Here is a 72089-nt window from a genome sequence, read left to right on the forward strand (position 1 = left end):
GGGGAGAGTCAGTCTCACTTTCCCCTTGGACTTTTACTAATCTATGTTCTAGCTCCTTTACCCTGTCCTCCAGATCCTCAATTCATTCTTGGCCTTTTCTCCACCTGCTAGTGGAGGCACCTACTTGTTCAATTAGGCCTGCTAATTGGTACACTAACATTATCCCTATCTTTTTAGTTTTATTTCATTTCTATTTGTCTAACCCCCCCACCCCCCTCTCTCTGTTACACTAATGCCTGGGATAGGTCCCAACCACTCTTCCTAATTTGCTCGGTTAGCCCTTGTCTGTCTTCCTTGTATTTCTCAATAAGGGAACCTACAGTATCCCCCTTAAAACTTTGATCTGCCATTTAGTAGATTGTGTAACCATGAATACCATCAACAGTAAAGTGTACCTAACCACTGGGGACTTCTCTACCCTCCTGGCCAATAATACTGTCCCAGCACCATCTATATGACCACAGCACGGTGTGCTCTCTACCAGTGGGACTTCTCTACCCTCTCAGCCACAACTACTAGCCAGTACCTACCAGTAGTTTGGGAATGTTGCCTCAATAGGGTCTGCTCTCTACCAGGACTCCTCTACCCTCCTGCCACCTCTACTGACCCAACCCCTCCCGCTAGGCCCAGAAACCTACCTCTAGTCCAGTGTGCTCTCTACTGGTGGGACTCTTTACCCTCCCAGCCACCATCACTCTTCAAGTTCTGACATTCTACTCTGGATTGACAGAGTCCACACTCCCCACTTTGGTAACGTGCCCTCCACCGAGGTTTGGTCAGAGTGATCAGCTCCTCTCCCTCACCACATTGGAAGTTACAAGGACAGACAGCACCCAACTTTTAACTTAAACTCTAACTGAAATCTGCATTATTCGCCCGTACAGAGTCCAGTGTTACCTTATATTGCCACTTGTGCTTCACAACTCCCGGTGCCCTTGGCGCCTCAATTCACACTTCAAATCCCAACCTTCGTGTTGGGGGGGGGGGGGGGCAGGTGGGCTACGTCTCTTAACCGGTTTAGGGCAGGGTTTTTGAGACGGGCACAACCTTGTCCTCTGGCTGTTTCAGCACAAGCACCAGGTTCTGACAACAGTTAGTACAGTTAAACACTTATTCTCCATAGACATGCACAAAACTTTTTTTTTAAAAACTCAGTACTGTAGCAAATTAGACATTACCATCAGTATGCCCTTTAAATGATGTCCTTGGCCCGGTCTGACTCTTCCCGTTTGCAGGTACAAATTGGTTCCTACCCCAGCTCCCCGATCATGGCCTTTGACCAGGGCACCAGTAATAAGAACCCAGCTCATAGCGCCAATTGTTGTGGGGAGAATCACCAGCCTCGGTGTCGGTGTCGGCGTCAGGGTTGAATGACAAAGTTTATTGTACGAGGAAATACCAGAACTCCGGGAAGAGAGAGACACCAACGGCACAGTGGTCAGCTAGGAGTCTTCTCTTGACCCAGAGCGCACGTCAAGATATTTTTATAAATTTTGTAATAATAGGTCAGTGATGAAGGTATTGTCTTTGTAACATGGTTTGTTTATTGTAAACATTGAAGAATCGTTAATTGGTGCAGTCATTCTCAGTTCCAGCACAGCCTTTGTTAATTTCAGCACGGTCGTTGTCAGTTTCAGTGCAGACATTGTCAGTTTCAGTGCCTGCGTGGATATGCATTGCTGTAGTAATGGGTGCTAATCGTTCTTCCTGAAAAGGACGATTACTGCAGCCCTGGCTATTAGCACGCTGTATTGAGTCGGTATCCAGCTGTTAGCATTTCTATCAAAGGTGTTCGCTGAACTCAGACACTGCATCAGGCAGTGTTCATTTATATTATCTCCCCAACTCACTTTAAACTAATCAATTATGTTGAGAGTGCATTGTACTGGCATTCTGGTGGCCCCAGGCAGAGTGAGTGTTTGCTCTGCTGTCTCTCTCCTTATTGTAGTTTGGCAGCCATCTTGTGTGTCAAGTGGCCAACTTATGGCTCAGCGGCCATCTTGTGTGTCCGTGAGCCAAGTGGCACCCTGGCCATGCCATCGCCCTCTTCAAGTGCAGTGTGTAATATTAAAAATGCACTGTCTACAATAGTGTTTCTTAGTCTTATATTTTGAAGCTGTACAAACACGTCATTCAGTGATTAAATCTTCCCACCAAGACTAGTACTCTAACAGCACACTCTCCCTAATCTTCAGTTTAATCTAACTTTTCTTCCAATCCATTCAAACGCTTCGCTCCTGATCACCATAAACCCACGTTGTTTTAAAAAGATGTAAAAATACTTTACCTTTTTGATTTTAGAGGGCCAATTTAAAAGAAATCTGCATGACAGGCTCCACTTATTCCCCCAACCCAACTTTTCGTAAAGACTAGACTCATTCTGGAGTCTCCACACATGAAACACCACTGGAGATAGCAGATGGAGCAATTTTGGCTACAATTTGTGACACAATGGGAAGGATGAGCAGCTATTCAGGCCTCGTTTCAACATCCTCATCTTTATCCCTCAACAGGGAAAAAACTCTTACTTTTGAATATACTCAACACCAGAGACTCTATAGCTCTCTAGTGTAGATTCCAAAACATCTCAACATGAAGTGATTAATGTTTGTTACCGGAGTCTGAAATGGCTTTATATTTTACCTTTTTAAAAAGGTGGAACATTACAGTGCCACATCCTGACTGACTCCATCTGGTCACTCTGGCAATACAGTCTGGAGCTGGGCAGGTACCAATGCAGACAGTTTGTAAAGCATCTCTCTTTTCCTAGGGACATTGACCCAGTTCTGACGATGAGTTTTAAGCTTCTTTTTGTCACCATTTCAACAGCTGGCTGAGTGGAAGGTAAAAATAAAAAAACCTGGGTGTATTGACAATAAACATCAGAATTTCAAACACTGTTGAAAGCAGACTAATACACTTTATCCATTAGACAATGGACTCTCGTGCATCTGAATGCTTTCACAATGTTGGTCAATTTAATATTCATTTATCTTTCAAGAACAAAGCACCCAGTTGCTACGATAAAAACACACAATCTTGTCTAATTAGGATGTGAAGCTAGCAACAACTTTTCCAACTTGAGAATGGTCGAAGCTCACGGTTCATGACCCCTGATCTTAATTTGCACTAACTTCAGAAACCCCCCTGGTCTCACTGAATCAAATTCAAGGAGATGCAAAGTTGGAGGTAGGCAGTGAGATGGCAGTCCCAATGCCAGTATTTGTACTTAAAAGGATCATGATCCGTCATGCCTCCCCTTGCTCGAGTCAACATAGCACCCAGCAGGAACAAGATCACGATTCCAGAATTCTGGCTTCACCCCCTCTACATCTCACCCCAATTCATGTCTGGTCAGTTAGAGTCACCCCAATTAGTAACATCAAATCCTGGCCCTACAGATCAAATTCTAAATTCGGCAGTGTTTAACTATCTAACCTGTCAAACACATAAAAGTTTAAAGGTTTATGCTATTATAGAATCCCTACAGTGTGGAAGCAGGCCATTCAGCCCATCAAGTCTACACCAACCCTCCGAAGAGCATCCTATCCGGACCCTGCATTTCGCGTGGTTAATCCACCTAGCCCGCACATCCCTGGACACTACGGGCAATTTAGCACGGCCAATCCACCCGAACCTGCACATCTTCGGACTGTAGGAGGAAACCGGAGCACCCGGAGGAAACCCACACCGGGAGAATACCTGTCGCCCGAGGCTGGAAGTGAACCCGGGTACCTAGCGCTATGAGGCAGCAGGGCTAACCAACTGTGCCGTCCCAATTAAATCACCTCAATTTTCTAAATTTGGGTCATAAAACCATTGACATACCACATCCAAGAAAGTCCTTCCTCTGATGTTGTGTACAATACCCAGGTATGGTCTCAATTTAGAGTTTCTCATAGCTATGATTCTAAACTAATCCCATCTGCCTACAAGGGGTTCATACATCTCTATCCCCTGCCTGTTCACGTCATAGTCATAGAGATGTACAGCATGGAAACAGACCCTTCAGTCCAACCCGTCCATGCCGACCAGATATCCCAACCCAATCTACTCCCACCTGCCAGCACCCGGCCCATATCCTTCCAAACCCTTCCTATTCATAGACCCATCCAAATGCCTCTTAAATGTTGCAATTGTACCTGCCTCCACCACTTCCTCTGGCAGCTCATTCCATACACGTACCACCGTCTGCATGAAAAGGTTGCCCCTTAGGTCTCTTTTATATCTTTCCCCTCTCACCCGAAACCTATGCCCTCTAGTTCTGGACTCCCCGACCCCAGGGAAAAGGCTTTCTCTATTTATCCTATCCATGCCCCTCAATTTTGTAAACCTCTATAAGGTCACCCCTCAGCCTCCGACGCTCCAAGGAAAACAGCCCCAGCCTGTTCAGCCTCTCCCTGTAGCTCAGATCCTCCAACCCTGCAACATCCTTGTAAATCTTTTCTGAACCCTTTCAAGTTTCGCAACAGCTTCCCGATAGGAAGGAGACCAGAATTGCACGCAATATTCCAACAGTGGCCTAAAAAATGTCCCTTACAGCCGTAACATGACCTCCCAACTCCTGTATTCAATACTCTAACCAATAAAGGAAAGCATACCAAATGCCTTCTTCACTATCCTATCTACCTGTGACTCCACTTTCAAGGAGCTATGAACCTGCACTCCAAGGTCTCTCTGTTCAGAAACACTCCCTAGGACCTTACCATTAAATGTATAAGTCCTGCTAAGATTTGCTTTCCCAAAATGCAGCACCTCGCATTTATCTGAATTAAACTCCATCTGCCATCTCTCAGCCCATTGGCTGATCTGGTCCAGGTCCTGTTGTAATCTGAGGTAACCCTCTTCGCTACCCACTACACCTCCAATTTTGGTGTCATTTACAAACTTACTAACTGTACCTCTTATGCTCGCATCCAAATCATTTATGTCAGTGACAAAAATTAGAGGGCCCAGCACCGATCCTTGTGGCACTCCACTGGTCACAGGCCTCCAGTCTGAGAAAAACCCTCCAACACCACCCTCTGTCTTCTACCTTTGAGCCAGTTCTGTATCCAAATGGTTAGTTCTCCCTCTATTCATGAGATCTAACCTTGCTAATCAGTCTCCCATGGGGAACCTTGTCGAACGCCTTACTGAAGTCCATATAGGTCACATCGACTGCTCTGTCCTCATCAATCTTCTTTGTTACTTCTTCAAAAAACTCAATCAAGTTTGTGAGATATGATTTCCCACGCACAAAGCCATGTTGACTATCCCTAATCAGTCCTTGTCTTTCCAAATACATGTACATCCTGTCCCTCAGGATTCTCTCCAACAACTTGCCCACCCTGACGTCAGGCTCACCAGTCTATAGTTCCCTGACTTGTCTTTACTGCCCTTCTTAAACAGTGGCTCCACGTTTGCCAACCTCTAGTCTTCTGGCACCTTACCTGTGACTTTTGATGATACAAATATCTCCGCAAGAAGCCCAGAAATCATTTCTCCAGCTTCCCACAGAGTTCTCAGGTACACCTAATCAGATCCTGGGGATTTATCCACCTTTAACCGTTTCAGGACATCCAGCACTTCCTCCTCTGTAATCTGGACATTTTGCAAGATGTCACCATCTGTTTCCCTACAGTCTATATCTTCCATATCCTTTTCCACAGTAAATACTGATGCAAAATATTCATTTAGTATCTCCCCATTTTCTGTGGCTCTATACAAAGGCTGCCTTGCTGATCTTTAAGGGGCCCTATTCTCTCACTAGTTATCCTTTTGTCCTTAATATACTTGTAAAAACCCTTTGGATTCTCCTTAATTCTATTTGCCAAAGCTATCTCATGTCCCCGTTTTGCCCTCCTGATTTCCTTCTTAAGTATACTCCTACTTTCTTTATACACTAAGGATTCACTCGATCTATCCTGTCTGTACCTGACATATGCTTCCTTCTTTTTCTTAACCAAACCCTCAATTTCTTTAGTCATCCAGCATTCCCTATACCTACCAGCCTTCCCTTTCACCCTTCACCCTGACATGAATATACTTTCTCTGGATTCTTGTTATCTCATTTCTGAAGGCTTCCCATTTTCCAGCCGTCCCTTTACCTGCGAACATCTGCTTCCAATCAGCTTTCGAAAGTTCTTGCCTAATACCATCAAAATTGGCCTTTCTCCAATTTAGAACTTCAACTTTTAGATGTGGTCAATCCTTTTCCATCACTATTTTAAAACGAATAGAATTATGGTCACTGGCCCCAAAGTGCTCCCCCACTGACCCCTCAGTCACCTGCCCTGCCTTATTTCCCAAGAGTAGGTCAAGTTTTGCACCGTCTCTGGTGGGTACATCCACATACTGAATCAGAAAATGTTCTTGTACACACTTAACAAATTCCTCTCCATCTAAACCTTTAACTATGGCAGTCCCAGTCGATGATAGGAAAGTTAAAATCCCCTACCATAACTACCCTATCATTCTTACAGATAGCTGAGATCTCCTTACAAGTTTGTTTCTCAATTTCCCTCTGACTATTGGGGAGTCTGTAATACAATCCCAATAAGGTGAACATCCCTTTCTTATTTCTCAGCTCCACCCAAATAACTTCCCTGGATGTATTTCCAGGAATATCCTCCCTCAGCTGTCCCTTATCAAAAATGCTACTCCCCCTCCTCTCTTGCCTCCCTTTCTGTCTTTCCTGTAAAATGCATCTTATTGTATTCACTTCCACCACCCTCCCCTGGCAGCAGACTCCAGGCTCCTGCCTTGCCTTGTGTAAATAATAACTTGCCTTTCACACTTCACTTTAAACATATCTCCTTATTTTAAATCTACGCCCTGTAGTATTTGACATTTCCACCTTGGGAAAAGTAAAGACTCTTTAACAGCTGATTAGTTATTAATACGTTTACTTTTTTTTTAAAAAGGCTAATAGATTTCCTTTTATTAAAAATCTCAAATTCTGGCCATTGGAAGTGAGAGAAAAATAAAAGCAGGTTAATATCATAAAGAGCAGATTAGCAAATTTAAAATCACATATTCACCCCCAACTGTCTCAGTGCTTTGTTACACTATGGTAGATCCAATGGGACATCAGCATTAGAAGAACACAGAGGTTCTGGCATATTATGAGATTTTGGCAAGGCAGGAATGGGACTTGATGCTCCCACTTCAAAAAAAAACTGCAATTTTGATTCATCTTGAAATGGGCTGAGCTCGAGCAGTTCTCAACCTTCCCAATAGGAGAGCCCTGCGCCTTGGCAACATTCTGGGTCCAGGTAACTGAACGGCCTATTCCACACAGTTAACGAGTGTCAGGATGAGAAAAGGCACGGCCCATCTCTGCAATTAAACACGGTGTCAAATGGCTAAATGTGTTGAACCACCTCAAAAAGGCAGGACTCTGAACTGGTTTTACTTGCAGACAAATTTGGGTTTTGAGAACGCTAAAACAACGGAATACAGGTTTTAACAAAGATTGATGAAATAAAAATGTCTTTTCCCAAATGATATTAACAGAAAGCCATTATCTCGCCAGTACTGATAAGTTGTATCGCAACTGAGAAAGAAACTGACCAGACTGATTGCATTGCTCTTGTGTAATACATCACAGACTTGACAAACCAATGGCTTACTAGCTCAAACGGAGTAATAATCAGGGAATGGGCCCTTGTACATTTGAAAGGTTACGAAGCCTCCCCAAGCTCAGGCACCCCTCCATGAAGAAGGAAATGTATTTCCAGAATTCCAATCTTTGGACCATTGGCACAAGCACCTTCTGCAACACCATCATTTGCTGGGGCTGCTTTTTTGTGCAAAGGGAGAGGCTGCAATGAATTGCCAGGGGGATCATAAATAAAGTTGCTTATACTTTGGGCATAAAGCAGCAAGATCAAACAGCAGACAGACAGGTGACAGCACTCAATAGATCAAGTTCCTGTACACAATAGCACTTAAAAAAACCTTTATAATACCCCACAAAGTACAAAGCACAACATTGCAAGAATAAGCTTGACCTTTCCAAAGCTCCAGTTACTGGCAAACAGAACTCGTCTGTTGTGCCCCACGGAGCATTCATTAAATGCCATTCATTAAACGCTCCTTGGCACACAACATCTCCCCACCCCCTCCACACACCAGATTCAACAAGGGATGCTTTCAAGTTTGGCTTCTCCATAAAATAAGGAGAACAAATACTCAAGGGTATGAATAAATCTTAAAACTACAGCTTCCGATCGGGCTGTGACCTTTAACATTGTTTAAAAATAAATTGCTTTCCTCAGTCTTTTAGGCACACGCACAAGGAAATATTCGAGGGCAACAGATTCAAACAAGAAAGGAAAAGCTCAGTTGTTGGAAATTGCAAGCAGAAAGCTCACAAGAGAATGAAAAGATGGTTTTTCTCCAAGAAGCTTGTGGATCTGAGAGGGGGGGGGGGGGGGGGGGGGTCAATGGTCAGTGATACTGACCTTTAATCTCCCATTTCCAAAGCTCATTCTCAACAAGACCTTTCTTTCAAACATTATCTTTTTCTTGATTTTGGCAATCTCAGAAGAAAGTAGTCTTGAAGTTTGGAATGGTCAAGGTTAACCACTGTGCTTCCAACACGCTGAGTTTACAGAGATCTCAGGAACAGTAAAAAGCCTACATGCAGAAAAATATATTTTCACCCTCTTTTCCCCCCCCCCCCCCCCCCTCCATCCTCAGCCAAGCAAAGGGCTATTGCTCTGATAGATAAGTAGTGACAAGGAGATCTTCAGTTTTCTTTGATGAGCTGATCCCAAGGCGTTTGCTTTAGGAATACATGGTGAGTTGTAGAAACTAAAAGAGAAAATGGACAGTCATTAGCTTTTTTTTTGTGATCAAAGTGTACTTTACCATGATTATTGACAAGGTAACCCACACACATCCAATAAATGTGTGGCCACATCATCAGATTAATACGCCAGAGATCAGAACAAAAATAAACAATTGCAGATAGGAACTCATATCTTCACCATGGCTATTTGAGATTTTCAATTCCATTTGCAACAAAACCAGGAAATTAAATTTTTAAATGCTGATCAAAGTGACTGAAGTTCTTGGTGGTCAAACCTCCATACCCTGAGGCCCAGCATAAAAGGGAACCAGAGAGGGAGAGACAGACAGACAGGGCGGGTAGGTTGGCTCAGTGGTTAGCACTGCTGTCTCACAGAGCCAGGGACCTGGGTTCGGTTCCAGCCTCAGGCGACCGTCTGTGTGGAGTTTGTACTTTCAGCCATGACTACACACCCCTCTGTCCAGATTCAGTCCCATCCTCAACCATAAAATAGACCTGGCATCACTCATTTGCAGTTTTTCCCTGTATCATCTGCTCTTCTGTCACCCAGGAAGCTCCACATTTCTTTGTTATTTCCTCCCCTGCCCTTTGCGAAACTGTACCCCAACTGCCTCCTCTTTACAAGGCAGTCCCCAGTTCTGGTACAGGCCACTTCTGATCACAAGTTGCCAGGGTCAGATCCGTTCCCATCCCACGGTTGCTGGTGCCATCTCAATGATTTTTCACTCTAGGCTGCTCCTTTTAGGAGTAAGAGTAGACCATTCAGCCCAATCGAGCTTGCCTCGCCATTCGAGATCATGGCTGGTCATCTCATCAATACCACTCGCCTGCACCTCCATATCTCTTCCTGCTATTAATTTCCCAGAAACCTATTGATCTGTCTTGAACTTGTTCAATGATTGAACTTCCACAGCCCTCTGGGGTAGGGAATTCAAAAGCTTCACCACAGTCAGTAAAGAAATTCCTCCTCATAGAGCTGTACACACCACTGGAACAGGCCCTCAGCCCACAATATTGTACTGAATATGACACCATATTAAATCAAGCCTTCTGCCTGCCCTTGACCAATATCCCTCCATTCCTTGCATATTTGTGTCCTTGCCTAAAAGTCTCAAAAACTTTGAACAAGGGGCAACACGGTGGCTCAGTGGTTAGCACTGCTGCCTCACAGCACCAGGGTCCCAGGTTAGACTCCAGCCAGTGGTGGGCGGCACGGTGGCACAGTGGTTAGCACTGCTGCCTCACAGCACCAGGGTCCCAGGTTAGACTCCAGCCTTGGGTGACTGTGCAAACTCCACACAGACATTCTCCCAGCGTCTGCGTGGGTTTCTTCCGGGTGCTCCAGTTTCCTCTCACAATCCAAAGATGTGCAGGTCAGGTGAATTGGCCATGCTAAATTGTCCATAGTCAGAGGGAATTGGGTCTGGGTGGGTTACTCTTCGGAGGGTCGGTGTGGACTTGTTGGGCCGAAGGGCCTGTTTCCACACTGTAGGGAATATCAACCTCCAGCCCACCTCAGCAACATGTTCCAGACTTCTATCACTCACTATATAAAAATGACTTTCACATTTCCTTTGAGCTTTCCCCTTCTCACCTTAGTGCCCCCTAGATCTAACATTTGAACTCTGGGAAAATGATACTGACTGTCAACCCTCTGCTGCTCCAATTTTTCTAGCCTCTCCTTAAGCTCACCTCAGTCTTAATCATCTTACTTCTTTATTCTGAGCTTGCGTCTCTGATTCTACAGCCAGCAGCCAGGGAGAACGTCCTGGCTACATCCAGCCTGTGGTGAATTGTCTAAGTTTCCCAATGAGATTACCTAACATTCTTCAAAATGCCCAATTGCTCCTCAAAAGACAATCCTGCCAACCCAGAAATTAGTCCAATAAATCTTAGAATTCCAGATAACACAATTATTGCAATCTCCTAAAAGTTGCCCCACTGGCATTTCACCCATCCCATTCTCGAGAGTCAAACTGAGCATACATAGTGTCAAATATTCTTCGGAACTCACTACAAACTCTGTCCTTCACTTGATTACAATCTCTGAGTCAGCATGGACAAGTTTGATTAGATTAGATTCCCTACAACGTGGAAACAGGCCCTTCAGCCCAACAAGTCCACACCGACCTTCCGAAGAGTAACCCACCCAGACCCATTTCCCTCTGACTATGGACAATTTTGCATGGCCAATTCACCTGACCTGCACATCTTTGGATTGTGAGAGGAAACCGGAGCACCCGGAAGAAATCCACGCAGACATGGGGAGAATGTCTGTTTAGAGTTTGCACAGTCACCCAAGGCTGGAATCGAACCTGGGACCCTGGTGCTGTGAGGCAGCAGTGCTAACCACTGAGCCACTGTGCCGCCCAAGTTGGACAGAAGGGTCCATTTCTGTGCTGTATGACTCTCTCAAAAGAGAAAGCAGTTTGGTGGAGGAAACCTCCAGGACTTATACACGTAATTGTAAGGTCCTAGGGAATGTTGCTGAACAAAGAGGCCTTGGAATACAGGATCATAGTTCCTTTGCAAGTGGAGTCGCAGGTAGATGGGATAGTGAAGGCGGCGTTTGGTATGCTTTCCTTTATTGGTCAGAGTATTGAGTACAGGAGTTGGGAGGTCATATTGCAGCTGTACAGGACATTGGTTAGGCCACTGTTGGAATATTGCATGCAATTCTGGTCTCCTTCCTATCGGAAAGATGTTGTGAAACTTGAAAGGGTTCAGAAAAGATTTACAAGGATTGGTCCCGGGTTGGAGGATTTGAGCTACAGGGAGAGGCTGAACAGGCTGGGGCTGTTTTCTCTGGAGCGTCAGAGGCTGAGGGGTGACCTTATAGAGGTTTATAAAATCATTAGGGGCGTGGATAGGACAAATAGACCAAGTCTCTTTTCTGGTGTGGGGGAGTCCAGAGGGCATTGGTTTAGAGTGAGGGGGGAAAAATATAAAAGAGATCTAAGGGACAAGAGAGTGGTACGTGTTTGGAATGAGCTGCCAGAGGAAGTGGTGGAGGCTGGTACAATTGCAGCATTTAAAAGGCATCTGGATGGGTTTATGAATAGGAAGGGTTTGGAGGGATATGGGCCAGATGCTAACAGGTGGGATTAGATTGGGTTGGGACATCTGGTCGGCATGGCCGGGTTGGACCGAAGGGTCTGTTTCCATGCTGTGCACCTCTACGACTAATGATTGTACTACTGGGGATATGATCCTACCTCCACTATGTTCACTTTGATGGAGCCATTGCCGTCTTTATCCAAAGCCTTGAACGATCCTGCAAGTGAAAAAAGACAAGGCAAGGAATGATTAACCAGCTCTGCTCAACAGTGATGTGCATTTATATAGTTTCTTTAAATATAGATAAAATGTCACCAATCACTTCACAAAACCTATTATCAAACACATTTGTTAGGGAGTCACTTAAAGAAATTGTTAGGCCAACACTTAGTCCTAAGACAAGGGCTTCAAAAGGACCATCTGGAAAAGGAGGGCAAGGGGTTGAGCAAGGATATTTCAGAACTGTGGGACTAGACAGCTAGAGACATGATGAAGGGCTTTTGCTCGAAACGTCAATCTTCCTGATCCTCGGATGCTGCCTGACCTGCTGTGCTTTTTCAGCACCACTCTAATCTGGACTCAAATCTCCAGCATCTGCAGTACTCACCTCCACCTCGCTAGAGATAGGACCAGCAACAAAGGATAACAGTAATGTATAAGAGGCTAGAATTAGGAAAAAAAAAGCAAAAAAAGTTGAAGTTTGCTGATCTGGTGGAGGTTTGAGAACACAGGACAGGCCAGATATTGTGGAAGGATTTAAAAAGGACAACTATATTTTTAGATTTCCGACATAAGAGCAGAGATTGGTGGGCAACCTGGACTTGACATGAATGAGGACACAATCAGAGTCTTGAATTAACTTTAAGTCCACTTTTTCTTTTTAAATACAGGGGCTAATTGATGCTGTTCACGAGCCTTGAAACCTGAACACATGGTGTCTAAAACTTTCAGATTAAGAAACTGAGGAAAGTGGGAAGAGGGATAAATAGACCAAAGAATTGTCCTTTAATTAAAGCAACAATTACGGAATGCACTATCTGAAGTGGCAGTAGGGGTAGATTCAATAACAGCTTCTATAGGAGACAGGAGCAAACCCTAACCCTGCTCCACTATTCAATATAATCATTCATCTCAATGCCTTAAATCCTGCCACTTCCTGTACATTCAGCCAAAAGAGCGTAATCTCCTGGAAAACACAAGGTTTTGGCCTTTAACCATTTTGTGGAAATGAACTCCAGAAGTTTCTCAACATCCAAGTATTTTCTTCACGCATCTCACTCCTAAAAGGTTTACCCTTTATCCTTAAACTAAGGCCCACAGCTCTGGACTCCCCACGATCAGGGACAGCCTTCCTACATCTACTCCATCTCACTGTTAGAATTTCATAGATTTCTACGTGATCACTTCGGTGAATACAATCCTAACCAAAGTCATTCTCTCTTCATAGGAGTCAGCCCTGCCAGGAATCAGTTCAGGAAACCTTTGTTACAAACTCTCAAAAGCAGGAGCACCCTTCCTCGTAAGGTGACCAGACGAGCACACAATATTCCTGGTGTGGCCTGTATAGTCCAACATGCAATTTGATTAGATTAGATCCCCTACAGCATGGAAACAGACCCTTTGGCCCAACAAGTCCACACCCACCCTCCAAAGAGTAACCCACCCAGACCCATTCCCCTACCCTACCCTGACTAATGCACCTAAAACAATGGCGAGTTTAGTCTGGCCAAATCACCTGACCTGCACTTTTTTTTTTGGAGTTTGCCTCCTACACCTGCATGCTTACTTTCAGTGACTGGTACACGGGGACATTCAAGCCTTGCTGAACATTTCCCCTCTTACTTGCAGCCCTTTAAATAAATATCTGCCTTCCTATTTTGATTACCAAAACAGTCAACATATTTTTCCCCCATTATCCTGCAGCTGCCATGCATTTGCCCCCACAGCCTGTCCAAGTCACATTACAACATCTCTGCATTCTCCTCACAGCTCACTCTTCCACCCAGCTTTGTGTCACTTGGAAATTTGGAGATACAGGTAGACAACCCTTTATCCGATATCCGAAAATCTCCAAAGTCCGAAGGTTTTTTGTAAAGTTTTTTTTCCCTCGTTAACAAGGATGTTTGGTGTGCAAACAGTTAACCCAAGTCAACACCCACTCGATGCATGTCACTGTGATGTGTCTGCTCCTCCTGTAAGATTTTTTAAATTTCACCAAACTGTCACTTACTCTGAAATTCGAAAAATTCTGAATTCCGAAAAATAGCAAGTTCCAAGCATTTCAGATAAAGGATTGTGCACCTGTACTACACTTAGTTCCTTCATCCAAATCATTAACATATATTGAGAATAGCTGAGATCCTTAAATTAATCCCCAATGTACCTTATTAGCTATTGCCTGCAATTCAAAAAATAAAGACCCATTTTTTCTTACCATTTCCTGCCTAACCAATTTTCTATCCACCTCAATACAATACCCCCAATCTCATGCATGTTAATTTTGCACATGAATCTTTTACATGGCACAGTGTCAAAAGCCCTTTCAAGGTCCCCAAAAAGCTAATATCCATTAGCTCCCCATGCTCAACACTTTTAGTTACATCCTCAAAAGAACTTCAGTAGATTTTAGTGGGCGGCACGGTGGCACAGTGGTTAGCACTGCTGCCTCACAGCGCCAGAGACCCGGGTTCAATTCCCGACTCAGGCGACTGACTGTGTGGAGTTTGCACGTTCTCCCTGTGTCTGCGTGGGTTTCCTCCGGGTGCTCCGGTTTCCTCCCACAATCCAAAAATGTGCGGGTCAGGTGAATTGGCCATGCTAAATTGCCCGTAGTGTTAGGTTAAAGGGGTAAATGTAGGGGTATGGGTGGGTTGCGCTTCGGCGGGTCGGTGTGGACTTGTTGGGCCGAAGGGCCTGTTTCCACACTGTAAGTAATCTAATCTAATCTAATTTGTCAAGTATGATTTCTTTTTTGTAAATCCATGCTGTGTCTGATCTATCATTATTTCCCCTCCAAGCGCGCTGCTATAAAATCCTTGGGAATGAAGTTAGGCCACATTTGAAATATTGTGTGCAATTCTGGGCCCCCTGATATAAGAAGGATGCTAGGAAATCTGAAAGGGTTTAGAAAAGAATTACAAGAATGTTGGAGGATTTGAGCTCTAGGGAGAGACCAAAAAGGCTGGGGCTGTTTTCCCTGGAGCGTCAGAGGCTGAGGGGTGACCTTATAGCTGTTTATAAAATCAAGAGAGACATGGATAGGATAAATAGACAGCCAAGGTCTTTTCCCTGGGGTGGGGTGGGGTGGGGGGTGGGGGAGGGGAGGAGTCCAAAACTAGAGGGCTTCGGTTTAGCGTGAGAGGCGAAAGATATAAAAGGGGCAAATTTTTTACGCAGACAGTCGTGTATGGAATGAGCTACCAGAGGAACTGGTGGAGGCTGGTACAATTACAGCATTTAAAAAGGCATTTGGATGGATATGGGCCAATGCTGGCAAATGGGACTAGATTAGGTTGGGACATGTGGTCGGCATGGACGGGTGGAACTGACGGGTCTGTTTCTGTGCTGCAAGACCCTCTGAAAAGGGCGACCCAAACACAAAAGAATGAAATGGCCTGCTCTTCAAGCAGCCTGACTCTGCCGTTTACAGACTTTAAGCATCTGTTGATCATCTTCAAACAAACTTACACTAAACAAAATAAAACGGTACAATATTAGCCTGAGGCTGCAACTAAGAAGCATAGCTCACTTCAGAAAAATGCCTTTTTATCCACAGCTGTCAAGTAGGTCCAGATGTGAAACTAAAATTCTGCTATCAACACACTCAATACATTCCCATTTGGGAAGTCTCGTGATTTGGATCTCACTCAGTTCCTGCTAAATACAGCAAACAGCCAGGATCTGTCACACTGTATTCTATCTCTCTGAACTGTAGCCTGAATCCTTGCATCGAGTGACCAGACAAAGGAACCCCATCACATACGGCGATCAGATTTACTGCACCAAACCTGGCCATTCAGACCAAGTGGTTTCTGCTCCCCAGGCAGCTCCTCTCTTCCACACCCTAACATTTCCCCTCACTCATTATCATAACCTTCACTGCTTTCTCCATCATCTCACTTCCCTTTACTATTTACTTCAACCACTCCCTCAGTTTCGCCAATTCCACATGCTCACCACTCCCTGGGTGAAAGAGGGTCTGTCCATCCATCCATCTTGTGTTTTAAGAGCCCTGAGTTTTCAATCACTGCACAAATGAATACCTGCATCTACCCCCCCATTAAACCCCTCAATCAGATCTCCCAGTCCTGCTTTATTGGAGAAGATGGGGCTGGGTCTATTCTGATCTGGAGTGCAATGGGTCAGTTTCAGAATGTCCACATCTGTCTATTGTACTCACTCAATATCAATTCACGTGGAGACAAGTATGCACAGCACTCAGCTTTTTGTTGGTTTTATTTCTAGTTTCATACACAGCACATGCCTCAATATCGTCACTGAGCTGTGCCAGGCAGCAATGTCACAGGAATGGCTCCAAACTGATTGGTCAAGTTAATAGGTGCTAACAGAACCACACTTACTGAGCATGGCATCCAACCGGACTAAGCAGGAAATGTAGTTGTCAAAGTCCATGTCACCAGACTCATTGGCATATCGGCGATACAGCAGTCGGTAAAGTTCATCATTCAGAGGATATCCTTTGCACAGAAGGAGACAGAAGTAGAGAAGGTTAAATGTCAAAATCCAACCAAGCAATGATAAAAGAACAGTAACATATTTCCAAGTCAGGATGAGATGAGATCTGGAGGGTGGTGCAGAGAATTGGCCATGCTAAATTGCCCATAGTGTTCAGGGATGTGCAGGTTAGGTGCATTAGTCAGAGGTAAGTGTAGAGTTGGAGATGGATCTGGGTGGGTTACTCAGTCAGTGATGAGAAAGCTTTTCAAGGCTATTTTCTGCAATAATGGATTTTTTAATTATAAATACCAATCGGAGGCTGAGAGCATAGGCGGCTTTTGAAACAATCTCAGTACGTCGAGTCTCAAATAGTACAGAGATATTTCAGTCAACAGAGCTGAACTACCTATTTGATAGTGCCTCAAGTAATCAAAAAAAATTGAATAATGGCCCCATTTTAAGACACTTGTAAAGGAGTGAAAGTCTAAAAAAAAACAACTGTTTGAAAGTACTTTTTGCAATTGAAGGTAAAGGGAAAAACCAAAAGGTTTCCTGTTGTGCAGAAAGTAATTCAGGGCGTAGGTGCAGTGAATGCAAAAAGAAGTGAAAAGGTGGGATAGGATGAAAACTCTATCAACCTTAAAACTGGAGAAGAAAATTTGGTTCAAACAAAAAAAGACAAGGTCAACCAAAATCTTCTATTGTCAGAGCACTTGAAAGGGACACAATGAAGGAACACTGAAGGCATTTTTATTCGAGTCCCAGAGACATATGCACTAAACAACCCCACAGCCCTGTGGCTGACTACTTCAACTCCCCCCTCCGCCAAGGGCATGCAAGTCCTGGGCCGCCTCCACCACCAAATCCAAGCCACCTGACGCCTGGAGGAAGAATATCTCATTTTCTGTCCTGGGACCCTCCAACCACACCTCATCAATGTCGATTTCACTAGTTTCCTCATCTCCACCACACCCCCCCTCATCCCAGATCCAACCCTCCAACTCCCCACTGCCTTCTTGAACTGTCCATCTTCCTTCCCACCTATCCACTCAACCCTCAACTCTGACCTATCACCATCATCCCCCACCTCCACCTACCTATTGCATTCCTAGCTACCTTCCCCACACCCCAGCAACACACACCCCCTTCCCATTTATCTCTCAGCACCCTCGGGGGACCCCCCACATTCCTGATGAAGAGCTTATGCTCAAAACGTTGACTCTTCTGCTCCTCAGACGCTGCCTGACCGGCTGTGCTTTTCCAGCACCACACGTTTTGACTCCGATCTCCAGTCCTCACTTTCTCCTAAATAGTGAAGGTCATTTTTCCTAGGGTGAATTCCAAAACAAGAGGGCACAGGTTTAAGGTCAGAGGGGAGACATTTAAAAAAGGGACCAGAGGGGTAACCTTTTCCACACAAAGGTGATATGTGTATGGAACGAGCTGCAGAGGTGTTGATACAATTACATTGAAAAGGCATCTGGATGTGTACATGAATAGGAAGGGTTTGGAGGGATATGGGCCAAATGCTGGCAAATGGAACTCAGTCAGATTGGGTCTGCTTCCCTGCTGTACAACTCTAGAACTCTACGAAGGGTGACAGTCTGATTATCACAGAACATGTAATAGCTGTACAGAGTTCAACACTACACCAGACAAAATACTGTCATGACAGCCTTAGGAGACTTGGTGCTGTGAGAGTCAGTGACCAGAAGGCTTTTCAAGGCTATTTTCTGCAGTAATGGATTTAACTATAAACACCAATCAGAAGCTCAGAGCACAGGAGGTTTTCAGGGTGATTTCAGAGCATTAACTTCAAATATTATTGGAGATATTTCAGTTAACAGATGAACTACCCATTTGATAGTGTCTCCCTATATTGGGCTGAAGTGAAGCAGATTGGAGCATCCACTCAGAGTTTCAGATTATCCCAAACAGAGATCAAGACTTGCAGTTTGGAGAGAAGGGGGAGGAGGGTCGTTTGTGTGTGCATGCGAGAGAGAAACCTGGGAGGAGAGGCAGTACAATGCAACTAGTAACGATGTAACTGAACCCATGACTCTGATGTCAGTGAGAGAAAGATGACAACAATCTATAAGGAGAATGTGAAGAAAGAGCTCTTCCATATCTTACACTGGAGAGCAGGGTTTCAGAACCTGTAGAGTGACCGAAGTATGCAAGGAGGTGAAGAGCCTCAGGGACAGTCTGTACAGCCAGCCGCAGTCAGAGACCTCCAGACCGTGTGCTTGCAACCACATTAGATAAAGCAGTGGTATACACAAAACATTAACTTCCTTCCTTCCTTTGCCAGTGCTGACTGATCTACTTCCAGCAGTTCCTGCTTTCTCTCAGAATTTTAGCAGCTGCAGCATTTTGGTGTTTTTATAGGTTGGCTCCAAACCTATAAAAAGCTGTTCGAAAGGTGCCCCATCTAGTGATTAGCAGTGGAATTACATTGACTGAGGGCAGTGTGTGGTCTTGCAGCACAGTCCCTGATCAGCTCTTCATACCCCTACCAGTGCGTTGAGAGAGCTGATCAATGATTACCAATTCCCCAGTGCTTTCCTGAGTCTGAGGATCTACAGACATCGGAGCACCTCCATCTGCAAGTTCCACTTGAACTCCTGTTTATCCTGATGTGGAAATACATCGCTGTTCCTTCACAGTGTGTTAGAATCCTGAATCTGCCTTCCAAACAGCACTATGGGTCTACCTACACTCCACAGAGTCCAACTTCACCTTCAAGGGGCAATTAGGGATGGACAATAAATGCTGGCCGAGCAAGCGATGCCCTTAAGCTAGGCAGGAAAAAGGAACTACCAGTAATTGTTGAAATTAAAATCAGAAGTCTCATGACACCAAGTTATAGTCCAACAGGTTTATTTGAAATCACAAGCTTTCAGAGCGCTGCCCCTCTGCGGGTGAAGTGACTACACCTGACAAAAGGAACAGGGCTCCAAAAGCTTGTGATTTCAAATAAACCTGTTGGATTATAACCTGGTGTCTTGTGACTTCTGACACAGTCCACCCCAATCCAACCCAGGCACCTCCACATCAATGAAATTAAAATACACAAGACAGAGCCAGATCATTTGGCTGATTCACAGGCTCTAGCCCACTCTAGTTATCTCCTCTCACCCAACCTCCCATTCATTGTTCTTAACGTCCTCATCCAACCTGCCCTTCATTTAAATCTATACTAGTCACCTCACACCTTTCACGTTGTTGCATGCCCTACTGTCTTAGCACACTGAAGGGTCTCCTGAATTCCTGATCAGATTCATGCTAGGCAGGGAAATGTTGAGAACTACTCCCTCATAGTACCAGCACTGATGGGCTGAATAGTCTCCTCCTGCATTATAACACATGTATGAATGTGCCCTTGGCACTACCTTCTCCCCACAGCCCCCTCCATGGAGCTATAGGTCAGTTGATCAACATGTCCTACCTGCTGCTTCAAAAGCCCCAGGAAGCTCTTGGCTGTTAATGGTTCCTGATTTGTCGGCATCGAATCCTTTGTAGACAGCCTGTGGGGGGTGAATTACATATTTAGTTCAAACTGCATACAGGGTCAGGATGACTAGCGAGGGCACAGATTCACTGGGGGAGTGGGGGACAAACAGTCCAAGCCACACATTTGACACAAGTGCACAAATTTAGACCGAAAAGCTATTGGAAGATATACACATCTCGCCATTGATTGCCAGCAGGAGGCAGTAGGCAATTAGTGGCAGATAGCTAGTCGCACCGTTTTCAGCCTCCACTCTGTAAAATAGTCCAATGTCATCAGCCAATGTAAGCGCAGCATGGGGGCTCAGTGGTTAGCACTGCTGCCTCACAGCACGAGAGTTTCCTCTGGGTGCTGTGATTTCCTCCCACAAGTGCAGCTTGGGGTGAATTGGCCGTGCTAAATTACCCATAGTGTCCAGGGATATGCAGGCTAGGTGGATTAGCCGTGGGAGGTGGGTTTGGGTGGGATGCTGTTTGGAAGTTCAGTATGGACTCAATGGGCCAAATGGCCTGCTTCCACATAGTGTAGGGACTGTTTCCCCAAACTAGAAACAGCTCAGCTCACAGACCAACGTGGAGAGCATTATATCACTTCAGCAAGATTCACTGATTGTCTCCAAGGAGATTGTTGGAACAAGGTTGCTGTTCACAAGCAGATCTGGGAACATGACCAAAAGGCAGGTATATTGAGCTGGGAAAAGTCACAGTCCAGGCTGACAAGAATGACACTGGGTTAGAAAGCTGGAGTGACAAGCTTCGTTTCTGTAGACCAGGCCTGTACTTCCTTCGCATATAACAAATCCAAGGGAGCTTTTATGGTGCTGTGGTAGCGCTCCTACCTCAGGGACCAGAAGGTCCAGATTCAAAGTCCAACCTGCTTGGACATTTGCCATAATACCCTTGAATAGGCTAAATAATTTTATTGCAGATTAAGGGGACATCTAATAAGGTGTTTAAAATCTCGAACAGGGTAAACAGAGACACCATTCACTCTGGTGACAGTACCCAGAACGAGATGAGCAGGTTAAATTTAGAACCAAAGCCATTCTGATGAAAACCTGTATCCACAACTCCTCCCACCCAAAAGCTGCTGAAATTTCAAAAACAGAGATGGATATGTATTTTTTTCCCACCGGGGATAGGTGTTACGATTTATGGAATCTGTGGGGTTGAGATACCAGACCAGAAAGATAGGGAAGTGAGTTGGAGGGGGCAGAATAACAGACTCCCATTTATAGAGTCACAGAGATGTACAGCATGGAAACAGACCCTTCAGTCCAACCCGGCCATGCCGACCAGATATCCCAACCCAATCTACTCCCACCTGCCAGCACCCGGCCCATATCCTTCCAAACCCTTCCTATTCATAGACCCATCTTAAATGTTGCAATTGTATCAGCCTTCATCACTTCCTCTGGCAGCTCATTACATACACGTACCACCCTCTGCATGAAAAAGTTGCCCCTTAGGTCTCTTTTATATCTTGCCCCTCTCACCCTAAATCTATGCCCTCTAGGTCTGGACTCCCCGACCCCAGGGAAAAGACTTTGTGTATTTATCCTATCCATGCCCCTCATAATTTTGTAAACCTCTATAAGGTCACCCCTCAGCCTTCGACGCTCCAGGGACAACAGCCCCAGCCTGTTCAGCCTCTCCCTGAAGCTCAGATCCTCCAACCCTGGCAATATCCTTGCAAATCTTTTCTGAACCCTTTCAAGTTTTCAATGCTTTGTCTTCTTAACAATTGCAATGTAAACTTTTCATTGCAGAAATGGAGTGCCTTTTTGAAAAAAAAAATCAGTACTCAATTTGCAAAATTGTAAATGTCACATGGAAATTTAATGTAGAAGAGTGGGAAATGATCAGGGGTGGGGGGGGGGGGGGGGGGGGCGTGGGTGTGGACGGAGGTGGAGAGAGAAATGAGGAGGAAACATAAAATTGTAAAAAGGAATTCAGGGGGAGGATGACCCAGGGATATACGGACACATAACAGGTGGGGGAGTCCAGAACTAGAGGGCATAAGTTTAGGGTGAGAGGGACAAGATACAAGAGGCCTATGGGGCAACTTTTGCACACAGAGGATAATATCCTGAGAGTGAGGGCAGGGGTGGGGAGTTGTAGATTCACTCAAGTTGTTAGGGTCTGGAATATCCGAGAGTGAGGGGGAGGCAGGTTCACTTTCTTGTAGTAATGACAGGGATTCTCTAGTCCTATCCATCGAAGGAGTGCTACTCGACCGGGCAAATCTCCCAAGATCCAAATAAAATCTGACATGTCAAACATGGGATTTGCAAAGCTGCAAAATAGAAGTAATCAAAAAGGGTATATAGAGAAAAGGATAACAGAGAGATAGGGAGCTATAGGGAGTCCTCCACACAAGAGGTGAAAGTTATACAAAGTAGAGTCAATATTTGTACTACAGTAGATAACCATCACGGGACTAACTTCATTCCAGAAAGAAACTGCTCAACATTGTCCAAGAATGAGATATTCACCAATGGGGCAGTACGGTGGCTGAGTGGTTAGCCCAGGGTGCCAGGTTCGATTCCAGCTTCGGGCGACTGTCTGTGTGGAGTTTGCATTCTCCCCGTGTCTGTGTGGGTTTCCTCCACATGTTCCAGTTTCCTCCCACAGTCCAAAGATGTGCAGGTCAGGTGAATTGACCATGCTAAATTGCCTTCGGTGTTAGGTGCACTAGTCAGAGAAAAATGGGTCTGGGTGGTTTACTCTTCGGACGGTCGGTATGGACTTATTGGGCCGAAGGGCCTGTTTCCACAATGTAGGAGAATCTAACCTAATACTGTTGGCATTGTACTGCCAAAAGTCAGCTTTAGCAAAGTATTGATGTCAGTCATAAAGACTCACTGAGTGAATCTCACACACACAAAGTCTGAGCTAAAGCTACATTTACAGCCAGCGTCTGTATGCCTGTTTTGATGAAGAGTCACATTAACTCTGCTTTCTCCCCACAGATGCTGCCAGACCTGCTGAGTTTTTGTCAGCAATCTGTTTTTGTTACAGGCAGCGTGCTTGGTTTGGTTACCCAGTGAACACGGGACTTTTCTGATCCATGGCACAATAGTCACATTGAATCCAAAGTATGCCTGTTACAATGAGCCTGAGGGATGCAATCTCCAGTACATCTGAACTGCTGTGTACAGACATAGGTATGTGGACTTACTAACTTAGAGACATACATACCTGCCACTTCTTAATCTTATCCCAAAGGTATTTAAATTCTTCAAAGCCCAGCCTTCCAGTGCTGTCAGCCTGAAATCGATGGGTTAAGGCAGTGTAACAAACTCGGTTCAACACCAACAGATACCCCAAGCCAAAACATTTGTGGAATTCTCCTGAACTTCAACATGAAAATAAAACCTCCATTGATCAACTGCTTTTCATCACCAGACGTCTCAAGGTACATTTTCAACTGCAGCCAATGTTGTGGTGCAAGAAGCACAGGCATATACAGTATATAATTCAAAAATAAAATTAACCCAGTACATCCAACACACCGAATCCAAAATCAGCAACTCAAGCAGCAGGTCTCCACAGTAATTTGAAAGGTCGAGTTGGGTTTCTGGAACGGGCTCCAATTCCTCACTGATGGTGAAGTTTACGGGTGGAACACAGGATATTGAGTGGGAGTAATTGATCAGAGACCAGCACTCAGATGGATACACCAATCACATCTAACCCACTTCACCCCGGCAGCTAGAGATCACGATACAGAGAAGCTGCACTAACAGAGCAAGATCCTCAGAGAATTAGGAGAAAGGTCTAATGAAGGGTTTATGCCCAAAATGTTGATTCGCCTGACCTGCTGGGCTTTTCCAGCACCACACTCTTGACTCTGACCTCAGAATTATCTGACACCAAGTCAAATAGGGAGACACTGGGCACAATTCATAGGTCTTAAGGAGTAACTTAAAGTGGGAGAGAGGCAAGAGAAGGATTGTCAGAAATGGGCACCCAGCCAGCTGGAAGCACAACCGTCAATGGCAGGGTGACAGAATTTAAGGTCCACGGGTCAAAATGGCAGGAGGTACAAGAGAGTTGCAGGGTTTGATGTGGAAGCCGAGAAAGGGAGGGAGGATGAGACTTTGGAGGGAACGGAATAGAAGGTGAACGGTTGAAACAAGGCAGCACTGAAGCAGAAGCCGATGAGTAGAGTGGTGGTAAGAGATTAGAAGTTGATGCATTAGGTCAGTATTAGAGCAGCAGATGGAGTCTGGGGTCTGAGCAAGGGGAGGACTGTTCCATAACAGCAGCAAGCTCTGCCCCTGTACCACATTCAACATCAGAAAAATATTTTAAGCTGCTCCACGTAATAAATCAAATCAGGGGACTGAGACACACAAGGAGGTCAGTAGGGATAACCGACAGCTCAGTTGGATAGGTTTTAAAACATTAACGGCGCAGTACAGGCCCTTCGGCCCTCAATGTTGTGCCATTTTAAGGAGGAGTGTCTTAAAAAGATGGGAAATGGAGTTAGAGTGGGGAAGGAGGTTGACTGAAGGAAGGAGAGATTTTAGGTCCCATGCAGCTGAAGGAACAGCCACCGATGGGGTACAATTAAAATCTCGGAACACTAGTTTCAAAGGTTCAGTAGTTAGCATTTTAGACCATAATTCTAAGGATAAGAGTGGCCCTCAGGTGAAAGTATAAAATTGGAGGAAGGTGAACTAAAAATATTAAGTAGGAACTAGGGAATGTATCCTGGGAGCAACTATTGGAGGATAAATCCACATCTGGGACGTGGGAATCTTTTAAAGGCCAGTTGATTAGAGTTCAGGACCAGTGTGTTCCTGTGAAAACTAAGGAGAAGGATGGCAAGAATTGGAAACCTTGGGTGACAAGAGAAAAAGTGAGAGCTTCGTCAACAAGAAAAAGGAGGTATATGCAAGGTTGAGGAAACCAAACGACAAAGAGGCCTCAAAGAATACAAAGATAGCAGGAAAAAACTCGAGCAAGGAATTACGAGTGTTGGGATGGGGGGTGGGGGTGGGGGGGGGGAAAGGAGGGGAGTGGCATGAAACAGGATTAAGGAGAACCCAAAGGCATTTTAGATGGACGTTAGGGGCTGGGAAAGGATAGTTCCACTCAAGGGCAATTTATGCTTGGAGTCAAAGGCAGGCCATTGACAAGGTCCGAAGTGGATATTTTGCATCAGCATCCACAGAAGAGGAGGACATTGTGGATGGCGAGTCCTGGCAAGGCTTTGATGATATCCTGGTCCATTCAGCATTTTTAAAAAAAAAGTGATGGCTTTGGGCGTTTTGAAAGGATTAAGGAAGACAAATCCCCAGGGCCTGATGGGATCTATCCCAGAATAAGAAAGGCAGGCAAGGAAATTGCTAGGGCCTTGTACAAAATCTTAGTATCCTTTTTAGTCCCAGGAGAATTGGAGAATCATCAATGGCACCCCTTTGTTTAAGAGGGCAACAGAGATAATGCAGGAAACAGATGAGTTTTATATCAATGGTAGAGAAATTATTGGAGAAGATTCTTAGGGACAGAATTTACTCACATTCGGGAAAATATGGACTTATTAGCATTAGGTAACACGATATTTGCAGAGAAGATAATGTCTCAATAACTTGACTGAGTTTATTTAAGGTAGTGACATAGATGATTGAGGAGGACAGGACAGTAGATGTTGTTTACATGGACTTCAGCAAGGCCCCTCATGTTAAGCTGATCCAAAAGGTGGCATCACATGGAAAAATCAGCTGGTAAGATGGATACAGAACTGGCTCAGCCATCAAAGACAGAGTGTAGCAGTTGAAGGCTGTTTTTCTGACTGGAGGTCAGTGACCAGGGGTGTTTCGCAGTGCTGAGACCCAGATGGTTTGTAATAGGTGTAGCAGATGATTCGTAAGATGGTGGATGACACAAAGATTGTGGGGAGCTGTGGACAGTGTGAAGAATTGCCAGAGGATACAGCAGGACAGAGATAGGCTGCAGACTTGGACAGAGAAATGGCAGATGACATTTAATCTAGAAAAGTGCAAGGGGATGTATTTTGAAAGCTGTAATGCAGGAGAGAAGTATAACAGTAAACAGCAGAACCCTAAGAAGCGTCGTAGAGAGAGATCTAGGTATACAGGTCCACAGCTCTCTGAAAGTGGCAACACAAATGGATAAGGTGGTTAAGATATATAACAAACTCACCTTCATCAGTTGGGGAATGGAATATAAAAACTGGCAAATCACATTAGGGCTGGACAGAACTTTAGTTTACCCATTTTTGGACTATTGTGTACAATTCAGATCTTGGAGGCAATACAGAAACAGTTTACCAGGGTGTTACCTGGTTTGGAGGGCATTCACTACCAGGAGAGATTGGACATTCACTTGAATACCGAAGGATGAGAGTGACCTTATCGTAGTTTACAAAATTATGAGACCCATTGACATATTGGATAGTTAGACTCTGTTGTTATCCCCCTCCCAGGGCAGAAATATCAATTATTAGGGAGATACCCGTGAGGTAAACGAGGGTAAGGTTAAACAAAACAGAAAATGCTGGAAAATCTCAGCAGTCTGGCAGCATCTGTAAGGAGAGAAAAGAGCTGACGTTTCGAATCTAACTGACCCTTTGTCACAGCTTTGACGAAGGGTCAGTTAGATTCGAAACGTCAGCTCTTTTCTCTCCTTACAGATGCTGTCAGACCTGCTGAGATTTTCCAGCATTTTCTCTTTTGGTTTCAGATTCCAGCATCCGCAGTAATTTGCTTTTATCGAGGGTAAGTTTAATGCAGATTTGTTTTTTAAAAGTATTAAGTGCTTGGAATATGCTGCCACTGGAGATGGTGGAGCCAGACACGACAGCAACATTTTGGAGACATCTTGCCAGGTACATGTATAGACAGGGACGAGAGGATTACGGATTGCATAGAGGCAAAAGGATTGTAGGTTACAAAGGCATCATCTGTCAGCACTGGCCCGTTCCTGTGCTATTTGTTTTTTATTGTTTTATAAGAGGCAAGAATAGGAAGCAGAGATATCTCAAAGGTGTTTGGCTTTGCAGGGTATAACAGAGACAGGGAGGGGCAAGGACACAGAGTGGTTTGGAAACATGGATGAGAACTTGGGATTGCCATCTACCTTTCAAAGAACTAGCATTGGTCAGCAAGCATTTGATGGGCAAATGGCAGTTGGCGTGAGGCAGAGTTTTCAATGACCTAAGGTTTGGAGCACGGTAAGTGAACAAAAGCTGAACCGTTAGGGAATACCAGAGATTGAAACCAGCCACCTGAGGGATAGCATGGATGTGCTGGCAGAAGCTCATCATCCCTGGGTTAAATAGGGCACCAATCAGATCCACTTGCCTTGGACTGTTTCCCAGAAGAGAGATGGAACTGGTGAAGAGTGAGAGATTTGGAATAGAGACACGAATCTATAGGTTCACACCTCTGATATTTTATTGGAGCCCATGAGTGAATGTCAGAGGAACAAATCAGATTGTTCAGCACTGCTCCAGAGAGGTGCTTGCGAGGTCAAGTCAGCTGTCATCAGTGCACATGAGAACCATGTTTCTGGATGCTGTCAGCAAGAGGTAGCAACAGTCGTTATGTAGGAGCAACCACTCGCTAATGGCTAAATCCTCGGCATACAGAGGCCAGTGGTGCAGGAATGGGAAGGGGCGTCACTCAGCTTTGCGTATTGGTCAACAAACACAGAAGCTGCAGGGTGAAGGGGTTGGTCTGAGTACTGACACAGGTGGCAGCTGGTGCAGCTCCGGTATCAATGGTGAAAATGGATGGAATTAGGAGAGAGTGGGTCCGCCAACACGACAACAGGGTAAATCGAGAAAATCACCAGCTTTGTGGTTGCAGGAACATCAACGGGACGAAGAACGTTTGTCACATGATGTTAAAAATCCCTCGCCCAACCCAGCTTAGATTCTCTAAGTTTATGCTAAGACCATATAAAAAAAACAAGAACAGGAGTAGGCCATTCGGTCCGTTGAGCCTGCCCCACCATTCAAGAGGATCATGGCTGATCCAGCATTCCTCATGTCCCCTTTCCTGCTTTTTTCCCCATAACCCTCAATTCTCCAACTGGTCAAGAATCAGCCATCTCAGCCTTAAATATACACCAGGACTCTACCCCCACAGCTCTCTGCGGCAACAAACTCCAAAGCACTCAATCCTCAAAAGAAAAGCTTTACCAGATTCTTAAATTGGTGGCCCTTTACGCCCCCTGCTCCTAGACTCTCCCATAAAGGGGAAACATCCTCTCAGCGTTTACCCAGTCAAGCCCCTTAAGAAACCTAAAATGTTTCAAACTCCTCAGTCTCAGTAAAGGTCACCATGACACTACTGATTGTTGCAAAATCCCATCTGGTTCACTCATGTTCTTGAAGGAAATCTGCTGTCTTTAACTGGTCTGGCGTACTTATGACTCCAAACCCACAGGAATGTGGTTGACTGTTAACTGTCCTCAAAAGGACACCCTTGAAAGAACTTTGTTTTATAAGTTTCCCTACCCCCAATGTCCTCTGTTGAGAGTCAGTGTCGTGAGGCACAGAAACAAAACTCTTCGTTCCAATCAGACCACGCCAACCATAACAACTAACTAGTCCCATCTCCCTCCAAACCTCTCATTCATTTACTTATCCAAAACATCTTTTAAACAATGTAACTATACCCATATCCACCATTCCCCCAGGAAGTTCATTGCACACACAAACCACTGTGTAAAACAAAATTTGCCATAGCTTTTTAAAAATCTTTCTTACCTTAAAAATATGCCATCTAGTCTTGAAATCCCCTACCCTAGGGAAATGATACCAGCCATTCAACTTACCTATCCCTCATGATTTTATAAACCTTTATGAGGTCACCTCTCAAACTCCTGTATTCCATGAAGAAACGGTCCCAAACTATCCGTTCTCTCCTCATAGCTCAAACCTGGCAACATCCTGGTAAATCTTTTCTGAGCCCTCTCCGGCTTTAATAATATTCTTCCCATAACAGGGTGATCAGAACTGCCCGGTGGTGAAGTGTCGAATTTTTCTGCTGCAGCGAATAAAGAACAATATAGTGTTGGAAAGAGCCAAGGCCCTCAGCCATTTTGAGTCAAGCTGATAATCAGTTTGACCCTTTTCGAAAGGATACATCCATAACAGCAACCATACTGCGGCAAGACTCCAAGCTGAACCCATCAGTCTTCAGATCGGGATCTGTGACAGAGAATAAAACATCAGCAGAATTAAACAGTCAGGAAATCACTCTTTTACCCAGAGGAACAACCAGAGACCTGGCCAGATCAAAGACTGATATCTCTGAACACTGCTCAAAACTAAACACTGTTTTACCACTTCAGTTTTAATACAGCCATTGCTAAGAGCAACCAATTTCTCCACTGCAATCAACCAAAAAAGGGGGTCTCTTTGAATACAAAAGTTATAATAATTAGAAAATGTCATTTTAAAGAAAGGGAACTCAAACACTTTTTCCACAGTAGGGAATTCCTGCTCAAATCTCTCCACTTATGTCTCACTTTCTTCCTTTAACATACTACCAAAAGAAAATCTACATTTCCTCCCGGGTTTTGTTAAGTCAGATGACCATCGCCCTATGTTGCCCCCAGTGTCACATGATGTTCAACAATATTGTAAACCTTTTTGGGGCAGTTTCATCATGTTAAAAAAGGTGTTATAAAGCTTGTGTCCACCACATACTCCAGTCTCCAATTTGGGAGGCTGAGTAAGTAAGTTCTGGAGTTTACAGAAACAGGGGGAATCTCTTTGAAGAATTCAAGATTCTAAAGGGCCAGTCTCCGTAATGGTGACAGTGAAGTTATCATTTTAAAAAAAAAAAAGCACACACACTCATAACCTGATTCTCAAAGACTTTGGAATGGAAGACTGCCATTCTTACCTAGTGTGGCTTTACATAGGTCTCCAGACACACGTAGTGGACTCTGAACTGCCATCGGAAGTGCTCAACAATTCAACTGTACAAAACACCAATAGCTGTTCACAGCAGCTGCTCATCACCAAGAGAGGGCGATAGACATTAGAGGGACAGACAGAACCAGGGAAACCAACATCCAGGGAACGAGCCTTTAAAATATCCCATTCCCAGGAAAGCAGAGTTTGATGTCTCACCAACTGATGTACCAGTCAGCACAGGGACAATTAGACACAGGGCAAACGTGAGGATTGCAGATGCCGGAGATCAGTGTCTAGACTAGAATGGGGCTGGAAAAAGCACAGCAGGTCAGGCAGCATCCAAGCAGCAGGAAAGTTGATGTCTCGGGCAAAAACCCTTTATCAGGAATGAAGGCCTGACGAAGGGCTTTTGCCCGAAACTTCGATTTCCCTGCTCCTCGGATGCTGCCTGACCTGTGATTTTCCAGCACCACCCAAATCTGGACTCTAAAGGGGGAACTTATCATCTGACCTGGATCTCAACACACACACACAAAAAAAGTACAAATTAAAATGCTGCGCAGGATTATTCAAATGCTTTCCAAGAGTTAAGCTATGGCACAGACTCCTGTTCTAGAGAGTTTAGCTTGTGGGCAATTCGATTGATACTAAAAGGACACAAATTGTGAGAAATTACTTCTGCTTATTCTCGAGTCCAGGGGCAAGAGGCATTTGTATTTAAAAACAAAATTGGAGCTACACCTTTAAGAAATGAAACGACATAAACACTTCTTCATTGGCTGGTACACATTCGGACCTCTCTTCGAGAAATGACAATTGACGGCAAACCAAATTGCTCATCTTTAAACCAAGATGGTTAAATTTGTGTTAGCCCTTGATATTGAGAAATAGGGATTGAATTAGGTCTCGGTTCTGAGACCTTATGTTGCTGATCCCTACAAAAGCAATTTAAATATAATTGCATCACGTGAAGACAGTGTCAAGGCCGTGAGAAATACTAAAAGCCTATACTTACGTCTGCAGACAATCTTGTTGAGTATGTTCTTCAGCTCAACGGGACTCACCTCCATGTCCTGCAAAGAATCAAGACTCTTAGATCACAACAGAATCACTCAACAATTCACCAAGGTTCCTCTGACAACACCTTCCAAACCCACAATCTCTACCATCTCCAACATTAATGGTAGCAGATGCATGGGAACCCCATACCCTGCAAGTTCCCCTCCAAGCCATGCACCATCTTGACTTGCAAGTATATTACTGTTCCTTCATAGTCGCTGGGTCAAGATCCTAGATTTCCCTCCCCACTGGCATTGTGGGTCTACCTACAGTTGTTCAAAGGGACAACTCACCACCTCCTCCAGGGCAGTAACTACTGGCACAGCCAGAAATATCCATGTCCCACATGGGAATAAGAACTATTTCAATTCCATTACTTTACAGGAGGAACAGAAAGATCAAGCCGCAAGATTTTCTCTTAAGACATTGCGGTTTTAATGTGAAACAAGTCACCCTGTTCTCTTCACCCTCCAATCCTCTAATGTCAATGAGAGGTCATTACAAGCTGGAAAATGAGTCAGGATCATTTCTCACATTGTAGCCAATAGCTGTATGGGTTTCATGCATTGAAATATCAAATAGCAGCTTCTGGGTTGAGTGGAGTCCATCTTGCTTCAATGGCTGATCCTCAATTGTACAGCAACAGAGAGTCCTGTTCCTCTACTCTCTTTGCTTGGCTCCCTTACCAGTCAGTGCTGACCACCACACACCATTCACTGCCAAAGGGTGGAATAGCAGCTCCTTCTCAGACAGGTAAAAACAAGGACTGCAGATGCTGGAAACCAGATTCTAGATTAGAGTGGTGCTGGAAAAGCACAGCAGTTCAGGCAGCATCCGAGGAGCAGGGAAATCGACGTTTCGGGCAAAAACCCTCACGATGAAGGGCTTTTGCCCGAAACGTCGATTTCCCTGCTCCTCAGATGCTGCCTGAACTGCTGTGCTTTTCCAGCACCACTCTAATCTAGAAACTCCTTCTCAGACACAGAATATAGAATTGCAGTGAAATCTCAGGAGTTCACCCCAGACACTGAACAGTTCTGGAAACATAGAAAATAGGCAGAAGTGGCCATTCGGCCCTTTGACCCTGTTCTGCCTTCAACATGACCATAGCTGATCATTCAACTCAGAGCCCCGGTTCCTGCTTCTCCCAGTACCTTTTGATCACTTTAGCCCTAACAACTATTCCAACATCTTCTTGAAAACATTCAATGTATGGGCCTCAACTGCTTTCCATGGCAGAGAATGCCACTCGGGGCTCCACTCTCTGGATGAAGCCATTTCTCATCTCTTCGCCCTTTCCCAGGGACACAGCAAATCACTCCACTCTGTGGGCAGCAATGGGAACGTTGCTGGAGAGGTTGCTTTATTGCAGCCGCTGAGGAGCAGAGGCAGGAGAAACGAGGACCCACTCCCTGCTCCTGGTACAGTATCGGACAGAGCAGCGAGGGCTGCAGCCCTGCCAACCCTACTTTGAAACAGTTTAAGGTGGATAAATCCCCAGGACCTGATCAGGTGTACCCGAGAACTCTGTGGGAAGCCAGAGAAATGATTGCTGGGCCTCTTGCTGAGATATTTGTATCATTGATAGTCACAGATGAGGTGCTGGAAGACTGGAGGTTGGCAAATGTGGTGCCACTGCTTAAGGGCGGTAAAGACAAGCCAGGGAACTATAGACCGGTGGGTCCGAACCCGGTGGTGGGCAAGTTGTTGGAGGGAATCCTGAGGGACAGGATATACATGTATTTGGAAAGACAAGGACTGATTAGGGATAGTCAACATGGCTTTGTGCGTGGGAAATCATGTCTCACAAACTTGATTGAGTTTTTTGAAGTAACAAAGAAGATTGATGAGGACAGAGCGGTAGATGTGATCTATATGGACTTCAGTGAGGTGTTCGATAAGGTTCCCCATGGGAGACTGATTAGCAACGTTAGATCTCATGGAATAAAGGGAGAACTAGCCATTTGGATACAGAACTGGCTCAAAAGGTAGAAGACAGAGGGTGGTGGTGGAGGGTTGTTTTTCAGACTGGAGGCCTGTGACCAGTGAATTTCCAAAAGGATCGGTGCTGGGCCCTCTACTTTTTGTCATTTACATAAATGATTTGGATGCGAACATAAGAGGTACAGTTAGTAAGTTTGTAGATGACACCAAAATTGGAGGTGTAGTGGGTAGCGAAGAGGGTTACCTCAGATTACAACAGGATCTGGACCAGATGGGCCAATGGGCTGAGAAGTGGCAGATGGAGTTTAATTCAGATAAATGTGAGGTGCTGCATTTTGGGAAAGCAAATCTTAGCAGGACTTATACACTTAATGGTAAGGTTCTAGGGAGTGTTTCTGAACAGAGACACCTTGGAGTGCAGGTTCATAGCTCCTTGAAAGTGGAGTCGCAGGTAAATAAGATAGTGAAGGAGGTGTTTGGTATGCTTTCCTTTATTGGTCAGAGTATTGAGTACAGGAGTTGAGAGGTCATATTGCAGCTGTACAGGACATTGGTTAGGCCACTGTTGGAATATTGCGTGCAATTCTGGTCTCCTTCCTATCGGAAAGATGTTGTGAAATTTGAAAGGGTTCAGAAAAGATTTACAAGGATGTTGCCAGGGTTTGAGGGTTTGAGCTATAGGGAGAGGCTGAACAGGCTGGGGCTGTTTTCCCTGGAGCGTCAGAGGCTGAGGGTGACCTTATACAGGTTTACAAAATTATGAGGGGCATGGATAGGATAAATAGACAAAGTCTTTTCCCTGGGATCAGGGAGTCCAGAACTGGAGGGCACAGGTTAGGGTGAGAGGGGAAAGATATAAAAGAGACCTAAGGGGCAACTTTTTCCACACAGAGGGTGGTACGTGTATGGAATGAGCTGCCAGAGGATGTGGTGGAGGCTGGTACAATTGCAACATTTAAGGGGCATTTGGATGGGTATATGAATAGGTAGGGTTTGGAGGGATATGGGCCGGGTGCTGGCAGGTGGGACTAGATTGGGTTGGGATATCTGGTCAGCAGGGACAGGTTGGACCGAAGGGTCTGTTTCCATGCTGTACATCTCTATGACTCTATGAAGCAGAGAAACCAAGCTACAAATCTGACATACAATGCCCAGAGTCTCACATATGAGCAGCAAGTGGAATTGTTGCTCAACTCCACATGTACCAGGCCCAGTCTCACACACTCACAGGCTGGTTCACACATGCCAAAGCCATAATTCAAGCACCTATGCAAATCCAGGCCTGTAATTTCCAGTCAGACCCAGCAACTCTGGTTTGAAGTGTTCCAGTGGTCAGATGGTGAGATTTGTAATCATGTGATGGTTGGTCATGTGACACGTTTGAACAGAAAAAGCTCCCTTTTACGATAAAATGTGTCTTCCACATCCAACTGAACTTGGTTTAATATCCCAAACGGAGCAACTCTTTGCAAATGAAAATCCAGCAAGGGTCTCCCAGGGAACCAGGCTGCATCTTCAGTTCAGCTCGTGAATGCCTGCTATCGTTCATACGTTTGCAGTCACTTAACTGCGATAATCTTGATGAAATCAGGTTTGGGAGGCGATATTTACTGCACTACAAAATGAAAATGTATTTTTCAGGCATCAATTCATGGTGGGGTGATGACCTTGTGATATTAGACCATAAGACAGGAGCAGAAATTAGGCCATTTGGCCCATTCAGTGGCAGAGCAGACTCAATCATAACCAATAGGTTTTTCAACCCATTCTCCCACTTTCTCCACATTAGCTTTAATCCCTTGGGATTCAAGAACTTATCTATCTCAGCCTTAAATATACTCAATGACCTGACATCCACAGCCTTCTGTGGCAATGAATTCCACAGATTTTAGCTCATCTCCATCTTCCCTTTATTGCAAGGCTGTGTCCTTGTCTCTCCTGCCAATGGAAACATCTCCCTAACGTCCACTCTGTCCAGGCCATTCCGTATTCTACAAGTTTCAGATACCCCGCTCCCCCATCCTTCTAAACTCTGTCAAGTCCTAGAGTCCTCAAACATTCCTCATATGTTGAAGCTTTTCAACCCTGGGATTATTCTTGTGAACCTCCTCTGGTCCCACTCCAGGGTCAATACGTCTTTCCTGAGGGATGGGGCCCAAAATTGTCCCTAAACTATCACACCAGAGACTCAGATAATGATCGGGAGACCCAGATTTAAATCGTGCCTGGCAGATGGCAGGATCTGAGTCAATAAACGATGACCATGAAACCATTGTCGATTGTCCATGCGACTCCAGATCACAGCAATGTGGGTGACTCTTAATTAGGGTCAGGCTATAAATGCTGGCTTATCCTTTTAGGATAAAAAAGTGTCACATGACCAACTATCACATGATTATAGGTCTTACCAACTGCCTGGGAATGAACGTAAATTTTTTTTTAAAATTGGCAAGACTGGGTTGCAACTTGAGCCAACTGTTTCAGCTAATACTGACTGGTAGGAAAAAACAGACAATACTTTATTTTTGGTAAAAACAATGACTGCAGATGCTGGAAACCAGATTCTGGATTAGAGTGGTGCTGGAAAAGCACAGCAGTTCAGGCAGCATCCGAGGAGCAGGAAAATCGACGTTTCGGACAAAAGCCCTTCATCAGGAAGGGCTCCTGCTCCTCAGATGCTGCCTGAACTGCTGTGTTTTTCCAGCACCACTCTAATCCAGAATACTTCATTTTTAATCATTGTTCTTTTAACAGGAAATGGGACATGCCTAATCATCCTTGAACTAAGTAACTGGCTAGGCCTGTTCAGAGGGCAGTTAAGAGTGGACCACTCCTCTATGGGTCTGGAGTCCCATTTCGGCCAGACCAGGTAAGGACAGCAGTTTCCTTCCCTCAAAGGACATCAGTGAGCCAGATGGAGTTTTTTTGACAATTAACCGTGGGCGGCACGGTGGCAGTGGGCGGCACGGTGGCACAGTGGTTAGCACTGCTGCCTCACAGCGCCAGAGACCCGGGTCCAATTCCCGACTCAGGCGACTGACTGTGTGGAGTTTGCACATTCTCCCCGTGTCTGTGTGGGTTTCCTCCGGGTGCTCCGGTTTCCTCCCACAGTCCAAAGATGTGCAGGTCAGGTGAATTGGCCATGCTAAATTGCCCGTAGTGTTAGGTAAAAAGGGGTACATGTAGGGGTATGGGTGGGTTGCGCTTCGGCGGGTCGGTGTGGACTTGTTGGGCTGAAGGGCCTGTTTCCACACTGTAAGTAATCTAATCTAATCTAATCTAATCTAACCGAGGCTTCAAAGCTGCTATTTGAGACCAGCGTGATACTTTAGATTTATTAATGGAATTTTATTCAACCAACTGCCTCGGTGGGATTTGAATCCATATCTGCAAAGCATTGTATGGAGGAGCCGGTGTTGGACTGGGGTGTACAAAGTTAAAAATCACCACACCAGGTTACAGTCCAACAGGTTTATTTGGAAGCACTAGCTTTCGAAGCGTCGCTCCTTCATCAGGTAGCCCGTGGGGCAGGATCATTAGACACAGTTTTACTATCGATTTGTGTCTTATGTTTCCAAATAACCCTGTTGGACTATAACCTGGTGTTCTGAGATTTTTAACTACAAAGCGTTAGACCGGGCTTCTGGGGTTAGGCAGATGCTGGAGATCAGAGTCAAGATTAGAGTGGTGCTGGAAAAGCACAGCAGGTCAGGCAGCATCCGAGGAGCAGGAAAATCGACAAAAGTCATTCATCAGGAATGAGGCTGGGAGCCTCAAGGGTGGAGAGATAAATGGCTTCTGGGGTTACCAGCTCAGTGACATAACCACTGTGTCACCACTGTATGGCAACATTGAATAGAATGAGCTTTTGTAAACCTTTCCAGTGATAACTTTGTGCATAACACCCAAGTGTGATTACACATTATTGAGGTTTATGAGCCAATTGTTAAACCTATCATTGGTTAAGTTTGAAGAAAAAAAAATAACATTTTAAAATAAATCACATTTCTACTTTTACCAATTTGTTTCTCAAAATTAGGTGACACTGGGTTTGGCATGTTCCAGTCTCTCAAATCACAGGAGAGTAATCCAAAAGTAGGGACACAGCAAGTGTCTGTTGTTTCAGCTGTGCCTTCACAGGTTTGAGGAAATAGTCACAGGCTGATCTGATGACTCACATTCCAAGAAAACATATTTGAGTCAAGCATAATTGCACTTTCAGTGTCCTGACCCCACCCTCCAAACTAAATGGCTGCATTGTTGCTGTAAGTTACAAAATTTCAAGTTGTTAAAATGACAGGAGTACATTGGCAGGGTGAACGACAAGCAGCATAAGTGGGTGGCCCGCTCCCAAATCTCTACTTAACAACAAGTCAGAGGTGCCATTTTCTTAAATTTAAAATTCAGTTATGAAACAGGGGTGTGACTGGCTACTCTAACATTTGTTGCCCAAACCGAATTGTCCAGAGGGATGTAAGAGTTAAACACAATGCTGTGGGTCTAGAATCACACTTGGGCCAGAACAGGGAATGGTGGCAGCTTCCTACCCCAGAAGTTATTAGTGAATGATAAGAGTGTTTAATGACACTAACAGAACACCATTAGGCCAGGTTTTAATCCAGATTTCTACTGGGTTCAAACTTCATTGTCTACCAAGGTAGGATTCAAACCAATGTACTCAGAATGCTAAACTCGATTACTAAGCGAGAGACACACACGCACAGAGAAACCACTTGCAATCACAGAAGCATCCAGTGACCATAAGGCTGGCTTCCTGTTGCTCAGCCAATTTTGGATTCAAGTCACTAGCAGTATCTGACGGGATCTCATTTTTCTGAATAAACTGTCATGCGACCTCATCAAAAACCTTACTAAAATTCACAATGGTAACAGCGACAGTACTATCTTCATTGTTACTTCCTCAAAAAGTATGATTCAGTTAATAAGATACAATCTTCTGTTAGAACTGTGGTGGGAGGAATGTGCTGATAATCAACTTCCACGACTGCCTTGGTCACACCATCAATACAAATATTTTGACTCAATCACCAAAACGATCAAAATGGAAAGAGAGAGCCAGAGTGCGCAAGAGCGAACTTCCAATCACAGAAACATCCATCGACCGTAAGCCTAATTCCCTGTTGCTGAGCCAATTTTGGATTCAACTCACCACCAATATCCCATGGGATCTCACTTTTCTGATTAAACTGTCATGTGTAAAAAAAACTTAGTAAAATTCACAGTGACAACAGTTACAGTATTGTGTTCATCAATCTTCCTTGTTACTTCCTCAAAAAGTATGATTCAGTTAATAAGATACAATTTTCTGTTAGAACTGTGGTGGGAGGAACGTGCTGATAATCAAGCCCCACGACTGCCTCGGTCACATCATTAATACAAATACTTTGGTTTGGTCTTGGGGCAGGGGGCAATAGAGGGGGAGACGGAGGGAGAGGAATGCTTCCCTTTATGGAAGGCCATTTAAAAATTAGAAGCCTCCCATCTGGATAAAAGGTGAGGGGGAATGTCTTCTCAGAGAGGCATCAGTTTAAGAAAAAGCAAAGTGACACGGTGTCCCTGAATCCGATTGGCCATGATCTTACTGAATGGTGGGACAGGCGAAGACCTGTGAACACCTCCAGCAGCTCCTAGTCCTCGTGTCAGCCTCTTGAGCAGCCTTGACTGATGTTCCTCTCCAAATTCTCTCCTCTTTAAAACCTTGGCGGGCGGTACAACCGAAGGACCCTTTACCAATAGGGGGCAGCACAGTGGTTAGCACTGCTCCCTCAGTGCCAGGGACCCAGGTTCAATTCACCTTTGGGCGACTGTGTGGAATTTGCACATTCTCCCCACGTCTGTATGGGTTTCCTCTGGGTGCTCCAGTTTCCTCCCACAGTCCAAAGATGTGCAGGTCAGGTGAATTGGCCAGGCGAAGTTGCCCATAGTGTTAGGTGCATTAGTCAGGGGTGAATGTAGGGGAATGGGTCTGGGTGGGTTGCTCTTCAGAGGGTCAGTGTGGACTTGTTGGGCCAAAGGGCCTGTTTCCATATTCTAATCTAATATGTCACCTGCTTTAAACACAAGCTCAAGTTTAAACCTCAGCCAATATTCAATGTGTAATCGAGTTCGATGAAAGTAAACACTGAGTCTCCCAGGTGCAGGGGAGGTACAATGAAACAAGACATTATCACCCAAATTTATAATTCACAACGGAGAGTGTCAACTCCCCTGCTCTTCTGATGCTGCTTGACCTGCTGTGCCTTTTCCAGCTCCACATTTGATCGACTGTGCCCGACAGAGGGTAAACACAAAAAGTTCAGAACAGCTCATAAACAGGTGAACATGTCCCTGTAACACTTACATCTCCAGCCAGCTGCTTGAAGACCGCTCGAAACCTTCGCTCCTCCTCGTTCTCGTAGGACTCAATCTGAGAAACATGGCGGGGTTGTTCGGCCTAGGAAACAGGCAACAGATGGTTAGTAAAACCCGAAAGACAGGCCCTTCGTAGGGCTGTCAAAACAAACAGACTAGAATGTTCTCATCTAGAATGTTCTCTCTCATTGAGTTTTGACAGAGGCATTTAGAGCTGGTTTTAAAATGGACAGATATAATACAAGAGGCTCGGGAATGGTGCTTGCCAACTCTGGTTTGACAGGGTCCTGTAGGTAATCACATGACCTGCTCACAAGCACCCAGTTGAAGCTATCTGGTTTTAAAAATGTGAACAGGAATCCTAGGGGCATCACATGCTACAGATTATCACTCATTAACTCCTGAACTATCCCAAGGATTGTCCACCTTGACACATGACAGTGGACCAGTAAATGTTCAGGCCGTTTGCAAACAGCAGATTGCCTGGAGAGTGAGGGAGGGAAGCAATAAAGATTTTCCAGATCAAGACGGCGTGAAGAGAGCACACGTTTCAATAGACAGGAGGAAGCACATTTGGGACAAAATTATTTAAAAGACAGGAGAGAAATAAATGATAATTTCATAACCTATAAAATAATAACCACAGTATCCAACAGAATAGTAAATAATCCCTGTATCTCAATCTCCTCTTACACAAGAGCACGATATATCTTCCAATTACCCACTTTCCTGCTAACAAAAAAAACAATTTCCCCACCTCGTTCGATCAGAACTATTCATTTTTCCTCTAGCCAATCACCTTAACCTTCTCAGCACCAAGAATAATCCTGGTACCCGGCACCAGATTGACCTCCAGGGCGGGGGGGGGGGGGGGGGGCACGGGCGCCAGACGGCCAGTGGACAGTCTTTTGGGTTCAGCAGGAAAAAAAAAAGATAAACAGGAGGGTCAGAGGTTCTGTTCACTCCGAGACCTGGCTCTGAGGGAGCTGGACCAGTGTCAAGGACTGTTCATGTGGAAGTAAAGGGGGTGACTGGTGACAGGATACCAGTATCTGGGGAGTTATTTCAGTGGTGACGAGAGAAAGGTACACTCCTGGAGAAATTCACTCAACAGTCATCGCTGAGTAGGGGTAAACATTTCTGGCATCATACAATTATTTGAGAAGCTTAATTCATTAGACCCTGCCATCACAGACCAGACCCAGTAAAAAGAAAAAAAGAAAACAATAAAGAACAATCCTGGTTTCCCCATGTGGCTGAAGGAAAAGGCAGCTTAGCACCATTGTGCTGTCTTTCTACAATTCCCAATGGAACCCATGTTTGGGTGGAACCCTGTCTTCCTCATATCTCCCTATGCGCAGTCTATCATGCCCTTTCTGCGAATCTTGGCTGCAGTTTGTTAATTGATGAATGAAAGGACTCACCAACATGAAATGAGATGCTTCCCTGAATAGTTGATGTCATTACACTCTAACACAGAATTCACATAGCACAGTGCAAACCCTTAGGCAACTGTACTCCTCGTTAATGGCATTATGGGTCTACACCACATGGACGGCAGTGCTTCAAGATGGCAGTTCACAGCCACTTTAAGGGCATCTAGAGATGGCAAGCAATTGCTGGCCCACCCAGTGATGACCACATCCCATTTAGAACTTTCTTTTAAAAAAAAAAATTCAGTGTCACTGTTAAACATGTATTTGTAAAGGTTGGGTTCGGTTTATTTTGCCATTAGACTAGGGGACACGCACACTGTCGCTTCTACATTCAAGTGAACAAATTGGCTTGACACGAGACTAACAATAATCATTCAGACCTTAACCAAAATTGCACGTTCCTATCTCCACTAACCCTATCAGGCTTCAACTGCCTCCTCTGCAAAACAAGCCTCAGTGAACTTAAAATAAATAAATAAACAGCAAACTTCAGTAAATGAGATTCCTAACTTCCAATGGGGAGAATTGAGTGATACTTTTAAATCAATATAGTTATATTTAATGAAATACTTTTGAAAAAGTATCTCATGCACATAAGCCAGCTAGCTGTTCCTAGCATACTTCCAGCCAGATATTTGTATGGTCCCAGATATTGCTTCCACATCTAGACATCAGAAAACTCTTGAAGGCATTACCTCATGCTGAGACATGCATTCACAGCCACTAGTTGTTCTACAACAGAATTCAACCAAGGAGTTATTCTTCCTGCCTCAATACGGGCACTCAGCATTGATGGCTTCAGTCGTACCGTACCATTCAATGGTCACTGGAGACAGGACAATGCAACCATCATCCTAGCTGACTCCTAGTGGGCTGCAGCAGTAAAGACAACTTGCTAAAACTCTAATCAAAAAGAGAATCTGGGGTCACTTTGAAACAAGTAATACATTTAACATTTAGTTTAAATCAAATGCAGTTTTAATTGATTTAAAACCAAGGAAGATTCAAGATACTTACTGGGCCAGCCACCATTTGTCTGGAGGGCGAAACATAAGAAAGAGCAGAAAAATAAAAATTAACATGTTGTAAACATGAAACATTTCCAAACAGATTTGAGATATGAAACTTTAACCAAAATTATTCAACCCAGAGTTCATGCTCCAGACTATCAGTCTCCCATTCTTGGGACATTGTGCTTCAGCTTTATTGAAACGTACAGCACAGACCCTTCGGTCCAACCCGACCAGACATCCCAACCCAATCTAGTCCCACCTGCCAGCACCCGGCCCATATCCCTCCAAACCCTCCCTATTCATGTACCCATCCAAATGCCTTTTAAATGTTGCAATTGTACCAGCCTCCACCACTTCCTCTGGCAGCTCATTCCATACATGCACCACCCACTGCGTGAAAAATTTGCCCCTTAGGTCTCTTTTATATCTTTCCCCTCCACCCTAAACCTATGCCCTCTAGTTCTGGACTTCCTCACCCCAGGGAAAAGACCTTGTTTATTCCGAATAAACAACATTTCAAAGTCCTCAAGTATGCTACATTCTGTGGACAACCAGCCTCCAATAATCACTGTCAGAAACCTCTTCAATTTGCCTAAGTATGTTAACTCAGAAAGATCAGTGCAGAAATACGTGCACTCAAGACCATCCTATTACAAGTTTCATACAGCAGTTACTGAAATTGCTCTGAATTTTTTAAAAAATTAGTAATCTGAACCGTAGACATTTATAGAAGTAGGACAATAATTAAACACATTTGGGATATATGCCTCACTGACCCCTCATCTAAGCATCCTGGTACACCCAAGAAACCAAACTAAAACCAGAACTACGGCTGCCAAAAATCTGGCAGAAATAGCTGGAGAAACTCAGTAGTTTTGGGAGCATCTGTGGAGAGAAAATAGACTTAACATTTATGCCCCAATAACCTTTCAGTACTGAAACACTGACTGTGCTCTCTCTCCACAGATGGTACCTGACTTGTTGAGTTCCTGCAGTCACTTCTGTTTTTATTTCTGTATTTCAAGGATCTCTCTTCCGTAACAGTTACAATACATCAAAAAATGTTTTTACATCAAAAATATTCTCTTATGTGCATCCTGTATTTCTAAGCTGCTAAGAAGTGGCCTTTTAAGTGTCATGAAGGAAGATGGTCATTTTGTAAACATTGGTTCAAGTTACAGACTCATTTCTAACCTCTGGGACCTAGGTCTCAGCTCTCCGCTCGGTAACTCGACTTTCTGACCATACAGACTTCAATCAGTAAGAATAAGCGACACCACTCCCTTTGCCATAATCCTTAACACTGGTGCCCTGCAAGGCTACATACTCAGCCCCCTACTGTACTCCTTATACACTCACAGTGTGTTCAAATTCCACTCGGACTCCATTTGCAAGCTTGCTGATGACGCTGCCATTGCAGGTCGGGTCTCAAACAACGACAGAACAAAATACAGGAAAGAGATGGGAGTTCTTCAAAGGCATGGGGTGTAAAGATAACAATCTCTTCATCAAAGTCAGCCAAACAAAGGAGCTGGTCATTGAGTGAAGGAAGTGGAGTGGAGTGGAGGGCACACCCCCAGCACTGAGGCGGAGATAGTCAACAGCGTCAGGTCCCTGGAATGATGATCAGTTACAATCTGTCCTGGTCCAGCTATGTCGACACAACGGTCAACAAAGCACAAAGTCTCTACTTCCTCAGGAGGCGAAGGAAATTCATATCTCCACAGCGACTCTGATCAATATTTATTGATACATCGTAGAAAGCGTCCTATCTCGATGCAACACAGCACGGGATGGCAACTGCTCTTCCCGAAACTGTAAGTAACGGCAGAGCATCACGAACAAGCCCAGTCCATCAAGCAAACCAGCTTCCTATCCATTGACTCCACGTAGATTGCTTACTGCCTCGAGAAAGCAACCAATGATCTCTCTCACCCCAGACAGAAGATTGTGCAAGTTCAAATACACATATGAATAGATTCTTCCCTGCTGTTAGCATACTTTTGAGCTGACCTCTCAAATGTTACATCTGATCTCTCACTGACTGCACCCTTCTCTGTGGCTGTATTCTGCATTCTATTCTGTTACCCTGATGCACTTCATATGGTACAAACTGCCTGTACAGAATGCAAAACACCTTTCACATGTGGCAACAAGTTAATTTAAGTGTTATTTGGTGAAGTAAATTTCCAGATTAGAAGTTTCTTGTTAAGTTGTACTTTGCAGGCAGACTCCTTTGGAGGGTCTAGATACTCTGACTTGTGTCTTTGCTCCAGTCTTTAACTGGTGGGGCTCAGGAGTGTGGGGTGGGCATGGTTTAGAGTGATGGGCTGTCTTTTTACCTCACAAATGACACTTGAAGTGGAACATGAACCCACTGATATACAGATGGTCAACACTCAACAGTATAGGCAATGTGGCAAATTTTGATGCATTTAAACTTGCTATGAGTAAAATGTAATAATACGTAAAGATAACATTTAGATTAAATTAGATTCCCTACAGTGTGGGAACAGGCCCTTCGGCCCAACCAGTCCACACCGACCCTGCGAAGAATAACCCACCCAGACCCATTTCTCTCTGACTAATGCACCTAACACAATGGGCAATTTAGCATGGCCAATTCACCTAACCTGCATATCTTTGGACTGTGGGAGGAAACCGCAGCACCCGGAGGAAACCCACACAGACACGGGGAGAATGTGCAGACTCCACACAGACAGTCACCTGAGGCTGGAATTGAACATGGGATCCTGGTGCTGTAAGGCAGCATTGCTAACCACTGAGCCACTGTGCCGCCCCTGGTCTCATTTAAGAGAATGTTAGTTTCATTTGCAAAAGGTAGCAGGATAGGAGGTGAGATGATTATTTTTCCTCTGAACATGAGTGAAGCCCAGTGGTACAACTGCCCATTCTGTTGGCCGGTTGTTCAGACTCTAGTGACAGGGAGAGGTTGCGAGGGAAAGAAAATAAAAGGGTGAAATAGGAGATAATTCAAAAATAAACTGTGCACAGTGAACCAGAAATTGTTGAGAAAATTCAGCAGATCTGGAAGGAAAGTAGAGTTAACATTTCAGGTCCAGCGACCCTTCTTCAGAACGGATTGTAACCAGGAAAATGATGGTATATGCTGAAGATGGTGTTGTGAAGGTGGGGCAGTCTAGGAGATGAGTAAACAATAGATGGAGGCAGAGAGTGAGAAAAAGAATGAACAACAGTGGGTCAGAGAAAGGAATGGGTCAAAATCAGCCTGGGGAAATCAATAGCTGCTAATGGCGACCATTAGTAACCGGCAATGTGCCGTGCGTGGTAGCAGGCCATGTGATGATAAGGCCTGGTGTGGTGAGGTTAGGCTAAGGACATGGGAGAAGGTGCTCAGGCCCGAAAATTAATAAACTCCAATACTGAGCCCCAAAGACTGCAGAGGCCCCTAGTCTAAAATAAGATGTTGCTCTTCTGCTGTGATTATAATTCAGAGCTGGAAATGTGTTGCTGGAAAAGCACAGCAGGTCAGGCAGCATCCAGGGAACAGGAGAATCGACGTTTCGGGCATAAGCCCTTCTTCAGGAAGGGCATAAGCCCTTCTTCCTGAAGAAGGGCTTATGCCCGAAACGTCGATTCTCCTGTTCCCTGGATGCTGCCTGACCTGCTGCGCTTTTCCAGCAACACATTTTCAGCTCTGATCTCCAGCATCTGCAGTCCTCACTTTCTCCTCAGTGATTATAATTCAGCCCACTTTTCAATTCAGAGATCGCCACTCGGGATCAACTGGTCAAACCTGAAATTCCGTATAAACCTAACAACGCATTAAATCTCCAGGGTGGGGACAAAGTAGAGGAGGGTAAAGTACTTGAAAAAGTGATTTGCCGACTCCCTCAGTTTGGCAGTGGTGAGTTACCCACCCCACACCCTGCCAACTATCTGACCTGCTCTCTAGAAATGGATCTTCAACCAAGGGTATCTGCTAACTGAGTAAACTGCATAGCTCAAACTGAGATGGCAATGGTCTTTAACAGGGCGGGAGATGACGGGCAGGGTCAGTGGTTCAAATCACACTCCAGTACATCTCGGGTGAGCTTTTATGGTGAAAAGCAGGAGTCATAGAATCATAGAGTAATAGATGTACAGCATGGAAACAGACCCTTTGGTCCAACCTGTCCATGCCGACCAGATATCCCAACCCAATCTAGTCCCACCTGCCAGCACCCAGCCCATATCCTTCCAAACCCTTCCTATTCATAGACCCATCCAAATGCCTCTTAAATATTGCAATTGTACCAGCCTCCACCACTTCTTCTGGCAGCTCATTCCATACACGTACCACCCTCTCCATGAAAAGGTTGCCCCGTAGGTCTCTTTTATATCTTTCCCCTCTCACCCTAAACCTATGCCCTCTAGGTCTGGACTCCCCAACCTCAGGGAAAAGACCTTGTCTATTTATCCTTTCCATGCCCCTCATGATTTTATAAACCTCTATAAGGTCATCCCTCAGCCGCCGGCACTCCAGGGAAAACAGCCCCAGCCTGTTCAGCCTCTCTCGATAGCTCAAACCCTCCAACCCTGGCAACACATTTGGAAATTTTTCTGAACCCTTTCAAGTTTCACACCATCTTTCAAATAGGAAGGAGTCCAGAATTGCACGCAATATTCCAACAGTGGCCTAACCAATGCCCTGTACAGTTGCAACATGACCTCCCAACTCCTGTACTCAATACTCTGACCAAAAAAGGAAAGCATACCAAATGCCACCTTCACTATCCTATCTACCTGCGACTCCACTTTCAAGGAGCTATGAACCTGCACTCCAAGGTCTCTTTGTTCAGCAACACTCCCTAAGACCTTACCATTAAGGTGTATAAGTCCTGCTAAGATTTGCTTTCCCAAAATGCAGCACCTCTCATTTATCTGAATTAAACTCCATCTGCCACTTCTCAGCCCATAGGATCTGGACCAGATGGGTCAGTTGTAATCTGAGGTAACCCTCTTCGCTACCCACTACACCTCCAATTTTGGTGTCATCTGCAAACTTACTAACTGTACCTCTTATGCTCGCATTCAAATCATTTATGTAAATGACAAAAAGTAGAGGACCCAGCACTGATCCTTGTGGCACTCCACTGGTCACAGGCCTCCAGTCTGAAAAACAACCCTCCACCACCACCCTCTGTCTCAGAAGGAATTGAAGAAATCCTCTCCCCCACCCTTGCCCTGACAATGGGAGAGGTCTGGAACGCACTGTCTAGGAGGGGAGTTGTGATGGGTAACCTCACAACCTTAAACTAATGGTATTTGGATGGGTACTTGAAATTCAAGGCTACAGAGCTAGTTGCTGGAAAGTGGGACCAGTGTAAGTCACCAGGATATTACCTAGGCTGGAAGGTAATGTACCATCTGGAGAGATTGAGATAGTTTTCCTTAATTAGAGACTAAAAAAAAAATAACCTGCAGGTGCTGGAATCTAAAACAGACAGGCAGCATTTGGAGGTACAGCCCCGAGGAAGGGTTACACCCGAAATGTTGACTTCTCCACCTCCTGATGCTGCCTGTCTTGCTGTTTACCCCCAACCTCCTGCCTGTCCCTCCTGATGCTGCCTGCCTTGCTGTGTACCCCCAACCTCCTGCCTGTCCCTCCTGATGCTGCCTGCCTTGCTGTGTACCCCCAGCCTCCTGCCTGTCCCTCCTGATGCTGCCTGCCTTGCTGTGTTCCCCCAGCCTCCTGCCTGTCCCTCCTGATGCTGCCTGCCTTGCTGTGTTCCCCCAGCCTCCTGCCGGTCCCTCCTGATGCTGCCTGCCTTGCTGTGTTCCCCCAGCCTCCTGCCTGTCCCTCCTGATGCTGCCTGCCTTGCTGTGTTCCCCCAGCCTCCTGCCTGTCCCTCCTGATGCTGCCTGGCTTGCTGTGTTCCCCCAGCCTCCTGCCTGTCCCTCCTGATGCTGCCTGGCTTGCTGTGTTCCCCCAGCCTCCTGCCTGTCTATACTGTTTTCCTTGGGGCAGTGAAGGTTGAGAGGGGACTTGACAAAGACTTGAGGGGTGTTGATAGGGTGGACAGGAAGGCACTTTTCCATTAGTAAAAGGGCCAATAACCAAAGATCATAGATGTAAGGTAAGAGGCCGATCGGTCGGTGGGAGTCTGGGGCTCACTGCCTGAAAGGGCGTTGGAGACAGAAACTCTCGTAACACTTCAGCATTTGTTCAGTTGCAGTGTCATATCCTCCAGGACAAGGGCCAAGAGATGGAAAATGGGGTGAATAGAGTCAGATCTTTGACCAGCATAGACCTGGCTGAATGGCCTCATGCCGTAAATATCAGATTCTGTGAACACTCCATTGTTTTGTACACTAGATCTTGATGCATGTGGTGGATATATATCCTTTTGACTGACCACAGCTTCATTTGCATAACCAGGATAGCATTATGCAAATTTAGAACATGTTCAGGAAGAATTGAGGAACTGGAAGTTTGTATTTGCACCTGTAATAAAACACAATCATGCATATGGAATAAGTGCTGATTAAATGATTGATTTGCAGCTTGTCAAAGCAAACTTCATTCTGAGGGGGTTGGAAGAATGAACATAAATCTGCTTGAGTGAGTGAGTTTATGGCTTACTGTCGGTGTTTAAATCCTCTGATTTGTGTGTCACAAGCAGCACACAGCAAGATCGAACAAACAATGCAGTCATGATCAAACAGCAATATGGTAATGATCTAATCTGTGTTGATGTTGGCTGGGGAATTGGCAGGATGCCATGGAGTGGTGGTGATGGTGCCATGGTATCTTTCTGGAAGAAAAGATGGAGGCCTAGCTTTTGGTGCGGCATTCATTGAATCACACAGACAAGAGGAGGCTCTTTGGCCTATCGAGTCTGTACTGCCAGAAATACATAATCTACACTATTTTAGATTCCAGCATCTGCAGATTTATTTTTTGTCTCTAATCAAGGAAAACAATTCCAATCTCTCCAGCTGGCACAGACCTTCCAGCTCAGGTAATATCCTGGTCAATCTCCGTTGCGTCCTCTCTCATTTAACCTCATCCTTCCTATAACCTCAAAATCAGAATGACATGCAGTATTCCAGCTGTGACTTAACCAGCATTTTATACAATTCCAGCATAACATTCCTTCTCTTGTATTATCTATGCTGTAGAAGTCAAGTCACTGAACCAATGTCTTTCTGAAATTGAGGTCTGAGTGTTTAAAGCTGTCAAGAGGTATGGGGAGAACGTGTGTCATGGCTACTAAAGATAAGTATCCTGGAGGATTTCTTAATCACCTCATCTGCCTGCCCTGCTACCATCAGGGAACTATGGATATGCACATCAAGGTCCCTCTGATCTTCAATACACTCCAGGATCCAAGCATTCCAAGTGTCATCCCTCACCTTGTTTGCCCTCCACAAGTGCATGAGCCCAGAGTTTTGTCAGATTGAATTCCATCTGCCACCACTGTGCCTGACTGTCCTGTCAGTTGTGGAAAATGGTGGTCTGACTGGTGCAGTGTCAAACGCCTGATGGAAAAGATGTCAAGACTTGTCCTCCACTGAGCTGTCATGTAACTAACATCAGGGAAGGGCTCAGCAGCTCATTACAAGAAAAAAATGCAGAAGAACCAACCCTGTTAAAAGCCACACCTGCCGATGGAAGAGGCAGAATTACTCATAAGTGCACACCCCTCTTTTAATTGTTGGCACAGGGGGGCCCCCTTGTGGTGCAGGAGCAGTGCTTCTGCCTCTGGACCAGAGCTGCCTGGCTTCAAGTCCCATCTGCTCCTGAAGAGTGTAATAATATCTGAAAAATAGGTTAATTTTTTTTTTAAATGCAACATTCCCACAGATATTCCCAGGCTGGATACTGCACGAAGACAACTTTCCTCCCCATTTCCTCACCTTTTTACCCCAGCGGCTTCATAGAAAAATAGGAGAGTAGGCCATTGGGCCCATCCACCTGCCCCACAACTCAATATGATCACAACTGATTTTCTAGCTGAATGCCATACTCCCACGTTCTCCCCATACCTCTTGACAGCTTTAACACTCAGACCTCAATTTCAGAAAGACATTGGTTCAGTGACTTGACCCCTACAGCATAGACAATTCCACATGCTCACTACCTTCCCAGTTACAGACATTTCTCATCATTCCTAAAGGCCGACCCAATATCCTGGGACTGTAAACATCCAAGCCAGAGGACCCTGCATCCAGTCTGTCCAGGCCTGTCAGAATTTTACACATCTCAATGAAATCGTCCCCACCGCCCCCCACCATTCTTCTCAATGCTGGTGAACACCACCCCAGCCAAACCAATCTCACTTCCTCTAATCCCAGAAATCAGTCTGGTGAACCTTCACTGTATACTCTCCATGTCTACTATGTCCTGTCTCTGGGGAAAGAGACCAAACCTGCACATAGTTCTCCAGGTGTGGTCTCACCAAGCCCAGTAAAGTTACAGTAAGGTATCGCACTCCTTTAATTGAATCCTCTTGTAATGAAGGTCAAAGGGTGACCTTTATTTGAATTGTTGCTGCACCAACATGCTTGCTTTGAGTAACTATTGTACAAGGAAATCTAGGTTTCTTTGTACACTGATATTTCTCAACCTATCACCATTTTAATAATACTCTGCTATTCTATTTTGTCATACGGACGTGAATACCTTCACATTTATCCATCTATCCATCAAGCATCTGCCCACTCAATCAATCAACTTGTCTAAATTGCTTTGAACCGTCTACATCCTCCTCATCACTCAATTCCTTTTTGTGTCATCAGCAAACTTGGAAATATTACATTTGATTTTCCCAAACAAATAAGTCAGATCATTGAAAATAGCTGGGATTCAGGTACTGATCCTTGCGGAACCCCAGTTGTCACTGCCTTCCCACTGAAAATGACCCACCTCTTCCTGCAGTTTCCTGCTTACTAACTCATTCTCAATTAAGGCCAGTATATTACCACCAAATTTAAGTGCTTTGAAGTTTTATGCAGGACTTTAATAATAGGGTTTTTGCAAGGTTTGTGAAGGTTTGTAGCTCAGGTTGAGGTTTAGGGTGTAGGTTTGATATCCAGACATTTCATTACCTGGCTAGGTAACATCAGTGGCGACCTCCAAGTGAAGAGAAGCTGTTGTCTCCTGCTTTCTATTTATATCTTTCTCCTGGATGGGATTCCTGGGGTTTGTGGTGATGTCATTTCCTGTTAGTTTTTGGAGGGGTTGATAGATGGTATCGAGATCTGTGTGTTTGTTTATGGTGTTGTGGTTGGAGTGCCAGGCCTCTGGCATGCCTTTGCTTAGCCTGTCCCAGGATAGATGTGTTGTCCCAGTCGAAATGGTGGGTTTTATTTCTCGGTGTGTAGGGCTACGAGAGAGAGAGAGGGTCGTGTCTTTTTGTGGCTCGCTGGTGTTTGTGGATCCTGGTGGCTAACTTTCTTCCTGTGTGTCCTACGTAGTGTTTGTGGCAGTCCTTGCATGGAATTTTGTAGACGACGTTGGTTTTGTCCATGGGATGTACTGGGTCTTTTAAGTTTGTTAGTTTTTGTTTGAGAGTTTGGTGGGTTTGTGTGCTACTAGGATTCCAAGGGGTCTTAGTGGTCTGGCTGTCATTTCTGAAACTTCTTTGATATATGGTAAGGTGGTTAGGGTTTCTGGCTGTGTTTGGTCTGCTTGTCGTGGTTTGTTCTTGAGGAATCTGCGGACTGTATTTTTTCAGTATCCGTTCTTCTTGAATACGTTGTATAGGTGGTTCTCCTCTGTTTTCCGAAGTTCGTATATGCTATAGTGTGATGTGGCTCATTGGAATAGTGTTCTGATACAGCTTTGTTTGTGTGTGTTGCTGGTGTAGTTAAGTATTTGGTCAATGTTTGTCGGTTTTCTGTATATACAGGTTTGTAGTTCTCCGTTGTCCATTGTTTCGACTGTGATGTCCAGGAATGCGAGTTTGTTGTCGGTTTCTTCCTCCTTGGTGAGCCTTATTCCTGTGAGGGTGTTGTTGATGATGTTAAATGTCTCTTCTATCTTGTTTCATTTTGTGATGACAAAGGTGTCATCTACGTAGCGGACCCAGATTTTTGGTTTGATGGTTGGTAGGGCTGTTTGTTCTAGTCTTTGCATTACTGCTTCTGCTATGAATCCTAATAGCGGAGATCCCATGGGAGTGCCATTGGTTTGTTTGTAGATTATGTTGTTGAAGGTGACGTGGGTGGTGAGGCACAGATCCACTAGCTTCATGATGTTTTCGTTGGTAATGTGATTGATGGTGGTTGGTGTGTGTGTGATGGTCTCTTCTAAAAGTGTGGTAAGTGTTGATGTTGATGGAGGTGAACATTGCTGTTACGTCTAATGAGATCATTGTTTTGTCTTCCTCTATTTTGGTATTTTTGATGATTTTTAGGAATTCCTGGGTGGAGTGGATGGAGTGCTGTGACTCTTCTACTAGGTATTTCAGTCTTGCGTGTAGTTCTTTGGCCAGTCTGTAAGTTGGTGTTCCGGGTAGTGAGACTATGGGTCTGAGGGGGGCTCCTGGTTTATGGATCTTTGGTAGTCTGTAGAATCGTGGGGAATTCCATCACCCCATCCCCACCCAGCACATAGTCAGGACTTGGGAAAGAGATGGAGGTGGGTTCAACTGAGGCAGAGGGCACTGGAAGAACCTTTTGTTGCCTAGTATATTCTCAAGCGCTCTCCAGCCAATGAGCTACTTTAGAAGTGCAGCAACCGCTGGAAATTCAAGCAAACTATTTCTGAAATGCTGTATTCCAATGGGCCCAGCAATGCAGCAGAGATCTCCACGAGCACTCTCACACACACACACACACACACTTCAGCCAGCCATAATCACAGCTGGAAGGAGGTTACCTAAAACCTTTCATGACAAAGCTCACTCAAGCTTCCTACCCCCCGGTAAACAAACTTCACTGAACTAATCCCTCGCCCAAACCTCACCACATGGAGCAACACGGAGTTTACATCAGAAATAAGCCATGAAATTAACCATCTTAATGGCTGATCTTTGCTCAAGTGATCAGCTTCGGTAATCGATTCCCTTAGACCCAGTGTGCTCGGGTCAGTATCCAAATGGTAAACCAAATGGTCTTGTGGAGCAATGGTAGTGTCAGAAGCTCTGGGTTGAGTCTCTGTCTATAACATATCAGCACAGATTGATTGAAAATAATGCTAAATGGTCATTATTCCAAATGTGTCTGGAATTTAAAACTACAACAACGATATGGGCAGGGAATTGAGTTTACAGAATTCTGTAATCAGCATGGGAAAATGCAATAGCCTGCCTAGTACTCAACTTCCTTCAATGAACTGCGATGTTTTCAATTTACAAACAGGCACCGCCAACAGGATACTGGAAGCTTTGATCCCAGACCAGATCCTGTACCCATAGGCCGGAGCTAAAACTCTTCTCAAATCGGATGAATTTTGGTGAGCACGGGAGTTGATGAACCCCACCCATTCAAAACAATGTTAAACTGCATGTTCACTATGAGGCAGTTTGATGAACAGGGAGACAGTATTGCAAGTTTACACAAAGTAATTGAATCTTAAAAAGTGGCGAGAGGGTGGTTTGAAATAGTCAAGGTTGTCATTTTTGTTTGAAAACCCCCATCTGACTCAGGCAGGTTTTAAACGAAGTCGCTTACCCAATGACGCCGGCCAATCCCTGGAGTAATTGGCCCGAAAGGCCGCTGCTACCACCACCACCAGCTAAACCCTTCAAAATGCCGAACATGGCGAGGGTGAAGATTCAGACAAGTGCAAGAGCTGCAAAAAGACAGAGACATCAATCTAGAGCCTCAGCGAAATCCCAGGCCGGGGCAGGGGACACAATGTAACAATCCCGTCAGTTTCAGGCCGGGACAGGGGATACAATATAATAATCCCGTCAGTTTCAGGGCCCAGGCCTGGGGATACAATGTAACAATCCCGTCAGTTTCAGGGCCCAGCCTGGGGATACAATGTAACAATCCCGTCAGTTTCAGGGTCCGGCCTGGGGATACAATGTAACAATCCCGTCAGTTTCAGGGCCCAGCCTGGGGATACAATGTAACAATCCCGTCAGTTTCAGGGCCCAGCCTGGGGATACAATGTAACAATCCCGTCAGTTTCAGGGCCCAGGCCTGGGGATACAATGTAACAATCCCGTCAGTTTCAGGGCCCAGGCCTGGGGATACAATGTAACAATCCCGTCAGTTTCAGGGCCCAGGCCTGGGGATACAATGTAACAATCCCGTCAGTTTCAGGGCCCAGGCCTGGGGATACAATGTAACAATCCCGTCAGTTTCAAGGTCCGGCCTGGGGATACAATGTAACAATCCCGTCAGTTTCAGGGCACCCGGGCCTAGGGATACAATGTAACAATCCCGTCAGTTTCAGGGCCCCCGGGCCTAGGGATACAATGTAACAATCCCGTCAGTTTCAGGGTCCGGCCTGGGGATACAATGTAACAATCCCATCAATTTCAGGGCCCGGGCCTGGGGATACAATGTAACAATCCCGTCAGTTTCAGGGCCCCCGGGCCTAGGGATACAATGTAACAATCCCGTCAGTTTCAGGGCCCCCGGGCCTAGGGATACAATGTAATAATCCCGTCAGTTTCAGGGCCGGGGACTGGGGATACAATGTAACAATCCCGTCAGTTTCAGAGGCCGAAATAGGATACTCATTATCTTAAAGAAACCTCACATTCAGGTTCGGTTTAAATAGGCAATGTCACCCAGAGATCTCTCCTTACCGATTTCAATCCAGCTGGAAATGTGAATGGCACAGCCTCTCGCTTTCTGCAGCCGGATTTGGGCGTGAAAAGTTGTCAATCCGGTTAGACAGCCTGACCCTGTCCCTGTCCCCGCCCCCGGGAGGAGCCATCTCTGGGTCCTACCGCACCCTCATCTTTGAATAAAGGTCCAGAACCAAATGGGTGTGGCTTCATTTCTGAGTATTGTCATGGAGCAGGAGAATGCCACTGCGCTCTCGGAATAAGCAGTTTATTCAAATCACGTCCCCCAGTTTCTCTTCATAACCCTGAACCTTCCTTTTTGAAACAATGCTCTCATTCCAAAAACAGCCAGTACTGGAGGTCACAGCGGGTCAGGCAGCGTCCACGGAGAGAAAGCACGCTGGCTTTTGGGGTCTAGATGAATCTTCATCAGAGCTCTCATTCCCTTTTGAACGTTTCGATTGACTGTCCCCTCCTCTGGACTCTCTGCAAAACTCCCCAACTCTAAGCAAAAGGACAAGTTCAGACAGATCTGACATTCCTGGTTAGAAGAGAAAGTGAGGTCTGCAGATGCTGGAGATCAGAGCTGAAAATGTGTTGCTGGAAAAGCGCAGCAGGTCAGGCAGCATCCAGGGAACAGGAGAATCGACGTTTCGGGCATAAGCCCTTCTTCAGGCTTATGCCCTGAAGAAGGGCTTATGCCCGAAACGTCGATTCTCCTGTTCCCTGGATGCTGCCTGACCTGCTGCGCTTTTCCAGCAACACATTTTCATTCCTGGTTAGAATCATGGCTAGCACATTGTTGCAGTTGTTGGAGGTCATCAGCGTGGATGGCAAACTAGCCATTCAATCAACTCAGCTAACTGACCCCTCCTTCCCCTGGGACACTGGAGCTAGACCTCAGCTGAGGTGTTGTGCCTGGGCAGCTCAAAGCATACCCTCAGCACGGTCTAAACCCTTTTTTTGCCACTTATTACGAAGTTGTACCCTCACAGCCTTTGACAAATGCAAAGTATCCACTGTCCACTCTGACCTGACTCCTCACAAATTGGAACACCTCAATCAAATCTCCCCAAGGCCTTCTTCCCTCCAAGATAAGCATTCTCAGTCTTGATATCTGAGATTCCTTATCCCTGGAACCACCCTCATTAATCTGTCCTAAACCCTCTCCAATGCCTTGACGTCCTTCTGAAAGAATGGCGCCCAGGCACAACACTTCTAACCCCAGTGACCCAGTGGGGAGGAGGGGTCAGTTAGCTGAGTTGATTGGATGGCTGGCCTGCCAATCACGATGATGACCTCCAACAATTGCAACCGATGTGCTAGGTATGATTCTAACCAGCAACGTCAGAACTATCCAAACATGTCCTCCTCTTGCTCAGAGTTGGAGACTTTTGCAGAGGGTCCGAAGCAGGGGACCAGTGGGTCAGGCAAATTTCCCATCAGACGTTCAAACCTGCTGTGAACTTCCACAGCACCAGCACGATGGGAATTCCGAGCGATTAGTGTCTCGGGCTCATACATCTGGCAAAGTGGCAAAGCCATGGGAACTGGGTGCAGAGAAGACCATTCAGTCCCACAGGTTCATCTCAGGCTTTCAATGAGACTCTGGCTGATCTGTGCCTCAGTTGCAGTCTCATTGGTGCAAAGGACAGAAGTCCCCAAGATCCAACATTACATTCTAACAGCTTGGCCTGGAATTTCTTGGGAACTGACATGAATGTGCAATCACAGTTGTGGTAAATTTCAGATGCACTGCACTCACACCTTGCTCAAGTGAAGGACTAAATGATTTCAGATTAGCACATTATTTGCAAACCATGTACCATGTATTTATAGCACATATATGTTAGTGAGGGTAGGAATATGAGGATAGAGCAGATGAATGCATGGCTGAGGAGCTGGCATAGGGGAAACGGATTCACATTTTTGGTTCATTGGAATGTCTTCTAAGGTAGAAGTGACCTGTACAAGGACGGATTGCACCTGAATTGGAAGGGGACTAATATCCTGGCAGGGAGATTTGCTAGAGCTGCTCAGGAGGATTTAAGCTAGTGAGGTGAGAGGGTGGGACCCAGTGAAATAGTGAGGAAAAAGATCAGTCTCAGACTGGTACAGTTGAGAAAAGAAGCGAGTCAAACAGTCAGAGCAGGCGGGACAAAGCAGAGGACAAGGTAGGACTGATAAATTAACTGCATTTATTTCAATGCAAGGGGCCTAACAGGGAAGGCAGATGAACTCAGGGCATAGTTAGGAACATGGGACTGGGATATCACAGCAATTAAAGAAACGTGGCTCGGGATGGGCAGGACTGGCAGCTTAATGTTCCAGGATACAAATGCTACAGGAAAGACAGTAAAGAAGGCAAGAGAGGAGGGGGGAGTGGCATTTTTGATTACGGAAATTGGGGGAGGATACTCCCGGAAACACATCCAGGGAAGTTATCTGGGTGGAACTGAGAAGTAAGAAAGGGATGATCACCTTATTAGGATGGTATTATAGACCCCCCCAATAGACAGAAGGAAATTGAGAAATAAATTTGTAAGGAAATCTCCGTTTTCTGTAAGAATAATACGGTGATTATGGTAGGGGATTTTAACTTTCCAAACATAGACTGGGACTGCCATAGTGTTAAGGGTTTAGATGGAGAGGAATGTGTTAAGTGTGTGGCTTTGCCAGATGTATGAGCCCGAGACACTAATCGTTCGGAATTCCTATTTTCTGATTCAGTATGTGGGTGTACCTATTAGAGAAGGTGCAAAACTTGACCTACTCTTGGGAAATAAGGCAGGGCAGGTGACTGAGGTGTCAGTGGGGGAGCACTTTGGGGCCAGTGACCATATTTCTATTAGATTTAAAATAGTCATGGAAAAGGATAGACCAGATCTGAAAGTTGAAGGTCTAAACTTGAGAAAGGCCAATTTTGACAGTATTAGGCAAGAACTTTCTAAACTGGAAATGTGTTGCTGGAAGAGCGCAGCAGGTCAGGCAGCATCCAGGGAACAGGAGAATCGACGTTTCAGGCATAAGCCCTTCTTCAGGGCTTATGCCTGAAACGTCGATTCTCCTGTTCCCTGGATGCTGCCTGACCTGCTGCGCTCTTCCAGCAACACATTTCCAGCTCTGATCTCCAGCATCTGCAGACCTCACTTTCTCCTCAAAGAACTTTCTAAAGCTGATTGAGGGCAGATGTTCGCAGGTAAAGGGACGGCTGAAAAATGGGAAGCCTTCAGAAATTAGATAACGAGAATCCAGGGAAAGTATATTCCTATTAGAGTGAAAGTAAAGGCTGGTAGGTGTAGGGAATGCTGAATGACTAAACAAATTAAGGGTTTGGCTAAGAAAAAGAAAGAAGCATATGTCAGGTATAGACAGGATAGATCGAGTGGACCCTTAGAAGAGTATAAAGGCAGTAGGAGAGTATACTTAAGAGGGAAATCAGGAGGGCAAAAAGGGGACATGAGACAGCTTTGGCAAATAGAATTAAGGAGAATCCAAAGGGTTTTTACAAATACATTAAAGACAAAAGGGTAACTTGGGAGAGAATAGGGCCCCTCAAACATCAGCAAGGCAGCCTTCGTGTGGAGCCGTACGAGATGGGAGAGCTACTAAAGAGTATTTTGCATCAGTGTTTACTGTGGAAAAGGACATGGAAGATATAGAAAGTAGAAAAATAGATGGTGACATCTTGAAAAATGTCGATATTACAGAGGAGGAAGTGCTGGATGTCTTGAAACACAGAAACATAGATAGATCCCCAGGACCTGACCAGAACTCTGTGAGAAGCTAGGGAAGTGATACCCTTGCTGAGATGTTTGCATCATCGATAGTCACAGGTGAGGAGCCGGAAGACTGGAGGTTGGCTAACGTAGTGCCACTGTTTAAGAAAGGTGGTAAGGACAAGCCAGGGAACTGTAGAACAGTAAGCCTGAGGTCAGTGGTGGGCAAGCTGTTGGAGGGAATCCTGAGGGATAGGATGTACGTGTATTTGGAAAGGCAAGGACTGATTAGGGATAGTCAACATGGCTTTGTGCGTGAGAAATCATGTCTCACAAACTTGATTGTGTTTGAAGTAACAATGAGGATTGATGAGGGCAGAGCAGTAGATGTGATCTATATGGACTTCAGTGAGGTGCTCGACAAGGTTCCCCATGGGGGACTGGTGAGCAAGGTTCGATCTCATGGAATACAGAGAGAACTAGCCATTTGGATACAGAACTGGCTCAAAAGGTAGAAGACAGAGGTTGGTGGTGGAGGGTTGTTCTTCAGACTGGAGGCCTGTGACCAGTGGAGTGCCACAAGGATCGGCGCTGGGTCCACTACTTTTTGTCATTGATATAAATGATTTGGATGCGAGCATAAGAGGTACAATTAGCAAGTTTGCAGCTGACACCAAAATTGGAGGTGTAGTGGGTAGCGAAGAGGGTTACCTCAGATTACAACAGGATCTGGACCAGATGGGCCAATGGGCTGAGAAGTGGCAGATGGAGTTTAATTTAGATAAATGCGACGTGCTGCAATTTGGGAAGGCAAATCTTAGCCAGACTTATACACTTACTGGTAAGGTCCTAGGGAGTGTTGCTGAACAAAGAGATCTTGGAGTGCAGGTTCATAGCTCCTTGAAAGTAGAGTCGCAGGTAGATAGGATAGTGAAGGTGTTTGGTATGTTTACCTTTATTGGTGAGATTGTTGAGTACAGGAGTTGGGAGGTCGTGTTGCAACTGTACAGGAAATTGATTCGGCCACTTTTAGAATATTGCATGCAATTGCAACCTCCTTCCTATTGGAAGGATGTTGTGAAACCTCAAAGGGTTCAGAAAAGATTTACAAGGGTGTTGCCTGGGTTGGAGGATTTGAGCTATAGGCAGAGGTTGAATAGGTTGGGGCTGTTTTCCCTGGAGGGTCAGAGGTGACAGGTGATCTTATAGAGGTTTATAAAACCATGAGGGGCATGGATAGGGTAAATAGACAAGGTCTTTTCCCTGCGATGGGGGAGTCCAGAACTAGAGAGCATAAGTTTAGGTTGAGAGGGGATAGGTATAAAAGAGATCTAAGGGGCAACATTTTCACGCAGAGGGTGTACGTGTATGGAATGAGCTGCCAGAGGAAGTGGTGGAGGCTGGGTACAATTGCAATATTTAAGAGGCATCTGGATGGGTATATGAATAGGAAGAGTTTAGATAGATATGAGCCAAGTGCTGGCAAATTGGACTAGATTAGGTTGGGATATCTGGTCGGCATGGACGAGTTAGACTGAAGGATCTGTTTCCATCCTGGAGATCTCTATGACTCTAAGACTCTATACACAGTTAGATGGGAGGAGACCATTATTAACAATGAATCAGCCTTATGGTATGTCTGCAGGCAACCACACCCTAGAATGATGGTTCTATTGGAGTATGTTGCTTGAATTCTTTAATGTGATTTCCCAGTGAGCACTTTAAACGATGCTCACTGGGTTAGCAATCCTAAACCCTCAGCTAAAGTTCTGGGGACCGGGGTTCCAATCCGATCAAGGTCGATATTGAAATTCAAATTCAATAAAAATGACCTGGATTAAAGGAGCTGGTCTCATGGTGACCACAGAGCTACCTGGTACATTCATTCATTCCAAGGAAGAAAATCTGATTTACACGTGACTCCAGACCCACAGAGGTGCCTTTCCTGCCCACTGGCCTAACCAGCGATACCATGTCCCATTTTTAAAACAAAATTGTTGCCTCTGCTAAGAGAAACTGGTCCTTCCTGTTCACTATACATGAGGCCTTCATCATTTTACTGATCCCATTTCAATCCTATCTCAACCTCCTCTATTACAGCCCTAGTCAAGTGTGTCTTTCCTAAGTGAATATTTTCCAGTCCAGTCCCCCCTTCTTCTCTGTTCCTCATCCAATTTGATCGGGTGCATCTTGTCATGTGGCCACTAAAACTGCACACCATTCTCTAGCTGTGAACAATTTGTGTTTAGTTCTGAAAAAATGTAATGCCAGACTCAAAGTGTTAACTGTGTTTCACTCTCCACAAATGCTGCCATACCTGCTGAGCTTCTCTAATGCAGTTTCTCTCTGCGGCATCCACACTACTTGGCTTTTATTTTAGAATGTTACACAATTTTAGTATCACCTGTCTGTTCTGCCATTGGCCGAGCCAAAGAAAGGGCTGTGAGTTTGTGTAGCATGGTAGTACAGTGGTTAGCATTGCTGCCTCACAGCACCAGGGTTCAATTCCAGCCTTGCACCTCTGCACATTCACACTCATATCCCTCTAAACCCTTCCTATTCATATACCCATCCAGATGCCTTTTAAATGTTGTAATTGTACCAGCCTCCACCACTTCCTCTGGCAGCTCATTCCATGCACATGCCACCCTCTGGGTTTCCTTTGGATGCTCTGGTTTCCTCCACAGTATGAAAATATGTAGGTTCAGTGCCATATGTATGTTCAACTGCCATTCCTGATGAAGGGCTTATGCCCAAAACATTGATTCTCCTGTTCCTTGAATGCTGCCTGGCCTGCTGCATTTTTCCAGCACCACACTCTCGATGTTAAATTGTCCTGTAGTTTTCCGGTTAACTGTGGTCAATTTGGGGTGGGATTTAGAGGGCCAGTGCAGAGTAAATGTGCTGAATTACCTCTATCTGCGCTGCATTGTCTCCCCTTAGAAACAAAAGCAGTGACTGTTTTGTTAGATAGTTGTAATTAAATGTGATTTTTAATGGGCTCCACCCAACCCTAAGACTTTGCCCATTGAGTAACTGAGTACAATCACTTTCAGGACTTTCACAAACATTCACACCCATGGGAGTGTAAGATCCAATCATCAGCAGACCACATAGTATTGATGTTCAAATAAAAATAGAAAATGCTGGAAATACTAAGCAGGTGTGGCAGCAGTGAGTGGGCACAGGTATTTTGAATTAGATTTTGAATTAGATTACCTACAGTGTGGAAACAGGCCCTTCGGCCCAACAAGTCCACACCGACCCGCCGAAGCGTAACCCACCCAGACCCATTCTCCTACATTTACCCCTTACCTAACACTACAGGCAATTTAGCGTGGCCAATTCACCTAACCTGCACTTTTTTGGATTGTGGGAGGAAACCGGAGCACCCGGAGGAAACCCACGCAGTCACGGGGAGAACGTGCAAACTCCACACAGTCAGTCGCCTGAGGCGGGAATTGAACCCGGGTCTCTGGCGCTGTGAGGCTGCAGTGCTAACCACTGTGCCACCGTGCCGCCCACCTTCAGGTACTGACTGAAGGAATGGAATTTTTGTTAAAGGTTTAATAAGCACAATTTACATAAGGAAATATTAAAGGTACACAGACACACAATCTCTATCTCTCTCTGATACACACACAGCACAATCTCTATCTCTCTTTCTCTCATACACACATAGCACAATCTCTATCTCTCTTTCTCTCTCTGATACACACACAGCACAATCTCTATCTTTCTCTCTCTGATACACACACAGCACAATCTCTATCTCTCTTTCTCTCTCTGATACACACACAGCACAATCTCTATCTCTCTCTCTCTCTCTGATACACACACAGCACAATCTCTATCTCTATCTCTCTCTGATACACACACAGCACAATCTCTCTCTCTCTCTGATGCACACACAGAGCACTTGACTTTCAATGATGCTACTACTAGCTACCTACTGAATCCGCAACAATTAACATCCATATATTCATTGATAAGAAACCAAACTGGACTGGCCACACAAATACAATGGCTACAAGAGCAGGTCAGGGGCTAGGAATCCTGCAACAAGTGAGACACCTCCTACTTTCCAAAGCCTATCCATCTTCCATAAGACACAAGTCAGGAGTGTGATGGAATACTCCCCACCTACCTGTATGAGAGCAGCTCCTACACCACCCACAATGCTTGACACCATCCAGGACAAAGAAGCCTGCTTGATTGGCACCAAATCCACAAACATTCACTCCCTCCAGCTCTCAAGCACAGTAGCAGCAATGTGTACCATCTTCAAGATTCACCGCAGAAATTCACTAAAGTTCCTAGTCAGCACCCACCAAACCAATGACCAATATCATCTAAAAGGACAAGCCAACAGATATATAGGAATACCACCAATTGCAAATTCCCATAACATTTGTCAACCATCCTTTCGGGGCAGCACAGTGGCTCAGTGGATAGCACTGCTGCCTCACGCCGCCAGGGACCCGGGTTCGATCCCAGCTTCGGGCGATTATCTGTGTGGAGTTTGCACCTTCTCCCCGTGTCTGCGTGGGTTTCCTCCAGGTGCTCTGGTTTCCTCCCACAGTCCAAAGATGTGCAGGTCAGGTGAATTGGCCAAGCTAAATTGCCCGTAGTGTTAGGTGTATTATTCAGAGGGAAATGGGTCTGGGTGGGTTGATCTTCGGAGGGTCGGTGAGGACTTGTTGGGCCAAAGGGCCTGTTTCCACACTATAGGGAATCTAATCTAACCTAATGCTGACTTGGGAAAATATCACCGTTCCTTCAGTGTCATGGAATCAAAATTCTAATCCTCTTTCTCTAATAGCAATGTGGATGTATTTCTGCCAAATTGACCTCCTTCCCACTTCTCCCATCCATCACACAGATCCATTGCAGGGATTCACTGCAGCTCTGTCATATCAGAGGGAAACTAGACACATCCCCTTCTTGTAGCACTTAGCTGCCATAAGATTGGTTTGAATTTCTAGTGTGAACATTAGTGAGTGAGTGGGTGAACATTCAGAGTGGATAGGTCAGTGACTTATCAGCTGGGTAAGCTGGTAAGTGGGTGAGTGTGTATTTTCACCAGGGGCTAGTTCGGTCCCCAAGGGGGTGGTGGGACAATGCCAAATCTGGTCAGGTGTTACGATGACAGTCATTCGGGCGACTGTCCTGCCATTGAAAGCCCACAGTCCTGCCACAGCCTCAAATCCTGCGCTGGGCCCACAAACGTCAGAGACCGCCCAGCCCACACATTCGGTTTCAGCGCCAACACTGGCCACTAGACTCACAATCACTGCTGTTATCAGCTCGCTAAAGGCTCTCTCTCCCCCTGCTGAGCCCAGTACCCCCCCGAAAAAGGAGCCAACTCCACTCTCTCTCCCCCTGCTGGGCCCCATCTCCACCCCCCTCTCCTCCCCACCAAGGAGCCAACTCCACTCTCACTCCCCATGCTGGGCTCAGTCTCCCCAATGAGCCAACTCCACTCTCTCTCCCCCTGCTGGGCTCAGTCTCCCCAAGGAGCCAACTCTGCTCTCTCTCCCCATGCTGGGCTCAGTCTCCCAAGGAGCCAACTCCACTCTCTCTCCCCCTGCTGGGCTCAGTCTCCCCAAGGAGCCAACTCTGCTCTCTCTCCCCATGCTGGGCTCAGTCTCCCAAGGAGCCAACTCCACTCTCTCTCCCCCTGCTGGGCCCAGTCCTCCCCCCACCAATGAGCCAACTCCACTCTCTCTCCCCCTGTTGCACTCAGTCTCCCCAAGGAGCCAACTCCACTCTCTCTCCCCCTGCTGGGCTCAGTACCCCCCCCCCCCCGACCAAGGACCCAACTCCATTCTCTCTCCCCCTGCTGGGCTCAGTCTCCCCAAGGAGCCAACTCCACTCTCTCTCCCCATGCTGGGCTCAGTCTCCCAAGGAGCCAACTCCACTCTCTTTCCCCCTGCTGGGCTCAGTACCCCCCCCCCCCCCGACCAAGGACCCAACTCCATTCTCTCTCCCCCTGCTGGGCTCAGTCTCCCCAAGGAGCCAACTCCACTCTCTCTCCCCATGCTGGGCTCAGTCTCCCAAGGAGCCAACTCCACTCTCTTTCCCCATGCTGGGCCCAGTCCTCCCCCCACCAATGAGCCAACTCCACTCTCTCTCCCCTTGCTGGGCCCAGTCACCCCCCGACCAAGCAGCCAACTCCACTCTCTCTCCCCATGCTGGGCCCAGTCCTCCCCCCACCAATGAGCCAACTCCACTCTCTCTCCCCATGCTGGGCCCAGTCACCCCCCGACCAAGCAGCCAACTCCATTCTCTCACCCCATGCTGCGCTCAGTCTCCCCAATGAGCCAACTCCACTCTCTTTCCCCATGCTGGGCTCAGTCTCCCAAGGAGCCAACTCCACTCTCTTTCCCCATGCTGGGCCCAGTCCTCCCCCCACCAATGAGCCAACTCCACTCTCTTTCCCCATGCTGGGCCCAGTCCTCCCCCCACCAATGAGCCAACTCCACTCTCTTTCCCCATGCTGGGCCCAGTCCTCCCCCCACCAATGAGCCAACTCCACTCTCTCTCCCCATGCTGGGCCCAGTCACCCCAATGAGCCAACTCCATTCTCTCTCCCCATGCTGGGCACAGTCTCCCCAATGAGCCAACTCCATTCTCTCTCCCCATGCTGGGCCCAGTCACCCCCCGACCAAGCAGCCAACTCCACTCTCTCTCCCCATGCTGCGCTCAGTCTCCCCAAGGAGCCAACTCCACTCTCTCACCCCATGCTGCGCTCAGTCTCCCCAATGAGCCAACTCCACTCTCTTTCCCCATGCTGGACCCAGTCCTCCCCCAACCAAGGAGCCAACTCCACTCTCTCTCCCCCTGCTGGGCTCAGTACCCTCCCCCCCCTCTCTCCCCCACCAATGAGCCAACTCCATTCTCTCTCCCCCTGCTGGGCCCAGTCACCAACATACCAAGTAGCCAACTCCACTCTCTCTCCCCCTGTTGCGCTCAGTCTCCCCAATCAGCCAACTCCACTCTCTCTCCCCCTGCTGGGCTCAGTACCCTCCCCCCCCCCCCAATCAAGGACCCAACTCCATTCTCTCTCCCCCTGCTGGGCTCAGTCTCCCCAAGGAGCCAACTCCACTCTCTCTCCTCTCTCCCCCTGCTGGGCTCAGTACCCCCCCCCTCCCCCGACCAAGGACCCAACTCCATTCTCTCTCCCCCTGCTGGGCTCAGTCTCCCCAAGGACCCAACTCCATTCTCTCTCCCCCTGCTGGGCTCAGTCTCCCCAATGAGCCAACTCCACTCCCTCTCCCCCTGCTGGGCCCAGTCACCCCCCGACCAAGCAGCCAACTCCATTCTCTCTCCCCATGCTGGGCCCAGTCACCCCCCGTTGAAACTTTATTGCTGGAACAGCACAGCAGGTCAGGCAGCATCCAGGGAACAGGAGATTCGACGTTTCGGGCACAGGCCCTTCTTCAGGAATCCTGAAGAAGGGCCTGTGCCCGAAACGTCGAATCTCCTGTTCCCTGGATGCTGCCTGACCTGCTGTGCTGTTCCAGCAATAAAGTTTCAACTTTGATCTCCAGCATCTGCAGACCTCACTTTCTCCAGTCACCCACCGACCAAGCAGCCAACTCCACACTCTCTCCCCACGCTGGGCTCAGTCTCCACCCGACCAAGGAGACAACTCCGCTCTCTCTGCCCATGCTTGTGAGGCCAGCCCACTCAGTGTTGTGAAATAGTTTGGGAAGGTAGGGTGGTTTTGGGGTGAAGACAAGAGTTGAGAGGTCTTTGTGACTGAGGGAGAGTCAATTGTACAGGGCGCTTGTTAGATGAGCTGTTGTTATGTTCAACATTTCCTGGGTAAATACCACAAAACTATCCAAACAGCACAATCTCTCACAGTCAGACACCACAGCTCAATCTCTCACAAACACACACACTGACACATCATTATTTCTTTTTGAGACACACACAGCCTCACTCTCAGAGCATACTCACACACACACACACACAGCACAGTCAAATGCTATCACTCACATACACACACCCTCTGTCTCACATACATACATCACATTCTCTCTCTCACTCACATACAGCCCACTCTCTCTCTTTCACACACACACACACACACACTCATTTCCCCCCTCCAAAAACAGTCACATGGACATTCTCTGTCTCTCTCACACACAGTAAGGCACAGTGTGAATACTTGGTAAAGCTGGGAATAAGCTAGCAAGAAATAGTGCGGGAGGGCCCTGATGAGTGCACTTACGGAACAAATATCGTTAAACGGGTCAAAATGAATACAATGAGAATCTGTACCTTGATCTGGAGGTGCTGAAACACAAAGCTCCCAATCCTCATGGGAGCTCAGTGGGATTGTGGAGAGTGACAGTGGGCAAACTGAAATCAGTAAAAGGGAAACGGTGTCCTGTGAGTGGCTGTATTACAAGCACAGTTTGAATTAAATAGCTCCTTTGCTATACATTTGCCTACAAACAACCAGCGCACTTAGTATCATTGGTTTTTAAACCATCGCTATGGTCTACTGGGAAATGTCAGAGGTTCACACACAGCTGCCATCAAAAAAGCAAGAACCTACATTTATATAGCACCTTTCACAGCCTCAGAACATCTCAAAGCCCTTTGGTGTCAACAACATGTGTACACAGTGAGCTTTTTGGATTTCAAAATGTATTTTATTCATAAAAAATATCACGCACACAGTCACAAACTGTACAGTAGCATTGGAAACAAACATGTCTTACAAAAATTCTCAGTTTTGTGATGTACCATACTTGTGAGAATATCCAAGGCAACAGGCCCGGGGCGTTTTCAAATACCCAACCTAGCAAGATATTCTTTCTTGCGCTAAAAATGAGGAGTAATCGGGTCCTTCTTGACCCTTACACCCAAACTCCTCTCCATTGTCCCTGTCACTCCAGTACGTTTGACCGGAGACAATGGGTCAGAGTACCTGTACAGACCTCGCACTTGGGGCATGTTGAAGATCCCCCTGGTTTAAATTTTAACAAACAGTCCGGTGCCAAGTGGACCCTGTGGAGAATCTTCAACTGTAAAACATTGGTCCTATTACAAATTGATATCATTCTTTCATTTTCCCAAATATCTTCCCATGCCCCTGAGGAGACTTCAACACCTAGCTCTCTCTCCCATACCCTGCAGAGTCAATCAAACTTATCTGAGGGGACACCTCAGATTGATGATATAAAGTGCTGACAGATAATATTCTCTTTCTTCTCAATGTTGGATTTGTCAGGTTCAGTCAAAAGTGTAGTCTTTTTTTGAAAATAACGCAAGAGGTCCCTATTAGATAGCTCGTATTTCTGTGTTAACTGATCGAAGGATATCATTGTGTCTCCCTCAAATAAATCGCTAATGCAAGACACACCCCTAACCACCCAATGTTTGAATCCTGAATCTATTAGCCCCACTAAAGGTGTAAACAAAGATGTTTTGCCAATATTGCCTTCCCTCTGCCGAATTGCCCTCCATGCTTTAACAGTATTGATAACTATTGGGTTATGGCAATATTCCTTAACTATCCTCATTTTGTCCAAAAACAAGAAGCTGGTAAGGGGGCACACTGCTTGGAGGTTTTGATATCTAACCATTTTGAAAGAGGGTCCCCACGAGCCCAATCATTGACGTATGATAAAAGCAAGCTTAGTTGGTAGTTGTTAATGTCTGCGAGATCCACTCCCCCCAATCTGTGAGGTAGTTGCAGTTGAGCTAACTTAATGAGGGACCGCTTACAATGCCAGATAATGGAGCTGAACCAGTCGCTAGTGTCCTGGATATTTGCTTATTGAAAATCAGGGGAACCATCCAAACAGGGTATAGCAAACGGGGGAGAATATTTATCTTAATAAGCGCTATCTGACTCAACCCTGAGACCGGATGCGCCTCCCATCTTTGAAGGTCTTGTTAGATTTTGTCAAATAATTGAACAAAATTGGCTTTGAACAGCCGATCCAAAACTGGGGCAACGAAAATGCCCAAATACACAAACCCCCCCCCGTGACCACTTAAATGGGAATCAATATTTGCCCTCAACACCTTTCATAAGGCCACCCATAGGCATAGCCTCTGATTTAGCAAAATTAATCTTGTATCCCAAAATGGCACCAAATGCGCAAATGCATTGAATCAGGTGAGGCACTGAAACTGCTGGATTTGATGAAAAAATTAGGACATTGTTCGCATACAACAAAATCTTAGGTAATTTTGACCCCACTTCTGGAGCTGATACATTAGGATCCCCACAACTGGCCTCCACCAATGGTTCAATCACCAACGTAAAAAGCAGTGGTAAAAGGGGACAGTCCTGCCAGCTGCCCCTAAAAAAAATGTTAAAATTACTTGACCGTATCCCATTAGTGATGACCGCAGTGAGAGGGCCACTGTAGAGAATCTTTACCCGTCTTATAAAGAGTTTGCGCAAACCCAACTGCTCCAGAGTATAGAAAAGGCACGGCCACTCAACTCTGTCACATGCCTTCTCTGCATGTGACCAATCACCAATCCCTGTAATGACCGTTGCTGACATACTTAAGTTACATTAAGCAGCTTCCGAACATTATTGGAGAACTCCAGCCCTCTATGAAGCCTGTTTGGTCCTCTTTAACAATAGTGGGTAACACAGTCTCTAGCCTTAACGCAAGAGACTTAGAGAAGATTTTAAAGTCCACATTTTGGAGTGAAATGGGACTGTATGAAGTACAATCCTCCGGGACCTTCTCTTTATTAAGAATAAGTGAAATATTGGCCTCTCTCAGAGATGGCGGGAAACAATCATGGCTGTATGAGTCATTAAACATATTGAGCATCGGGCCTGACAGTATGCTTATAACCCCTTATAGAATTCCACTCTGAAGCTGCCTCACAGCTTCCTGCATCTCTTGCTCTGATAAGGGAGCATTGAGAAAAGACTCTTGTTTGAGGGTCACGCCTGGGAGCTCCAGATCCTTAAAAAAAAGATTCCATCTTTGCCCGACCCTCCTCACAACCCTCAGATTGATGTAAGATTAGATTAGATTACTTACAATGTGGAAACAGGCCCTTCGGCCCAACAAGTCCACACCGACCCGCCGAAGCGCAACCCACCCATCCCCTAACCTAACACTACGGGCAATTTAGCATGGCCAATTCACCTGACCTGCACATCTTTGGATTGTGGGAGGAAACCGAAGCACCCAGAGGAAACCCACGCAGACACGGGGAGAATGTGCAAACTCCACACAGTCAGTCGCCTGAGGCGGGAATTGAACCCGGGTCTCTGACGCTGTGAGGCAGCAGTGCTAACCACTGTGCCACCGTGCCGCCCCTTTTAACTTAGAGTAAAATCTCTGGTATGCCCATTAATCTTTTTGGAGTCACACGTTAAGTTCCCAGACCCTTCCCTAATCGCCGTAATGGCTTGAAGGGCATTCCTTTGCCTGGCGAGATATGCTAAATATTTGCCTGGCCTATCTCCGTGCTCATATAACCTGTCACCACGCTCAGCAAAAGGTAAGCTCCTTCTTTGCCATCTGTGTGAGCACAGTACTCAATGCAGACCGCAGCGCTGTACCCATCCTTTGGTATAACGCAACTTAAAAATTGAAAGTACACATCTCAACTGCCACCAAACATAGTTTACACCCAATTATTACCAATAGAAACAAATATATATAGGAAAAGAAAGCTCCAACTGGATTTCCTGTTTTTTTTGTAAGACATACCCAAACAACACTACTATTTGTACATAACATTGTTCAGATTGGGTTAATTTGTCCACAAAGTCTCTTGTCTTCTCTGACGTGTAAAAGAGAGATGTACGGATTCATCTAAGGTGATCCAAAGCACTGCTGGGTACTTCAGGGAGTATTGAATTCCAAGCTCCCTCAGTCTTCTCTTGACACCGTCATAAGATTTTCATTTCTGGATCACCGCCGCTGAGAAGTCCTGGAAGAACATGATCCTAAAAGCCTCATAAATTAGGGCCTTTGGATCCTTCCCCTGGATTCTGGAAGCTTCCACAATTCTCTCCTTATGGCTATGGTGATGAAACCGCACCAGGAGAGGACGAGGACGAGGACATTGACCCAAACTTGACCTCCGCGCTGTGACCCAGTGAGCCCTCTCAATCTCCAAGCCTCTCATGCCTAGCCTCCAAGTTCAGACATTTCGACAGCCAGCCCTCAATAAATTCCGCAGGCTGCTCACCTTTCTTAGCCCCAGGCAGACCGATGATCTGAATGTTTTTTTCTCCTGCCCATTCACGTGAACATCCACTTGGTTGCGCAAATTACAGACCTGCGTCTCCAGGGCTTCTGTAGCATGATAGAGATTGGGGCCAGCTTCTCCTCTGTCTGTTTATGCAGCATCTTGTTGGACTTTGCAAGCTTCTTCACCAGGGCTTGGAAAGTAACTGACACCAAGGATCCTGCAGGCTGGGCCCCGGGCCCAGACTTGGACACTCCTCCTCCCTTCTTCAGCATCGCTAGACGACAAGAAATGCAGGTAAGTTTAATTTTTAGTTTCCTGGGACTCCCCTACCTTTCTAGAGTACCAGGATATCGCAATAATCCGGGAAGGGTGGGTTAAAAGCTTGTCCTGCTGGTGTCACGGTGCAGAGCTCTGCAACGCGATCCTCTCAGATTGCCGCCATCTTGGCATTTGGACGGGTACTTTAAATTCAAGGCTACAGGCCCAGTGCTGGAAAGTGGGACCTGTGTAGATTATGTATTTCTGGCAGTACAGACTCGATAGGCCAAAGAGCCTCCTCTTGTCTGTGTGATTCAATGAATGCCGCACCTCCATCTTTTCTCCCAGAAAGATACCATGGCACCATCACCACCACTCCATGGCACCCTGCCAATTTCCCAGCCAACATCAACACAGATTAGATCATTACCATATTGCTGTTTGATCATGACTGCATTGTTTGTTCGATATTGCCATGTGCTACTCGTGACACATAAATCATAGGATTTAAACACCGACAGTAAGCCATAAACTCACTCACTCAAGCAGATTTATGTTCATTCTTCCAACCCCCTCAGAATGAAGTTTGCATTGACAAGCTGCAAATCAATCATTTTAATCAGCACTTATTCCATATGTAAGGTTGTGTTTTATTACAGGTGCAAATACAAACTTCCAGTTCCTCAATTCTTCCTGAACATGTTCTAAATTTGCATAATGCTATCCTGGTTATGCAAATGAAGCTGTGGTCAGTCAAAAGGATATATATCCACCACACTGCATCAAGATCTAGTGTACAAAACAATGGAGTGTTCACAGAATCAGACATTTACGGCATGAGGCCATTCAGCCAGGTCTATGCCGGTCAAAGATCTGACTCCCACATACAACCTCATCCTTCCTATAGCATCATGACCAGAACTACACGCAGTATTCCCGCTGTGACTTAACCTGCATAACATTCCTGCTCTTGTATTGTGTGTGTCATGGCTACTAAAGGCAAGTATCCTGGAGGATTTCTTAATCACCTCATCTGCCTGTCCTGCTACCATCAGGGAACTATGGATATGCACATCAAGGTCCCTCTGATCTTCAATACACTCCAGGATCCAAGCATTCCAAGTGTCATCCCTCACCTTGTTTGCCCTCCACAAGTGCATGAGCCCAGAGTTTTGTCAGATTGAATTCCATCTGCCACCACTGTGCCTGACTGTCCTGTCAGTTGTGGAAAATGGCGGTCTGACTGGTGCACCTGATGGAAAAGCTGTCAGGACCTGTCCTCCACTGAGCTGTCATGTAACTAACCTCAGGGAAAGGCTCAGCAGCTCATTACAAGAAAAAAATGTGGAAGAACCAACTCTGTTAAAAGCCACACCTGCCGCTGGAAGAGGCCGAGTTACTCATAAGTGCACACCCCTCTTTTAAT

The 72089-nt window shown here is 45.7% G+C and overlaps 1 protein-coding gene across 1 annotated transcript; it reads right to left on the reverse strand.

The window, feature by feature from the left end:
- Nucleotides 1-6870: 6870 nt before the first annotated feature.
- Nucleotides 6871-54622, reverse strand: capns1b (calpain, small subunit 1 b). Its single transcript, XM_087984078.1, has 11 exons — nucleotides 54504-54622; nucleotides 53413-53533; nucleotides 41774-41792; nucleotides 39310-39402; nucleotides 30961-31018; nucleotides 29167-29231; nucleotides 23243-23311; nucleotides 19980-20058; nucleotides 16435-16551; nucleotides 12013-12071; nucleotides 6871-8799 (listed from the first exon to the last, which is right to left on the reverse strand). Exons 2-11 carry the CDS (start codon nucleotides 53499-53501, stop codon nucleotides 8773-8775), a joined length of 675 nt encoding a protein of 224 aa, XP_087840204.1. The 5' UTR covers nucleotides 53502-53533; nucleotides 54504-54622; the 3' UTR covers nucleotides 6871-8772.
- Between the last annotated feature and the right edge of the window lie 17467 nt (nucleotides 54623-72089).

Source organism: Chiloscyllium plagiosum, unplaced genomic scaffold, assembly GCF_037043375.1.
Source record: "Chiloscyllium plagiosum isolate Xiang-an unplaced genomic scaffold, Cpla_swu_hap1 HiC_scaffold_47, whole genome shotgun sequence".
In the NCBI taxonomy this organism is placed as follows: domain Eukaryota; kingdom Metazoa; phylum Chordata; class Chondrichthyes; order Orectolobiformes; family Hemiscylliidae; genus Chiloscyllium; species Chiloscyllium plagiosum.

Bases quoted from the DNA above. Each gene is read 5' to 3' on its own strand.
- capns1b (XM_087984078.1), bottom strand. From the start codon at position 53,501: ATGTTCGGCATTTTGAAGGGTTTAGCTGGTGGTGGTGGTAGCAGCGGC. The intron at 31,019-39,309 runs GTAAGTGTTACA...GATTCTTTGCAG, and splicing joins TCAAGCAGCTGGCTGGAGAT to GACATGGAGGTGAGTCCCGT. The intron at 29,232-30,960 runs GTAAGTATAGGC...TCTCTGTCACAG, and splicing joins CAACAAGATTGTCTGCAGAC to ATCCCGATCTGAAGACTGAT.